Source organism: Netta rufina (genome assembly GCF_964035555.1).
Source record: "Netta rufina genome assembly, chromosome: 1".
NCBI lineage: Eukaryota > Metazoa > Chordata > Aves > Anseriformes > Anatidae > Netta > Netta rufina.
This window is the reverse complement of record NC_140123.1, coordinates 86,133,087-86,196,122: the sequence shown is the minus strand read 5'-3', so window position 1 is coordinate 86,196,122 and position 63,036 is coordinate 86,133,087. Positions and strand designations below refer to the sequence as shown.

At 38.0% G+C, this 63,036-nt stretch overlaps 1 protein-coding gene across 1 annotated transcript; it reads right to left on the bottom strand.

Moving 5' to 3' along the window:
- Positions 1–22,054: 22,054 nt before the first annotated feature.
- GK (glycerol kinase) lies at positions 22,055–57,121 on the bottom strand. The gene is made up of 20 exons (XM_084294855.1): positions 56,932–57,121; positions 50,706–50,779; positions 49,974–50,080; positions 49,327–49,404; positions 48,242–48,321; positions 47,081–47,218; positions 46,257–46,366; positions 45,610–45,676; positions 42,197–42,232; positions 41,490–41,557; positions 39,827–39,869; positions 38,897–38,977; positions 37,116–37,194; positions 35,228–35,324; positions 34,638–34,722; positions 31,618–31,738; positions 30,170–30,313; positions 29,244–29,324; positions 25,644–25,714; positions 22,055–24,521 (listed from the first exon to the last, which is right to left on the bottom strand). The coding sequence occupies exons 1-19, from the start codon at positions 57,007–57,009 to the stop codon at positions 25,671–25,673; spliced, it is 1,611 nt and encodes a 536-aa protein (XP_084150981.1). The 5' UTR covers positions 57,010–57,121; the 3' UTR covers positions 22,055–24,521; positions 25,644–25,670.
- Positions 57,122–63,036: the final 5,915 nt, after the last annotated feature.

Genomic DNA, 63,036 nt, shown 5'->3' with positions numbered 1-63,036 from the left:
CTCTGTGTCAGGGAGTGTAGCGATAGGACAAGGGGTAATGGCTTTAAACTAAAAGATGGTAGGTTTGGGTTAGATATTAGGGTAGATTTAGATTAGTTACATGGAAGAAATTCTTTGCTGTGAGAGTGGTGAGGCGCTGGCACAGGTTGCCCCAAGAAGCTGTAGATGCCCCGTCCTGGAAGTGTTCAAGGCCAGGCTGGATGGGGCTTTGAGCAACATGCAACCTGGGCTGACTGTGGCAGGGAGGTTGGAATTAGGTGATCTTTAAGGTCCCTTCCAACCCAAGCCACTCTATGATTCTATGAACATTACACGATTTATTATTAAGGACATATTATTTTATAGATTTTTTTTTTTTTTTTTGATTGCTTGTTTCCTTCTTATTTTTTCATGTAGCCTGATAGGACTGCATGGCTGTTCTTGGTGTTTGTACCATAAACTATGCTCAGTGCTAACTTTAGCTTGATAGATAAAGAGTATTTCATGATTTCCTAACATTGTTATCTGTCAAGTGAAGAACTCAGAACATCTGCACCTGAAATGTTTTTCTGCACTGTCCTAGGTTTGTTGACTGGCCAACATATCCCTACAATGTAATAATCTTCAGAGGAGATGAGCAAGGACGATGTGTTCCTGAAGCCCAAGGAAGAATAGAGTGAACATATAGCTGTTGTAAAGGCAGAAGAACTTATCTCAAAACCAGGGGAACTGGAAGGGGGCTTTTTCAGTAAATAAATATCTGTGTGAGTTGAGTGGGTCATGGGTTGCATAAATGGTCTGACTTGAGTTCACCAGAAGAGCATGAATGTCTTCCTGAGCCAGCCAGGCCAGCATGGGGTAAGTGTCTAAGTGGCTCAGCCCAACACTGAGTGCAAACACTGAGCAATCAACAAAACTGACTGGGAAGAGAGCAATGCGCTTGTGCTGGCTTCAAGCCACATACTCTGTCCTGGTATTAGGGATGCCCAGCATCCTGACAGCAAGTATATAGAGACTCACATCTGTACTGTCATTCAGCCATATTGCTATTGCGATATTGTGCTTGTGTTGTGATCTCAGTACATTGCTGTATCTCTTTGCTACATCACGATCCCATGTAACATCAATTACCTTCAAGTAAGCGAATTAGGTGTTAAAATATTAAGCCCTCCTTGCATGGGCTATCTGAAAGAGCCTGGCCAGAGAGTACTAGGCTCTGGCAGCTTGCCAGTGCTCTCCCCACGGGGCTGTTAGCTGCATGGCTGCTCATTACCTCAGCACTAACAAATCCCCTCTCTGATCAAAGTTGACAGATTACTTACCAAACAAATATACAGGGAAGGAGAGATCAGCTGAAAGAACAAGTTGACTGTTGCTGCATATAACAACAGACTTTTTCATCTGCTTTTAATATTATTTTTCAATAAATTATGATTAAATAGCTTTATTTTTCTCTCTTTCATCACCTTGACCTTAGTTTTTTTTTTTTTTTTTTTTTTTTTTTTTTTTTTTTTTCCTACCTGATAGTTTGTGGGATTATGTTTCTCAGACAATGTGAACAATAAAAGAGATTTTGGACATATTCTCATAAAAAGTGGTGATGAAGATGCTGTGCATATTTTCCAGACTACACCGGATCCATATTCACAAGCATACTAGTTCATGTATAAGGGCTTATGTACAGGACCAGATCTTGGACAACTGTAAAAGAAAACAATAGTGTTTGGACAGCTGCAGGATGGCTAGTTTTCACTGCTAGGTGTATCTGAGCTTACTACCTCCATAACTGATTGGGAAGCCAGCAAAGATCAGCCTACTGCTGAAGAAACAAAGCACTAGGATATGGCAGCATCTTTACCAGTTCCTGTTGTTTCTGAAATGGTCACATCAGTGTACCTTGGTCACAGGAGTGTGTGATCAAGCAGTGACCCATTCACCAGGTCAGTGAGAGGCAGGATACCGTGCTGGGCTCTGCAGAAGGTGTTTTGTTCTTTCTCACAGAGTCAGCAACAGGAGAGCAACAGGTAACAAGGGAACATGCATATGAAGAGCCCTGGGTGGGCTTGTTTGGCTTATTTAAGTAGATTTAAAAAAAAACTTAGTGAAATTAAAGGTGCTATTTATCTCACCTAAACTTAGCCACACAGCTGATGTCTGTATCTGAGCTACTCATTTTGGGTCCTCTTTTAAAATGGAGAGCAGACACAGGAGCAGCATTCATCTGGCCTGTGTTGGTGGTGTCTTGTAAAATAACACATATTTCACCCTAAAAGTACATCTTTCCCTTTGCAAGTAGAAAAACAAGCCACCCACTTCCTATCAGTTGAATCCTACCTCAAGACTAAATTATATTCCTGTTATTGTAAGCTGCTTCTTCAAGGGTCGTAGGTGTGAAGTGCACTCACTTGCAGCATCTGCAAATGGGGAACAGAGTGAGGTAGAAGTAGTGGGGGCGTTTGGATAACTTCTGTCTGTTGGGTCTGTGTTTGCAGTTACCAAAGTCCAAAGTGCAACTGCTTGCTTATTATGCACATGGTAACAATAAATCATTTTTCCCTGAATGTGTCATGTCAAAGAAATAATAACAGCCTAGTAATACCAAACTCCTTTACTTGCAGCTGTCTTTGTGTATAAGCAGTCACCCCAGGCAGGATATTTTTTTCTGAGTTCAGTTCAGTCACAGATCTACTGTGAAAAATGGGGAAAATAAGATAAGAAACAGCTATATTTGTTTTGTTACCTCTTTGGGAAAACAACAACAAAAACAGCCTACAAGCTAGTTATCTTCCTGCCTTTCATTTTCAAGTTCTGCTCATTTAAAAACAGTGTTGCAGAAAGACCATTTTTCATTGCCTCTTCTGTTTCTCCCCAGGCCTGTTGTACACTGGAGACACAAAAAAGAGCCTGTCAGAAATACACCCTGCTCTGCCTTGTTTTGGAGCCACTCGCACCCTGTGGGGAGCTGGCACAACTCTCTTTGATTCATGTAAAAAAATGTGTAAGGTGGTCAAATGTACAGCACTAATTGTTATCACTGCTGAAAGGTGCAGTAACAGCACTGAATGTACATCTTTCAGTTTTACCTCTCAACTTTGAGTGGGCTAGCATGCTGATGAAAGCCCAGGTAGTCCTTTAACATGTACCTCTTAGTGGTCAAGTTAAGTTTATTTCCACATTGCAATAGTACAGAATTTCTTACAGGTTCATCACAAATTCCTTTCCAAAGATTTCCACCATGTCCTACAAAGCAGCTGTATTATCATGTGTTGAAATGCTAGCCCTTGCCTTCCAGGAGGAACAGGAGAAAGAGGGGGAGAAGGAGCCAAGAGAACAACTTCTATATCCATATGGGTATAGAAGAAATATCCATATGGATATGGAAGAAATTATAAGCTAATACACACTCATCTTTATCATCATGACAGATTTTTGAAAGCAACAACAGTACAAATTGATCTGAAATGATGCAGGTGTGAGGCACTGTGTTATCACATGTAATGTTTTGCTATTGTTTCTTGCCTTCCAACATACGGATTTTTGAAATTGTGTTATTAAAGTGCAGTTAAATCAATGAATTTAACAAAGAGAAGCTACCTATAAAGGAAGTATTCATGATACAATCCACAGGCTATATAATCATGTTTTGTTTTCATCTAATATGAACATCTAGATAGTCTTACCTGGTGCTTACCTGCTCATTAAGCAGGCTGTTTATCATGGCAGAGGGGTGTGCGTGTATGTGTACACAAATATAACATCTATGCTACTGCCCTAAATTAGAACATCTAAGAAAATGAACAGCAATCTTATTTCATCTATTTATGAAACTATGAGGTCTAGATCATGACTTCATAACTACAATGGACCTCAAATGTTATCGCCTATGTTATCCTTCCACACATTTTAAAAGCAATATCTGCAATAAGATCTCTATTGAAAAGTGTACCAAACCTGGATGTAGCATTGAGTCCTGTGCATGATGTGCCATCAGAGCAGGCAGCTCCAGAGTACAGGGTCGTTCTTAGGCCATTGCTAGTGTAAGGAGGCAAGGAGGCAGAAGTTACTGTCATCATCCTCATTTCAGCCTTGATTCTGTTGCCCAGCTGAGCGTGCATCTACATGGGCATGTCCACTGCACGAGAATGTACAGTCACAGCTTGGGTGGATGTCCACCATCAGGGTTAGGTCAGCTAGATGGCTGAACCTACAGCTAGCCGAGGTTTAAACCACATGTGAGCAATTACATAGGTAGCCACAGCAATAAGGAATTAACCTAAGGTTGTCTGATACATTTGAGTAGCAGGAGATAAGCTTTGGAGGGCATCTGGTGTTGGAAAAAATCTCTTGCTATTTTTTTAAGTCATCTGATGATATCTGAATATGCCATAGTATTGTAATTGCACAAAACAATAAAGATCAATGTAATGGATTTAAAACTTTTATCAAGAGCTATTTATTGCTGATGACACACTTTACAGGAAAACTTATGAGCACCCATTAACTATGGTGTTCAGTGTAGGTTCAATATGTATTCTTGAAACATGTAAATTACAGTGGTTGAAAATATTTCATTGCAGAGGAAAATGGTATTCAATAGAAACACATAGTTTTATGTTGAGAAGTTAATTTTATTTTATAGTAATGTATGGAATAAATCAATTATAACATTAGTGCAATTTCTTATTTCCAACACTAAGATGCTTTCAAATGTTGGAAATTCTTTGAGGGCTGACTTTGAGCTGCTCAGGACACTAGTTGGTGGAGTCCCTTGGGAGGCGGTTCTGAAGGGCAGAGGGGTCCAGGAAGGCTGGGCACTCTTCAAGAGGGAAATCTTAATGGCGCAGGAACGGTCTGTCCCCACGTGCCCAAAGACGAGCTGGCGGGGAAGAAGACCAGCCTGGCTCAACAGAGAATTGTGGCTTGATCTTAGGAGAAAAAAGAGGGTTTATAATCTTTGGAAAAGTGGGCAGGCCACTAGGGAGGACTTTAAGGATGTAGCGAGGCTGTGCAGGGACAAAATTAGGAAGGCCAAAGCTCATCTGGAGCTCAATCTGGCTACTGCCGTCAAAGATTACAAAAAACGTTTCTATGAATACATCAACACAAAAAGGAGGACTAAGGAGAATCTCCATCCTTTACTGGATGCGGGGGGAAACTTAGTTACAAGAGATGAGGAAAAGGCGGAGGTGCTCAATGCCTTCTTTGCCTCAGTCTTTAGCGGCAATACCGGTTGTTCTCTGGATACTCAGTACCCTGAGCTGGTGGAAGGGGATGGGGAGCAGGATGTGGCCCTCACTATCCATGAAGAACTGGTTGGTGACCTGCTACGGCACTTAGATGTGCACAAGTCGATGGGGCCGGATGGGATCCACCCAAGGGTACTGAGAGAACTGGCGGAGGAGCTGGCCAAGCCACTATCCATCATTTATCAGCAGTCCTGGCTATCAGGGGAGGTCCCAGTTGACTGGCAGCTAGCAAATGTGACGCCCATCTGCAAGAAGGGCCGGAGGGCAGAGCTGGGAAACTACAGGCCTGTCAGTTTGACCTCAGTGCCAGGGAAGCTCATGGAGCAGATCCTCCTGAGAGTCATCACGCAGCACTTGCAGGGCAAGCAGGCGATCAGGCCCAGTCAGCATGGGTTTATGAAAGGCAGATCCTGCTTGACGAACCTAATCTCCTTCTATGACAAAGTCACACGCTGGGTGGACGAAGGAAAGGCTGTGGATGTGGTCTACCTTGACTTCAGCAAGGCTTTTGACACTGTCTCCCACAGCATTCTCCTCAAGAAACTGGCTGCTCTTGGCTTGGACTGGCGCACGCTTCGTTGGGTTAGAAACTGGCTGGATAGCTGGGCCCAAAGAGTCGTGGTAAATGGAGCCAAGTCCAGCTGGAGGCCAGTCACTAGTGGCGTCCCCCAGGGCTCGGTGCTGGGGCCAGTCCTCTTTAACATCTTCATCGATGATCTGGACGAGGGCATCGAGTGCACCCTCAGTAAGTTTGCAGATGACACCAAGTTAGGTGTGTGTGTCGATCTGCTTGAGGGTAGGAAAGCTCTGCAGGAGGATCTGGATGGGCTGCACCAATGGGCTGAGGTCAACTGCATGAAGTTCAACAAGGCCAAGTGCCGGGTCCTGCACCTGGGGCGCAATAACCCCAAGCAGAGCTACAGGTTGGGAGAGGAATGGTTGGAGAGCTGCCAGGCAGAGAAGGACCTGGGAGTGATGGTGGATAGTCAGCTGAATATGAGCCAGCAGTGTGCTCAGGTGGCCAAGAAGGCCAACAGCATCCTGGCTTGTATCAGAAACAGTGTGGCCAGCAGGGCTAGGGAGGTGATCGTCTCCCTGTACTCAGCTCTGGTGAGGCCGCACCTCGAGTACTGTGTTCAGTTTTGGGCCCCTCGCTACAAGAAGGACATGGAGGTGCTTGAGCGGGTGCAGAGAAGGGCGATGAAGCTGGTGAGGGGCCTGGAGAACAAGTCCTACGAGGAGCGGCTGAGGGAGCTGGGCTTGTTCAGCCTGGAGAAGAGGAGGCTCAGGGGCGACCTTATCGCTCTCTATAGGTACCTCAAGGGAGGCTGTAGCGAGGTGGGGGTTGGTCTGTTCTCCCACGTGCCTGGTGACAGGATGAGGGGGAATAGGCTTAAGTTGCGCCAGGGGAGGTTTAGGTTGGATGTTAGGAAGAACTTCTTTACTGAAAGGGTTGTGAGGCATTGGAACAGGCTGCCCAGGGAAGTGGTGGAGTCACCATCCCTGGAAGTCTTCAAAAGACTTCAAAAGATGTAGAGCTTAGGGATATGGTTTAGTGGGGACTGCTAGCGTTAGGTCAGAGGTTGGACTCGATGATCTTGAGGTCTCTTTCAACCTAGAAATTCTGTGATTCTGTGATTCTGTGAAATTCGGCGAAGATTATTAAAGGAAAGTCATCCTTGCTCATCTCCTCTGAAGATTATTACAATTGCCTTTCAGTAAGTAAGAAACATTTTCTTGTCTGCATCTTCCACAGATTTCAATGCATCCTTTAAAATCTATTTGTTTTGACAATTGAGACTGTAAACTTTGAGAAAGGTACTGTATACGCAGGTCCTAGCACAACAGAGTATGAATAGCAAAATCCTATGCTGAAACTTGGAGATTACTTTATCTAGTATAAACATAATAACAAAGTATTTAAAAAAAGGCTGAATATCATCAAAGTAAATAGGAAATACTTAGCAGTCTATTTATTTTCCTTTTCTTCCTATCAGAAACAATATCATTTTAAAGAATCCTATCTGAAAATCTATTATTTCTAGAAAAGATAAACAGAAATAATCATGTCCTTCAAAAATTGTAGGAAATCAACCCATACAAATTATTTTTTTTCCATTTTCTCTGGGGAAAAAAAAATATAAGATGTAGTAAGCAGTTTTCTGATTAAAGGAAAAGAAAAAGCATATATATCTATACACACACACACACATATATATTACTCTAAAAAGAAAGTAGAAAAAACTCCACAGCAGATTCTATATAAAACAAAGACAATAGACACCAGAAGAACAAAAAAGAGGCTCTGGTTGTCTTCCAAGTTCATTGTAGCCCTGTTTCTTCTACTGCTGTTTATAGAATTACTAAAGCAGATACTCAGCATGAAGCCCTTTTTATAATTTTCTATGTAGAGAGAAGGTTGAAATGTAATTAATTTATTTTTCCTCACATGAAGCCTCTACACTACATTCCATTTCTGTTAACTCAGAAACTGAAATAAAATAAAACTGAAATAAAAACAAAAGAAGAAAATGTAGATACTATACTACTTTCAAAATTCTGACCATTGTTTACCTTGTAAAAGAAGAAACATGGACTAAAACAGTGGTGGCAGGATTTTTTTGTTGTTGTTTAATGGCTCCTCAAAATAACAGACAATTAATTTAGCCAATTTAGGCTTACTTTAGTGCCAGGATCCAGCTGGAGCTACTTAATGGCACCTTCCCAGGTACACCCAGGCACTGTCAGGGGTCTGGCGCACTGCAATCCTGCACAGCCTTTCATAGCATGTTCCAATTAGTCTCATTCACACAGCCAGAATTTCTAGCAAATATAGCATGAAATGTGAGTGAAGGCTTACACTTCAAATTCCCTGAACAATTATTTTTTCCCCCAGTACAGACATTTAATCCATACTGAGAAAAAAAAAAGTGTTATCTGGAGCAATTTATCACAATGCTGGGAGGCTATTAAAGGAAAAACTGTCAGGAAATGAAGCTAGAAAGCAGAATTGTATAGAAGGATTAATTTGAGGATTTTCTTGCTCTTTATATCCTTTTGTATATTTAATACTGAGAGAAGATACCTTCTTCCCCATGGAGACAATGTAAAAGAAAAAGTAAAAAAGTACATTAAAGAAAAAGTGTAGTCCTGAAACAGAAAGGGAAATGAAAAATTGGCACCAAAATGAGTATGAGCTGCTAACAGAAAGAGAGAGAGAAAAAAGAATCTATGTCTTGTAAAAAAAAAAAATTGAACAACTGAAAAAGCACTTAAATGTAAGGTGTAATTAAGTGTAAATGGAAGGCTGGTTGGCAATCTAATATAGATAAAAATTCAAATAAATATTGCACAGTGGTGAAGTGTTTTTGGCCTAGCCAAGTTGATGGATGAAATAAAGACGGTATGTCCCAAATACAGTCTAAAAGAAGCTAGTAAAAGGAAAAGGAAAAGGAAAAGGAAAGGAAAGGAAAGGAAAGGAAAGGAAAGGAAAGGAAAGGAAAGGAAAGGAAAGGAAAGGAAAGGAAAGGAAAGGAAAGGAAAGGAAAGGAAAGGAAAGGAAAGGAAAGGAAAGGAAAGGAAAGGAAAGGAAAGGAAAGGGGAAGAAAAAGATAAGGAAGGAAGGAAGGAAGGAAGGAAGGAAGGAAGGAAGGAAGGAAGGAAGGAAGGAAGGAAGGAAGGAAGGAAGGAAGGAAGGAAGGAAGGAAGGAAGGAAAGAAAGAAAGAAAGAAAGAAAGAAAGAAAGAAAGAAAGAAAGAAAGAAAGAAAGAAAGAAAGAAAGAAAGAAAGAAAGAAAGAAAGAAAATTTCAAGCATATGCTCATTAATTTCGCCTCACTTGGGATGCTTTGGTGCCCATCTAAGTAAGCGTTCCTCTCGTCCAAGTCCCTGCCAACCAGCTCTTCCCCACCCCGCAGGGAACGGGCCATGCCAGGCTGATAGCCCAGATCATTAAGGTCCCAGATGCTCTCCAGAGGGGACTTCTCTGCTGCATGGGATGGGGCCTTGGGCAGTGCAGTGATGGCTCTGGAACTTCAGAGGACCCGAACCTTCAGAGGGCCAAAATGCTTCCCACAGCCTAACCTGGAGGACTCTCAGCACTTTTTAGTCAAGAGGACTCAACCCATGTAGGAGTGAGCTATGAAGTCCTGGAAGAAGGCACACAAATGCACAGGCTGTGACATTTCCTCAGGGAAAGGGGAAACTTGTAGCCTCAGGCCTGTATTTGATCAATGTGTTTTCTTTTTTGATGTCTCTGGTTAGGTTAGAATTTATTTGTGCCAGAGTCCTACATATAAATGCCACAGGTTAAACATAAAATTATGAAAAGTTTGGTCATAAATCTGCTAACAGTGAGATTTTGGTTAATTATAACTGAAAAGCTAAAATAACAGAACATAATAAACGACCATTTTATAGTAGAAAAAAATGCAAAACAACAACAACAAAACCTTAATTTTCAAAAAGAAAGGGTTATGTATGAATTCTCACAGGCAGTAGTAGAAACTTCAGATTTGTGGTTGGGCAGCTGAAACTGTCCTCACATACAACGTGGAAATAATGGTTTTCCAAAAATAAACAGTCACTGTGACCTTGAGTAACAAATATGTAGCTTTTGAGGATGGTAAAAGTCCTTAACTTTTCAGGGTTGTTCTATCTAATTCAGTAATGACCTGCAAGTGCCTTTCAAAGGAGACATAAAAATCAATACTGAGTTACAGGAATTTTCTGGTACCTTTCCCATTATTGATTAAACTCTTTTTAGAATGTAAGGCAATGAAACATTTATTACTTTTTCAAACTTTCTTTTTCCTGATTTTTTTTGTCTCCTTTCTTGCAGTCCGGTCTTTGCAGTTACTAATTTTACCTTGCTTGAAGGCACTCCATATTTCAAAGATATGAGGTACATAGCAAGATTTTCCCTACTTAAATTTGTTCTAAATATTGTACTGAGTCTTCTAAAAGGTCAGTCATTTAAAAAAATACCACATAGGCTCTGCATTCTCAGTCATCAGGGAACCCAGACCTTCTACCTCTATGGGGAAGAGGGATTAAGTAGGCAAATTGCTCAAAGTTGGAAACACACACCTACATCTTTCCTCTTGAAACTGATAACATTAAAATACAGTTAAACAAATTAAACTTTTTGTTTTTTCCACCCCCACTGGAGACATTTCTCTGGATCGGAACTATTGCATCCAGCACTTTTCTCTGCACACTATTTTTTCTGCACTCACCGATCCTGAAAAGATGAAGAAGAAATGCACAGCCAGCGGAAACTAAAATTTCTTCTCATCTTTCAAACTAGAAGTAAAAGATGGGAAAAAGCACAAGAGGAAATACAACAAAACTAATGACCTGAGAGGATGCTACCCCACAGACCAAGTCATCTTTCAATATAGAAATATTTATTGAGCTTAAATCATGTTTAAATTATAGTAAAGTAGTGATAAACTTTATTTATTTATTTATTTAGTTATTCAGTTATTTTTAAATGAAGCTTTTAAGAAGCTTTTAAAAACCAGCAACATGCACTGTTTTGTTCAATTGCAAAACTGAGGTGCCATGTATTCACAGCTATTAAGGACTTATTACAATATCTATCCTAATTTTTATACTTCATCTTTTAAGTACTTCTGCAAAATACAATTGAAATAGACAATAAAGCCCTCAGAGCACAGGCTATGTTTTGGACTGCACTTGTGGTATCTTATAAGGCAGTATCAAAACCTGTACCAATTTCAAACGAGTTTCTATGTTCAGCCCATACCCCAGCACACCAAGCAATATGTCCTACACAAGTTCATGTTGACCTGCCAGAGCAGATACCAGCAAACTGATGAATTTGGTTTAAGCTCTGTCTTCCTTCCATACAAAAGGTGCAGTCATGTTTCAGTGCTGGATGGAAGGAACTTGTAAAATGTTGGGAAAGTGTTTATGTGTCTGTTAGAATTAGAAGGTAATAGCTTTCCTTTTTCAAAAATCCAACTACAGCAGGCATTACACAGTTTGCATAGTCAAATCCTTCCTAATCATGTTAACTAAATATATCAGCAAACTTTGAAATAACTGTTGCTCTAAAATGGGTGGGTACTAAAAGTAGGTAAATTTTTCAGTGTGCAAGTTAGTAAAAGGTGTTGCCCAATATGTACAGAATTTGTAACAATTGCTCCTGAGGAGAAACAGGCTGTCATGCATGGACCACTGCTGGGAGAGGTCTATGCCAGGCATAAAGGGTGGCTGGAGCAGGGGATGGCTGCTGCTTTTTCCTTTCACAGTCATGGAGTTGTCATAGTCCTCTCACAGCAATCCTCAGCTCTACCCTGCAAACACAAGTAAAGCAAATGAGGAAATGGGATGCACATAGGATGCACATGCACTGGTGTCTCCAAAACTCACTCTCCTTATCTTACTGAAGTCCCTAGGATGACTGAGAAAATGCTGTAGAGAAGTATATCTGTCTCTCCAGCTTCCCCTGAGCCATGAGAGACCCAATGAACTTTTGTTGTCATTTTTATTTTTTTGGTTTTATCTTTTATCTTTTATTTTATTTTTTTTTCCTTCTATTTGCACACAATTGTCTGTTGTTAAACTAATGTTAGACAATAAAGATATGCTTGGGCACTGGCAAACTACTACTCCTACTGAAGTAAGCAAGAGGAAACCATTCACCTTTTCTCTTTTTCCCAGTTCATAGCTTGGTAATGGCAAGATGAAACCATTCCTTTAGATGCAGTTGCCATCCAGTCAACATTTGGACAAGCACCCAGGTCCCTAAATCTTCTCCACTTATTCCTGCTCACTCTGAAGAAGTTTAAATACTTGAGAATGTTATTAATGTGCAAACAAGACCTGATCCAGACCTCAATGATATTTAGAGATCCTGTCAACAGCCCACTGCATAATATTTATACTGGAGGAGCTACATAAACAGCACTTGGCTGATTTTAAATGACTAATCATGGCTTGGAATAGCAATATTCTCATCAAAAATTGCTTCTTACCAGCAATTAAGTACTGTGTTTTTAACTGCCTTTGGGGTACTTTACATAAGCACTGCTCATTAGCTCCATCAGGAACAGCAGAAACAGAACGAAGGTTATTTTAAAACTAAAATGAGCATGCAAGAAAACAAACACTTGGGCTCAACACCTCATCTGAGGCTGATGGGTCATCACAGTTAATATGCAGTATATCACCGATGCAATATGAATAATCCATGTCCCACCGTGCAGTCTGGAGACAATAATTATGAAGATTTTACATACTTATCCACCTACTCACATTTTGATTTTAGAGTAGTCTGTAATGTCTTGCATTCTAATTAAAAAACCTTTATTCACTATTCCTCCTCGCCCCATGTCAGAAAAAAAAAATATTAAAAATTAAAAACCACAATTAAGGTAATTATTCATCACTTTACAGTTTAAATCCTAAAATGCAGAAAATATGATTTCATTAAAAATGGGTAGTCAGTAAAATAAACCCTGGCTATCTGATATATTATTACTGTATGAAGCACTATTGTGTAAGTTCCTCTTTTAACTCTTCACAAAGGGAAGTAACAGAAAAGTAATTCACCTCAAGTGTAATAATCCTGATGTACTCGTAGTACTCTACAGAGAGACCAAGGAAAGGTACATGGAAATGAAGAGAAGACAAGCTCTAGTAGGCCCAACAAACCTCCCAAGAGCTGTCTTCCAAATTTCAGTCGGAGGAGAGAAATACACCACCAAGCCCAACAACTCAAACGCTGTTTGCTTTGAGAAATATATTTTCTTCTTCTTCTCGATCTTGAGAGAGAGAGAAAAAATTGAACTAGATGGCCTTTAAGGTCCCTTCCAACCCAAACCGTTCTGATTACATGAACCTCTGTCACGCCATGCGAAAGGAGGCATGTGGTGACTGAACCTCTGTGGAGCAGTCACTGAGATGTAGCCTGAGCCAGAATCTGAGAGGGCTTGCTAAAAAGCAAGCCTCCTGAGAAATTTTGGTGTGCTGGGCCACCACCACCTCTCCAGCCTGCCCCAACATTCAGGCTGTTTTGCAACTTGTGCAGCTTTGTGGCACGTCAGTGGGGAGGAGGGAGGCTCCAGAGCTGAATGCACCAAGGTCTGCAACCTGGGCTGCAGAGACAGGTTTTGGGTATGGAAGAAGGGAATGCAATAGCAAATGTAACCTCTTCTGAGGCAGGAGCTGCAGCTTCACTTGTGGGGGAGCTGTGGGGCTTCATGGGGTATTTCTAGCTCTCGTTTTTGCTCAGGTGGCTCATGAAGAGGAAGGGGATGTGCTCTGAAGGAAAAGTTGCTGATGTTACCACCACTGTCTTGCTTGACAAAATATAGACGGAAAAATCTGAAAATAAAGTTTCTTTTTGCAAGAAAGCTGTAATTTGGAGTCTGTTCATGTAGAACAAGAAAATGAAACTATGGCTCTGACCCAGATGCAGAAGGGACTGGGGAGGGAAGGGAATATGTTCCTGGAAAGTGGAGCAATGAAAGCACCACCATTCCTTTCCAGCTGCTAATGATATCCAGCTGTTCTTCCCCACTGAGCATATCACTTTCCTCCCTCTTAAAGTTACGGTAATGCATTTTATTAATCAGGAAGAGTTTGAAGTGACTAATATCCACTCATGCAAAGACATTTCAGCATGGTATTTTTATTCTTTTCATTCCTACTCCATCAGAAAAGCAGCAGAGTTAGCCGTGTTGATAGACCTACATAATTAATGCAATTTAAATTAATGCAATTTAAGCCCTGGTATTTTCCATTAAAATCCTTTTTTTTTTTTTTTTTTTTTTCCAAGGTTTAATTATAAAACCTGGTTGATTAATTTTATGTATTGAAATAAATTTTAATTAAAACCTTTGTAGTTCCTTAAATCAACTTACCTTACACAAATTACTTGATAAATTTGACAAATACATACAACCACATTACTCTGGGTTTTTAAATTGTTTTTATTTTTGTCAGGAACCCTAACGAGGGCACATGTCACCTGGGCAAAGGCAACATGACCTGAATGGCTGAGTATGAGTTGTTGTTGGCTGCCACATTGATTAAACACTCATCCTTTGAGCAAACTGCTCATATCTGTCCTGGTTCTGGTGCTTGGGATGGATGCCTTGAATGAAAGCATCACAGCCTCATGGTGTGACCTTGGGTGAATTCCTTAAGCTTATTCTAAGAATGGTGCAGAGAGGAGAGGAGAGGAGAGGAGAGGAGAGGAGAGAAGAGGAGAGGAGGGGAGGGGAGGGGAGGGGAGGGGAGGGGAGGGGAGGGGAGGGGATAGAGGATTGGTGTCCCTGGATGTTGGTTGCCCACCGACAGTGGGATTAGGAACTCTTTTGGTATTGAGCAGATGGGTAACCACCCAGGGACATGGCATTTTCTCAGTGGCACCCTGATACCAAAAGAGACAGTCCAAATTCAGCTGGAGTTAAGAATCTACCTGTGTACTTGGTGCACAAGGGTAAGAGAGAAGGACTTTGTCTGATGCCCATGCACAGCTTGTTTTGTGAATATGCAAAGGGTTTCTGCTTGTCATACCATCACCTGGGTACCTCTAATTATAAATGAACTGAACTTCCCTGAGAAATGAATGCAGACAACATGCCTTGTTTTTAATTATAAACAGGTGGTACTTTTCAGCAAAGGCTGAATTAAGAAAGCTAAGGCTGTGATTAAGAAAGCTAAGCCAATTCTCTGCTCCTTTGTTCAGAAAATACAATTTAAACTTCTAATCAATCAAAAGCTTCAGATTTGAAGCAGAGCTTATCATAACCATATGGAAGCTTTTTGTATTACCATTGTTTATAAACTAACCAATCATTTCCAATTCTCTCCCAAGTCACTTGTGGCATTAACTTAATGCCAATGTAGGCAATGCTAGCAAATGATGAAAATGTCAAAGAAGGAGATCAAATGTATGTTTGTTGAAAATGAACATAAAAAATATTGCATCTGTGTAAATTGCTTCCGAGTGCAAAACATGCCTTACTTAGTAAGAGTCCCATGCATGGCCAGCAATATCAAGATACTCAGCTGATCGAATAGCTTTAATTTTACAATTAGGACTACATTTCCTTAACATCTGCTCTGGTAGAAAAATGACAGTGGTGACAAATCTATTTTTTGTATTTTGGAGAACTTCAATCATATGTGATAGGAGCAAAGGTCAATCTAAGGAACAACGGGGACTGAAGGAACAAATTGATGCACATATCCAAAAAAAGTGATACTATCATTTGATTATTATTATTTTTTAACCTTTGACATTAGCTTCTTTCTCATATTCTTTAAAAGTTTGTCTTCACTGAAGAAATATTACTTTGAATAGACTATATTTATTATATTGTGTTTAAATTAGAAGCACTCTGTGACTTGGCCTGAGCACTGAGTTATTAAAATTGTTTTGATAACTGTCTGGTTTAGTCCAAGCCCAAGATGCCAAGGCTATGACTGCAAATGCAGGATTTCTTGCTGTGCAGAAGTGAGATAACAAGCAATTTTGCTGTGGTAATACAGAGATTTTAGATCAGTCCCCACCTAAAATACTCGTGTTGCCAGTAAAAGCACAACATTGCTACTATGTCTGATGTGTGTGGGTGTTAAGACATCAACCAAGCAAAGCATCCTTATACCCGTGGGTAGCACAGCTGTGCTGGCAAAGGGCTACAGTGTGGGCCTGGCTGCAGCACTGAAGTCGGAACTGAGAGGCAATATTTATACACTGTATACAAAAAAATTGTATACAAACACAAATATAAAGAATATCAGATATGTATATATCTTTTTCTCCTTACTGTTCTTTTCCTGGCCAGAGAACAAAAGAAATATTCTAACTATTGTCATGATGTAAGCCAGCTCCATTAAAAAAAAACACGAAGGATGCTATCCTGAATCCCAACAGGTACTCAGTGTGTGGACTTCAGTGCAACTCTTATTTATATCATTCCTCTACATATTGTGTCTGTCAGACTGTAGCTACGGACTGTGGCTGCCTGTCAAGATGCAAAAGTTAACACTAGCTCTGTAAAGGCAGATAAGGAGTATGTGCTCTGAAGAAAGCATCTTTAACATACGATGTTGCCTGGCATCTAGGTGCATGATTATGTGTGCTCTAAGACTGCTCGTGTTCCTGTTCTGAAATGGGAGTGCCTGTATTGACACTGAGTCCGGACTCAAAGAGATAAAGAAGATGACCAAACCCAAAACAATAAACCAATGTCTGTTAGCAGCCTTCTGGACAGATAATAAAAGGCCTGCATTTTTGCCAGAGCTAGAGAATAGAGAAGGCTGGACAAACAGTTTCAGAGATGTGGGCTACATTAGGCATATTAAACAGAATCTGCAGGATCTGGAAACAGGTGAAAATCAAGGGACATCAGGGAAATCTGAAAAGTGAAATAAGGACTTTTATTTATTTATTTATTTAATAGTACTTTTTTTTTTTTTGTTTTGTTTTTTTTTAGGTGTTTCAGTGTTTAAAAAAATTCATAAGGTTCATAATAAAATGACAAACCAGAGGACATGGGAGGGAGAGGGAGAAGTATCTTGGAGAGAATCATGGAATGGTTTGGCTTGGAAAGGACCTTAAAGACCATCAAATTCCACCCGCCTGCCATGGGCAGGGGCGCCTCCCACCAGACCAGGTTGCCCAAAGTCCCATCCAGCCTAGCCTTGAACACCTCCAGGGATGGGGCATCCACAGCTTCTCTGGGCGACCTCTGCCAGTGCCTCACCACCCTCTGAGTGAAGAATTTCTTCCTTATACCTAATCTAAACATAACCTCTTTTAGTTTAAAATCATTACCCCTTGTCCTATCACAGCGCTCCCTGACAAAGAGTCCCTCCCCAGCTTTCCCGTAGGCCCCCTTTAGGTACTGAAAGGCCACAATGAGGTCTGCCCGAGCCTTCTCTAGTCTGAACAGCCCCAACTCCATCAGCCTGTCTTCATAGGAGAGGTGCTACTCTTTGTGGCCCTCCTCTGGACTCATTCTAATAGGGTAATATGTCCATGTCCTTCTTGTGCTTGTGGCTCCAGAGCTGAATGCAGCACTCCAGGTGGGGTCTCACAAGAGCAGAGTAGAGGGGGAAAATCAGCTCCCTCAAACTGCCAGTCACAGCAGACTTCTGTGCAGAAGTTATAGCTCAGTGTAATTGTGTATTTGCTTTAGAAAATTTAGAAAAGTGCTGCACAAAGAGACAAGAACTAAGGCCAAGCAACATGATAATGAGAATCTGTGCTTTTGTGTACTACAAAACCTTTAACTTCAAAATAAAAGTTATTGAAAAGACATGGATCCTAGTTGAATCAGTTTTCTTCACTAGGGAACATCAGCTCATTTCAAAATCTAGTTAACATTCAAGATTAAATTCTATAGAGCAAAAGAAATTTCCTAATTATAGTTTAAAAGCTATGCTGTGCATTTACATTATTAGATCCATGTGTAACCTTAGTACCAGATCTTCATAATTTTTGGGTTAAAAATGCATAACTTTACTAGTCTTAGGGTAATTTCTACAAAAAAAAAAAAAAGTATTTCCACATTTTATTTTATATATATATTTACTTTATTATGAAAGAGCACACTGTCTTTCCTCATATGTTTTTAGTAATACACACTTGCTGCAATTTAGTTTGGCAGTATGATATGCAGCTCATAAATAAGCTGCTCTTGTGCTGATGTTACCTTTCTTTTTATTGTAAGGTAATACAGCTGTGACTCATGTCTTTGCATAAATATTTAAATTATGATTTCAACATTTTCATTGTGAGGATACTGTGCCAAATACTGCTGATAGCTTCAGTGGGTGCTACTTTGAAAGGCAAGTGGGAGTAAGTGATTTTATTTTATTTTTTTTAATGAAGCTATTACAGAGTCTTCCAACATTTTCAGATATTCAAGGATATTCTGTAAAACAACATCACTGTACTGTTAGGACCTTCAACCACCCTATTGCTTGTTATATAAATCCATTGTTTTGTTACACTGGGTTCTGAACTGCTGAAATTCTGGTAGGTTCCCTCTACCTTTCGTAAGAGCTTGTCACACACACTGAATAATAAACCCATACCTGCCTATTCCAATATACAACATCCCTCATTCGCTCATCAGTTGGGACTCAAGTGTTTCACATACTCATGAATAAAAACAGATAATCTATTTCAAGATTAGAAAATGAGATCTTTCAGTGCTATTGTAATACATTTAATTCAATGAATTAATTTATTTAATATAAAGATTTCCTTTAATTAACATTACCAAACACTTAGTAGTTCGACAAATCTCGCCCTGCGTACTTTTGTTTGTTGATTAGTGTCAGCAGCCAAACAAAAAGCATGGCAACAATCCAAAATGATAGCATGATCTGAGATCTGTTGCTGGGTATGATAGCTCCTGAAAACTCTGAGTCTGAAGTTGCTCAAAGAGCTGTTCAATGAGCTGAAATCCAAACCAAATCTGTGAGTACTTTAAGGCTTGTCTATCAGAGAGTCCCAGAACAGAGGCATGTGAAGTGGACTGCACCTTCTTGAACACAGAAATAAGAATATAAACCTATTTCCTGCAGGGAGTGTCTTACAAAGGCTTGGTAATATGTGTCCTGAAGCTTGACAGAGACACGATTATTATTTACAGAACAATATTAGAGTTACCATCTTGTATTTCTTTTGACAATGAAGGAAGTGTTCTTCCTTATTCTAGGTAGGTCACTACTCTTGTCTTTTCCCCTTCTTTATTAAAACAAAGGCAATTAATATTTGTGTTAAGCATCCTCTCAACACTGTAAATTGAATCCTGTTGTCATATTTTCAATAATCTTTTCATGTGCAAGAAAACATATGCAAGAAAGATGGATAGGACTGATGTAGTCAGAAAAATTAGTAAAGACACAGAGTAGCTAAAGTGAAATCCTCAAGGACCCTGAAGCTGTTTATGAAGTGGAGGAAATGTGGGTGCTGTCGAGCAGTCTGACTAACCTATTTCCTAAACAAATAGAAGACAACTCCTTTAGTGCTGGGAGGGAAAAGCACTAGACAGCGACAACTGATCAACAAAGCTGTTCTCCCTGAAAGCTCTTTTCTAGCTGCCCAAGAACCAAGAAGCATTATGAGGCTATCAGACTCACCATGCTGCTGGCTGTACAGTTCTCAGAGCACTCCATCCCCACAGAACTGAAAAGTAATGATGCAGAAAATCCTTCTAACCAAAGTGATTGGGCTTTCATGGATGGCCAGAGAAGGAACCCCCAGCTCAGCAGCCCATGGATTTAAAATAAAAACAAACAAAAAAAATCCACATACAAAAAGAAATGTCATCTGAACTGATGTCTTTCCATCTTTCCATTAGAAAAATACAAGGAACCCGTATATTTAGTTTTATGCAACTTCCTTTATCTGTGGTATCTTTGGAAGCAGGTTATGCCATGCTTGCCTTTTGGACTGCTTTGAAGCACCTTGTGGTACAATTGCCTGTGCAAAACTGGGTATTAGGCTAAAATAATCAGGAATCAAAGTAATTGTGCTTAAACTCACACTCGCAACTGCTTAAAAGCTTAGCTCTCAAAATGAAAACATGTAAAAAAATAAGCCCACACAATAGGGCAGACTCCTCCAAAACAGAGATGTACATAAGATAACAAATAGGGCTGTTTGAGCAATGTTGAAATACAGCACAGGGTGAATACTGATTCATACAAAGTGATCCACTTTTGTCTAAATAAACTAGCATTTCCTTTTCCCTGACCTTTAATGCCCTCAGCATGCACCAGGGACAAACTGCAACCAACCCAAGCACAGACCCACAGAGCAGCTGAGGCTGGAAGGCAGCTCTGGAGCTTGCCCAGTCCAACACGTTGCTCAGAGCAGGGTCAGCAACAGCAGGTTGCTCAGGGCTGTGTCAGTCAGGTTTTGAAGATCTCCAAGGATGGAGACTCCACCACCTCTCTGGGCAACCTGCTCCAGCGTGTGACCACCAGCAGTCAGAAAGTGTTTTATGCTTGGATGGAATTTCCTGCATTTCGGTTTGTTTTCACTGTCACTGATTATGTCACTTGGCGCCCCCGAGAAGGGTCTGGCTCCACTGTCTTTACTCCTTGCATTAAGAATTTATATCTGAGCTCTCTCCAAGCTGACCAGCCCCAGATCTCTCAGCTTCTGCCTGTATGACAGACAGATGCTTCAATCCCTCTATCACCCCTGTGGCCTCTTGCAGGACTTACTCCAGTGTCTCCACATGTCTCTCACACCAGGGATCCCAGTGCTTGACTCAGCACTCCCGATCTGTCTCCCTCTGCCTCTGGTGATGCTCTGCCTGCTGCAGCCCATAGTGCTGTTGGCCTTCTTTGTTGAAATTCCACGTCCAACCTGGTGTCCGATGCCCACCTCCCCACAGTGTCCAGCAGGGCCCTTTCTGCAAAGCTGCATCCCAGGCGAATGGCCCCCAGCCCGTACTGTTGCCTGTCATTATTTCTTCCAAGATGCAGGACTTGGCATCCCCTTGTTGGACCTTAAGATGATCTGACAGCCTGTTAACTTCTGTCAAGGAAAACCCATCCCAGCAGCATTCCCATGTCATTTCTGAGCTTTGAAGGGTGACTTTCCATGTTCCTGCCCTTATTTCCAGGTATTACTGATGTGTATTACTTCCAGAAATAGAAGTAATGGCAACAAACACCAACAACCAAAAAATGGGTTTCTGTCATAATGGGTTTCTGTCACACCTCTTAATGGGAAAGCATTCCAATAGCTATAGACGCAGGCTTCTTTAGATGGTAAGATTATGGCTTGGATGCTGATGTGTATGTTAAGAATATACTATATTTTAGATAGTTCCAGTAACAGACTAAACATTGCATAAGCTTTTGTTGAAAAAAAAAATCTACATGTAAAGTATTGGTACTAATTACTCCAAGAAAGTTCTCATCTCTTAATGTTCATGAAATTTCAGTATGCTCCTGTGGAGTGCAGCTAAGGGCAAGGCCCTAATTTTGCCACGTGAAAGGAAGTCTGGAACCTTACAAGCAGATGTCGTCCAATAAACAAGTAATAACATGTTACCCAAAGCTTCTGTGCTGATAGAAAACAATCAGAAATCATTTAAATATATGACTCACACACCTGATTTTGACACCTGGAATGAAAGACTTTCTAACGACTGTGGATGAAGGCCGTATCCTTGGTGTAATTATGCTGCAGCAGATTTGTAGAGTATAATTGGGAGCTACACAGTGACAACAAAAACTAGTCTGGCAGGCACACTCCATAAATGCACCCTGCACATACATGCGTTACCCCCATGCTTCTTTCTTCAAAGAAGAGAAATACCATGTGCTTCTAGAATGAAAACACTGCTGGGTGCGCTATGTCATGTACAGCCCCTACCCCAACTCATAATGACCTTTTAATCTCTGTCAATTACCAAGGAATGGTGTAAGACTAAACATCAGCTGGCCCAGTGGCACCACCACTGTTGTTTGAAACCTGTCTCACACCTGAGTTAGGACTGTATTACTTTTCACTATCTTACTTTCATACTATCTTACTTTATCTTACTTTCATACTATTTCTTACTATCCCTCTACATTCATGAAAATGGAAGACATTTCTAATAAAACCTCAAAACTGAATAGATCACTGAACACCAGAATGCACTGCTGGATGTATTTGATCTGTACCTCTCAGCAACTTAGAGCATGTGTCAGTAATGGGGCTCTATATTAAAGATAGGGCTCTATTGTTTAATATACCTCAATGTATACTACTGTCTTGTGTAATAAACGTTAATGAAAATGTGTCTGAAAGATAACATGGAAGAATAAACCGACAGTTTAGATCAATTTATTTATGGCATTTTAATACCAAGTTAATGCATGTCTCAAGTAAGAATTTATAAATCTGGTAATTTATAGAAAAAATAAATCACAGCTTCACAAAAAGCTAACTTTCAACAGTTTGCCCCCCCAACCCCAATTTACAATATATTTCAACTGTTGGTAGAAAGTTAACAGTGATGTGAAATTCTTAAAAAATATTTGCAACAGCAATTGAAAATAAAATTATGATATTTACTCAGTGAAAAAGTAATAGGAATTGTGTTTCCCAGTAAAAGATATATCAGAAAAGCAGCAAAAAATCCTCCTCCTACTTATTATGTGCTACCTTTCCCCCTGCCACATACATCACTGGCAAAGGCAACACTTAACAGTAACCACTCCCAGGTTCAGTACTTCAGTGTTTTTGGCAAGAAGTCAAGCTCAGAAGTCCAGTGCTTGAAGTGTATGCTGCCCTTGCCCCGTGTGCTCCAAAGGCCGCTGTTCCTTGGTGTAAGATGGAATCAGTGACAGCTCAGAGTAAAGGTAGGGAGTATAAAGATTTTCCTATGGGTTCATGTTCATTTTTCACTCTTTCTTCACCTCTCCAATACAAACTGGAAAACTCAGAAATTTTAATTATTACACCTCACATTTGAGTTCTTATACAAGATGAGGGATTTGAATGTTGGTGTTCTATTTTCACTTGTGCACAAAAATCCCTTCTGTTAAATGTACACATGCAACCACAGGAGGAAAAATGTTCCTTCTCTAACTTAATTAAAAGTCACATTTTCAAAGGTCATTGCACTTGATAATAAAAAGGCAATTAATATGCATTTGATATTAAATATATCATACAGACCTGAACTTCTGTGCAAACCACTGCTTCAGACAAACACACATTTAACATTTTTTTTAAAACTAAGCCTCTAGTTAAACAAAGAAAAACTTTTAAAGAATATTTTTCAGACATTTTTTTAAGAACACACAAAAACCACTCCCTTTAACTCCTAGTGCATTTAAACACCTCTTTGTATTTTGTTTTGAATTTCTTCATGTTGTTCCCACATTTAACCTTGCTATCATTCTATACTGATCCAGTGACATGATACAAGAATACGTTTTCTCTGACCTACCCAATAAGGCTGGCATTTGTCATGCTGTTGGTACAAACACGAAAGCTGAAGGTAAGATTATTGCCTCACTCCTTTACCTGTGGAAGAGCTAATGTTTCAAAGTGGACGCAACTCCGTTTTCATTCTTGTTGCCTGTGAACTCCAAATGGCCAGTTTCAGGTGTCAAGTGCTTACAATTCCAAGCCAGGGTTTTGGGTTGTCCCAGCATATTTTGTGACAACTTGCTGTTAAAACTATGGACACAGAAACTGAAAGGGAGATTTTGGTCCCTGAGGTATACTAACTGACAGCAAGAACTAAAGCACTGATATTTAATTTGGAGTGGACCCTCTTTAAGGAAAACTGTTAGCTTCAACTTTCAGATTTTAACAAACAATCACTAAAAATACCCCTAAGCAGGACGACAGAATATATGCAGTATTGGTCAAGAAAAAGTATACCGTACAGAGTAATTTTAAAGAGTTTTCAGTTACTGAGGACAAAGAAGCTGTCCTGTGAATAGCATGCTGTATTAAATTTGTCTTTCAAAACAAACACAAAAGGGCAAGAACATGAAACATGGCCTAAACCAAAACAGCCATTTACTCCTACCTCTTTAATGTACAGTTACAGGACTGAGTGTCTTAAATACTTAAAATAGGCAAACTGACTACATATGCCAGAAGCCAAAACAAACTTTTTAAGTCTTTGATTGATCATTTCAATAGTGCTCTGTTTACCATGTCAGCAACGTTTTCATTGCCAAACCAGTGGCAATGTTTCCTACTAATAACGTATTTTGAGCTAGAGATTAAAAGGTTAGTACCACTGAAGGTGTTTCAGACCAGAGGTGACTAAAATAAAACATCTTTGGCAACCACATATGCATGATTGGTAATTCACAGCAGCTGGAAGAATTGTAAGACATTTACAAAGTCCCATAGTGCATCATTAACTTTTTGCAGTTTGTTGTATAAAGTACCAACCCCTGAAAAGTTTAACTAAACATCTGAAGTCACCTCAGAAGTTGCAGGGTTTTTTATGCCAACTTTCTCAAACAAAGCCATGGCTTGTGAAATTTTAAAGGATGATGGGATATAGTCCACGCAAAGGCCTCCAGTGCTGTTGGAGTTGATGGGGAAGGGAGGAGAATAGTGAAGGTCTGAATACTTAAATTTCAATGTACCACAGGGAGGTAGCTCAGGGACTGACAGCAGATGTATTCATGAATGAATTTAGTCACACAGGTAGTATCATCACACTGGTGGTGGAATCTTTTCAAACAATAAAATAAAATGAAACAAACAAACAAAAGTCAGCCATGTCCAGAGAGTCCATTATGTAGTCTCATTTATCGTTACCTTAAAACGAGAAAGAATGTGCATTAGTAACATAGTAAATTAGAATTTACTTTAAACCATTTTAACACAGTATAACACAGCTAAGTGATAGGAAGAATTCAGAATAACCATCTTTTGTTTTCAGTTAATGTAATTATAAATTAGATGTATCTTGTGACACAAATGCAAATAAAAGCTAGCACTTATGTGTGTGGGATGTGTATACAGCAGAAGAGAAGAAACCACACTAAATAAGATGGGTAAACTTTTAACAAGGAGAAGAACTGAAGTAAGGTACATTGAGCTTTTTTTTTTTTTTTTCCACGAATATGAGCTCAGCTTTCAGAAATTTTGGAAATATTGCAACTGATTTGTACAACTGCATTGTGATTCTTATATGTAAATTAGTATGCAATTCAGCAGTAACTGTTACAACACAAGGAATTTAAAAGAAAAACAGATTTTTTAAAAACAACAACAACAAAAGGGTACTTAAGCAGGAAGCTTGGTACTATTATCAGCACCAATACCTTACTTTGTGAGAATAAGGTCAAAGAACTTTATATCCCAGATGCAGAATAATATCCCATTTATAGCCAGACCTCTGGTTTTATACCTCATTAGAGAGGTGTCAACTTAAGCATGCAAAGGTGTTTCTTAAATTCGAGTCTAATAAAATATGTCACTTTAATTTAACCCTCACCTCCCCCAAAAAAGTGTTGAAATCTCTCAGGTATGTTGAAATCTCTCAGGTATCCAGATACAAAAGTAGTGTGAAAGACTTATTGGAATCTTAACATAAGGACCCCAGTTGCTACATACGATTTGCTTTAATAGTGAAATAAAACAAAATATTAACTCTTTCTCCACTGGGGAAGAAGAAAGAAAATCATAAAAGAAAGGGCAAGTAAATGACCTGATTTTGATGAAATTGTGAACTACATTATTGTTCTTCAAATTCTGTCATCAGGTGCTGCGTGAAAATGCAGTTAGTTTAGCAGATCCCTAAATGGGTTTTTGCTATGTTAGTATTCTCTGTTCTGCCACAGCAGATTTTTGCTTCACATTTCAGCAGCTGCAAAAGCATGGCCCAGACCTACAGAGACATGTTCAACAACAGCGCTGCTGCCATGCAAGACTTACTGCTGTTTCAGCACATGAAGGATGAATTCAATCCTCTGTAGATTCAATCCTCAAACTTACTATACTGATGACTGCATTGGAGTTCCATTGTTTTGTTAAGAGATAAAATGGAACAAATTAATTAATGGAGTTACAGTACCAAAGTTTGAAGGAAAGCCTGGTCAGCTACCTCTGGCTTTTAAAAACAAAAGGACATTTACCAGAAAAAATGTCTAAGTGGGTGGGTGATGGTGGTGATGACGCAGTCCTGCTTCAATCAGCAACACAGATTCAGTATATTGTATCATGTTCTACCCTAACACACAGATGAGCAAAACTACAACCAGTACATATCATCACTAATTCTACTCTTGTTTAGACACCATCATTAAAAAAAGCAAAACAAAACAAAGCAAAACCCAGGAAAGTTACAAATTTCTTGCAACTTTCTTCCCCAAGCTTACCACGTAAAGAATATAACAAAAATCCTCAATTGTTACTGGTTGAAAACAAGGGCTAAAATGGGTTCTAAAGGCAAGAGTGAGCTAAGATGATTTCCACTTGTGGGGCAGAAAGACACTGGCAAGCTTAGGGAAGGGAGAACAAGATCTGTTTTTACGAATTCCCATAGTGTAAGTTTAGATACATATGCAGGTTACTGATTAGTTGTTTTTACAAAGCATTAAGCCTGGAATTTAAGTAGCTTATCTGCCCTCTTGATATTGATCTTCCTATTATTTTAGGCATCCCCCATGTGCTTGAGAACCTGACCTGGAATTAATATTAAAGTTGTTTAGTTCAGCTTGTTAAAAATTTACCCACTTATTCACAGCTGGTTTTATGTTATATTTAATAACCAAGATTGTTCTCATTTACAGATGTATTTCAGAGTTAGTACATCAATGTCAAACCATTTGTTCAGTGTGATTTTTAATCAGCATTTGTTTAGTTTGATTTTAGTTCTTCTATAAGCTCAGACAGTCTCTTCCATGCAAGGAAAATTACCACTGAACAGTTAATTCACACTGTATGAGTAGAAACAAACATTATCCGAGGAGCATGCTCGAGTTCTCAGCTATCTGTTTAATTAATACCCCACCCCTCAAAAAAAAAAAACAAAACAACTAACTAAACAGTAACTCCAAAAAAAACCTTACTAAGAAGAAAATATGGCTATGCTGTAAAATATTTTCCTTGGAAATAAATTTTGAAACACAATGGCAAAGAACAAATGACATCTCCACAGAAACTTCTTACCATACAAGTAATCTTACTACAATGTCTTACTGCTGGCATAAGTAACTAACACCATCATCCATCTATATTAATAACTTTCTTTTAAAATTAAACATATATGAATAGGTTGAAGATGCATCTTCATTGCATATGCACACAGTCCCTTTCCCCAGTTTTTGTGGGTAGGTTCATTGGTGTCTCTTCTTTTTATACAAAATGAATTAAGAGAAAAATACTAAAAGAACATTCCGTAGATTAAGCAGATGAAGATTCCTAACCATACAGTAGCTCCAAGGGTGCCAGAGAAAAGGTGGAGGAGATACACAAAGCCTTTCAGGGAAGAGAAGTCTTCCCTTTATTTAGACCAGATCCTCTAAATAATTTAAAATGTTATGAGAAGAAACAAAAGACAAAGGATGGAACCATATTCTAATTGCAATGTGCACTGTAACGCAGGCAATGCAAAACTCTGCTAGGCTGCTCCAAACTACCCAAACTTTTATAAACTGTGTACAGTCAGCTTAGCTAGATAAAGAGAGAGGATAGCCCAAGGTTTCATATGCATCTAACAATCATGAATTTCATGGTGCATAAAAATGAATTCAAGACAGCATTCTTTGTTCCCTTAGGTACTATGTGACTAAACACCCTTAAACACTTGTGTGCATGAACAACAAAAAGCATCAGTCATTTTTTTGCTCAAAATAAATGGTGGAATACAAAAAAAAACAACAACACAACACTTAAACTAGTGTAGACAGCTTTTAAAGTGATCTAGTTCAAATAATAACTAACCTGAGACGTACTTTGCTCCGATTAACATTACCATGCTACTCATAATAAAAAAACCCAAGGGCAGACTACAGAAGATACTAGTGTCACCTGATGTCATCGAGGGGAAGATGTTTCCAGTCAAGCAAATCAAAAGAGAAATATATATATAAATTGCAATACATATGTTAAAAATCATATGAACAGCAAAAAGTAACAATTGCAAGAAAAAATAAAACAATTTGCAGAAAAAAATAGAAAAAGTTCATGCAACCTCCCCCAAAATAATTCAAAACAAGCTCTCAATAAGAGTTCACATTCAAATTCTACTGTTAGAACTACCTAGGTGGATACCGTTTCTATTATTCTCCAATCTTAAATGCTCCTAGCAGGCATAGGACAGTATCAAAGCTAGAACTAAGAAAATTAGCATTCTTCCCCTAGTGTTAAAGTGGATAATCAGTGAGGTCAAGTTTTTGTAAACATAATTTTTCACATTAGCTGAAGAACAAGACCTAGTTTTATTTTCTCCAAGGCAGATATTCTAAGCTTCAAAAGGAAATAAAGAATAAAAAATAATACACATATCAAGCACTTGGGATTTAGGGACACATAACAGCATTTAGATATAAGGCAACTAAATCATAATACTGAAGTAAATCTTGTTATTCGTGATAAATTACCTATTTCCCTTCCAAGCATCCTTGAGAGAATTGTTTGCATAACCACGCTGTTAAATAAAGTACTTACATCTACATACAGGATGGTAAAAGAAAAAATTTAGTTTTTATCTCTCATCAGTAAAGTAAGAAACTTTATGCAGCTTGAGGGCTGCAGCTGTGGGTTCTGGGGGTAGATTCTGAAGATTCTTAATCTTTTCAGTAGTTTTTTCAAGAAAAGTGAAACAAAGAAGAAGTTGTGTCCTGTAGGCTGATTCAGGCCTAGAAACTTATCCTGAAATAGTGCTGAAATATAAACTCAAATTATAGAACATAGAAGACTGCAGACTATTCAAGCCTGATAAAAGGAAAAGTCCTCTACTTCAAAAGAAATATCTTTTTTAGTCCCTCAAAGTGTATGTATGTTCTATGTGTGTGTACAATAGGTGTATGCAGTGCTTCCCTTTATAACTTCTAGCTCTTAGTCCTTCCGAGTCAAGCAGGTTTTGATGTGGTTAGCAATCCCTCCTTCCTATACAGCAAACAATAAAGCCAAGATACAGCAAGAAAAATCACTGGATGAAACTTTCCTCTTTTTCAACATGAGTATAAGAAAGTTTATAAAATTCCTGCACCATCTTAGAATTAAGCTGTATCTCTTTAATAGGAAAGATTTTTTTTTCTTTGTTAACTATCAACATTCTGTGGAACCTGCAGTTAGTCTTGATTTAATGTCTTATGCTTTCAGAGACCTACAAGATATTGCTTGTGTCTTCCTTTCAAGAGGAAGACCAGCCTATATCCTGCTTTGCTTCCACAGTGTTTTTAAGTAATCATTTTCAAATCATTGGAATCGTCAACAGATAGAATGAACAGAAAATGTCACCAAACTCAAGATTAATTAACTAGTCTAGTTAGCTAATTAATATTTGACCTGTGTTAATGTCTGGTTTACCGTTTGAAGGAGCTTCAGATGTCTCCCAGCCCATAGATTTCATCACAGCTTTCTTCCACCTGGCATAGCGATATTCACTTTCTGAAATAGAGAAATCAGCGAAAAGTCTGTCAGTGCCTATGAATGCAAGTATTTAAAAATGTTTTGAATTAGTTAAAAGAAAAACCCTCAAAACAACTAAAATAACAAAACTATGCACAGTAACAAGAAATAAACTTTAAAAAGATTCTGTGTGTTCTCCAATCAGAACATATACAAATAGGACAAAATGAAGCAATTGTTATTCATGCATAAGCCCTTCAGTGTTGAAAATAAGTCTTGAAGAAGGGATCATAGCAGTAATTATAATCAAAATGGTAAGACGAAGTTCTTTATAAAAACAAGAAGAAATAATTGAAAAGACAAAAATGTCTTGCACATGGATTAATTATGTCAAGTACACGCTTTTTGTTTCTAGAAGCATTTAAGAATGACGAAAAAGTTAACTAAAAGAATGATCAGTGTAGACTTTTTAAGGCCAAATTAGGAGTCTACCAAAAATACTCTGCCTGTCCTTCCTATGTCTGTGAAAACGCAAAAATGCACAAGAACTTTAGAAGACATCTTTCTCAGTAAAAACAAAAACAAAAACACAAGAACAACATAAAAACCCCATCACATTAAGTAAACAGTTGACACATTACCTTACGGAGCTATGTTGTTTTAAACTTTTTCCAATCCTACTAGTCAATAAATGAACAAAACAGCAAGTGAAATACACTTTTTCCTAAACCTAACACTACAAAGCTGATTTTTATCATTTTGAGGATATTTACATACAGCTGTTTTTATACTGGTATGTCAGACTGCAACAAAGAATAAAATTGATCTTCCGAACATAAAATAAAACAGTTCACGGGTTCCTGGAGAACCTTAATGGGGTTTACCCTCCGGGTTGATCTGTGGTTCAAATCGTTCACATGTCACTGCTGTCAAATCTCCAGGATTCAGACTCCAAATTCCAACTCCTTCTGCAGCTCCTGCTGCCATAGCAGCTCCTAGAGCGGTTGTTTCAGGCATTGATGGCTTTACTGAAGTAAATCAGAGAGAAGGCCATGATGCTTTTTACTGAAAGTCAACTTGATGATATCAGAACTCCAGACATATATGTCTAAAATAACACATTTTCCTAGAACTGTTACATGAGCTTCCCTGAAGTTTACCACCTACAAATCTCATTTTATTTCCATTCACATGATTATGAAGTTAACTTCAACTATGAGTCTTCCAAGTCTTCAGAATACTTCAGATCACTTATTCCCTCACTATTGAATAGTGGGTGGCAACCCTGTCCATGGCAGGAGGGTTGAAACTACATGTAGATGATCTTCAAGGTCCCTTCCAACCCAAGCCATTCTATGGTTCTATGAATCACGAAATTGCCCATTTTCACATTATGCATAAGGCTACTGACCACCACCAGTTTCCTCGGAGTACTTCTGTTAATAAGGTGACATTTTGTTGTCCTCTCCCTCCCCAAAGCAGTGATTACTGTTTAAGTAACCCATGTTGTTCTCCTGCTCCAGACATTTTGTTATTAAAAGCATCTATATTTAGAAAAGGCATCTTAAAAGAGGTTACACACCTGTACTTACTAGCTGGTTTGCCTTCCACAGGTGCTATAAAAGACCAAACCACCCCCAAGATGTAAATCTGTGCTATTAACTCTACAACTGCCTGCTTCTGTACTTCAAGAGGAGAATCCCTTAAAAGCAGGTTTTATTGATCACATCCTTTCAAGTGCTAGCTATGACAAAGCACTGACAGTATAAGCCTTGTGCATTATGTTTTATTAAAGGCAAACTATAGTAACTCTGGAGTTTAAAACTTTCCACTGGCTTGCTATCGCTGAAGTGGCTCAAGTTTATGTAGAAGAGCAGTGAAGGTGCAAAGTTCTGATTTATCTCTGAGCAAGATTTTCAGGGCTGACATGTTGCAGGACAATGTAAATTTCATTGATTTTAAAACTGTTAGACAGTTAGATATTGATCTGACAACTTTAAAGTTTAATACCATCACAGTGCTATAATATTTCAACACGAGAAATGAGTCAGAGATGCTCTAGGAAAATAAACCTTAAAACTTGATGCTAGACCTAAGCATTTTTTTTCTGGAAACAAAACCAAACCAAAATACACTCTCCTCCCCCCCCCCCCCCCCCAAAAAAAAAAAAAAAAAAAGCAAACAAACAAACAAAACACAACATTCTCAGCACTAAGAAAAGCCTAGCAGTAACAACAATAACAGCCATCCAAACAGCCCTCATTAGCCATTACAAATGAACAGCATATTCAGCTTTAAAAAGAAAAAAGAAGTCATAGTTTTTTTATCTTACCTACTGGAATACAGAGAATGTCTGATTGGAGTTGCATGAGAACTTTGTTATTGGTCATTCCTCCATCTACTTGCAACTGACTTAGTGGTATCCCACAGTCCTTGTTCATTGCATCTAAAATCTGAAGAGCAGTATATGTTACAAATTAACTGCAGAAAAATCTCCAAATGCAAAATATTGATAAGTCAGTGTTTGCTGAAGAGTGTTAAGCAGGTAGGTCTCCTTCCCTGTACATCAAGAGGCCAAAACAGAGGTAGTGACAACACAGTTTTGCTTAATATACAGCAAGTGCATTCAATTTATCACAGAAATTCTAGTGTAGGAGAATTTTCTCTATACCTATCCGTTGCATATATGGTCTAAGAACTTTGAGGAAAAAAAAACAACTGATGACCACTACAAACTTCATTAAAGCTAACAAAGGAAGCACACAGCATTATCCTACAATCGTCTATTACATGGAGAATATTGTTTTTTCTAAGGTTTTGTAAAAACAGTCAATTAAACGTCTCATTTACATTTTTAATGTCAGTATATAATGCTTGATGATAGGAATTAACTAGTGCAGAATGATTTTTCTCTGTCATTTTTCAACTTATTTGAATAACTGTAAGTGTGCTTTTCTCAGCTTTAAATGACAGCAAAATACACAAACCACAAAAAAGAAACTACAGTGCATTGTATGCTATTCTGCATTTCACAAAGTACGCAGTTATACAATCCTTACTTGGAATTCAACATGTTTCTATAAATGAACAAACAGGTAGGTTGGTAAAGTACAGAAAACTATATAGAGATGGGTTATCCAGCAGATTTTATGTATTCTCAGACAGTAAGTCAACAAGGAACTAAAAGCATTGCCACAAGATGAAAATTAGAAAGTAAAAGGCCAACTTTCATTGTGGCAGAATCTGTACATGGGTCTGCACTGAAATAAAAAAAAAATACATTAGAAATAAGCAGGAATACAGGATATATAGCAGAGCATGAAAGTTTACTGACAGTACTAAGCTAGTACTAATCTCCCTACAGCTTATTTTCTTCATCTTTTATATTAATCTATACTGAATTTCACCTGCCTTTTTTTTTTTTTTTTTTTTTTTAACTATTCAGAACTTCAGCAGTGCCTCTTCATCTTAGCTTTACATATACTGCTGAAACTCTGATTTTGTTTATTATTTTGCAAGAGCATGTTGAATCATATTATGCACTTAGACTAAAAGTTTAAGTGTATACTACACACTTTGACTAAAAAGCAAAAAGAAAGCTAGAAACGAGGAGGTGGTGAAGAAACAAAACAAATTACGATCATGCTGTTTCTATCTCTATTGTAGCGTAGTTAGATTATGGGCAAGGTGTCCAGGTAAGTTTTGTCTAATGACAGCAGTGTGCAGCTCTTCAAACTCAAAAATTACTTATTTTTCTACAATATTTTCTGAGAGAAAAAAAATATAACAAGGGTCATCTGTCTGCACAAGGAAGGAACTTTTGAGAGAAAAAATGATCAGAAACAGAAGAACTGGATGGCACAAAAAATATTAAACAAACAAACAAACAAACAATGAATAGGAATTTTGAGTCTTTTCCCAAAGGATACATAAGATTTACGTTTCAAACAGAATTAAACCAAACTAACTTTGCTTTTGAGAAGACAAAAATAACAATGTATCTTTGAAAACTGTACATTTTATGCACTTCTGTAGGACTTAATCTACTAATTTAAGTATGTCAGAATACCTAATGAGACACTCCTACCACTGTGATTTAAGTACATTGAGTAAAGAATAAGGAAATAAGGAAGAGTTAGATAAATTCAAACAGTTTCATCTTCAGTTTTGAAAGCTTTATTCCTCATCCTGCTCCTCCCAGACACATGCCATTTCTTGTTACGTTTGCTACAATCCTCTGCAAGGCAGCTGAGGTCATTAATCCAGCAGAAAAATAGCCCAGCAAAACAGGGATAATTTTTTGCTAGAAAGATCATTGAGCTGTCATGTGAGATGGAATAGATCGGAGGACAGACAAAGAAAGAGAGGAGCAAGAAAACAAACCAGGCTATCACTTCAGTTCACTATAACTTTACCCTGACTTCTAGTATCAGAATTAAGAGCTTGCTATTTCCAAGCTCCTTCCATGACTTTCAGAGGACTCAGAGGCTTCAAAAGGAGATGCCTTGGTGAAGTTTCTAGCTGTCTTTTTTCCACAGGAGTACTTCTTGCTTTACTCATTGTTGCTACAGAAACAGCAAGCTACTTTCCTCATCTCACACAGTTTCAGGTGGGTATTAGTTAAAACACAGAAGTTTAAATAACATTAATTTAAAACATGCAAACATATTAAAGTTTCACTGTTACCCTTTGCGGGCTATGAATTTCATTTTGTCCTGTGTTTGTACAGAACACAAGGAGCACGAAACGTAGCAGATAGTAATATAAAGATTTTAATGCTCAAAACATACTGATATCAAGCCTTATGATTTGGTTGAAGGATTAATTTATTGTGTGAGAATGTAGGTTTGCTTTTGCAGAATGCTGACAAGTGCAAAAAGAGACGTGGGCAAAAAGTGAATGCAGATTTCACTGGATGTTTGCTGCTCTCTTGATTTAAGTATTTTTTGTTCTTATGGAAAACAACATCAGCCATATCTGTCACAGCAGATGATATAAAATATAGTCTCTTATGTTGTAGAACCAATACAGCATTTTTGTTATGGTATTGGCCTTGTCATTTTACTGTTTGCATGTTCTGCCTTTTATAACAGTCATAAAATATGTTCACCTTATTTTAAGTGCTGATAAAAAGTATGATTGCTGCTCCAAAATAATGTACCACTCAACCTGATCATTCTAGCTGAGTTCACAGGAACAATCCTTCAATACTAGCATCACGTAAAGAAGATAATAGCATAGAAGTGTGGTATGAAGCATCTTCATTACATCTTTTTAATCCTCTCTTTTCCTGAAGAGTTACACTGTTCTTATACTAATTTACAACGAATTTATGAACTAATTTGCTTTTACCTCTCGTGTTTGAAAGCAGACAGCTTCTAGTGCAGCAAAGGCGATGTGGTTTTTATTTGTAAACTGAGTAAGGCCACAGATAATACTGTTCAATAGAGGAAAAAAAACAAAAACAAAACAAACAGAAAAAAAAGCAAGAGTTAGAACATACATCTTTACCAGAAAATCTTTCAGACCTAGGCCTTTTAATTGAAGTCTCATTCAGTTCCATTGTATAAGGATTGCTTCTTAACATTAAAAAGCTGGTTTCTTTTTAATCTGAATTCCCTCATTTTTGTAATAACCTGTTATCATGACAAACCTTTCAGTGTCCCAAAGTTTCCTGACCCAAATGTTTTCCATGCCCCTCCCCCTCTTTTTTTTTTTTTTTTTGGGTGGTGGTGGTGATTAGGATGAGTAGCTGAGTCAGCTAATCCTCCTTCTCCCTGTAGCAGTTGCTGTTTTGAACAAATTAAATACAAAAGAGAAACAGTGGTTGCTTGGAGAATGTTGTATCCAGATACACCAAAGGAAGAAAAAAAAAAGTCTGATACCTGTAAGGATTTGTGAAATAATTTAATCTTCCTGCAAACGTTCATTCAGAACCTTACCCTCTTGCACTGGGTTCCCAGTATGGTGCATACAGTCCTGAAAATGCTGGCACAAAGTAGCAGCCATAAGAAGTCCCCACTTCTGCAGCCAGTTTTTCTAATGCACACACAAACAGTCTATATTTAGCTTTTTACAACTGCACCAACACTTAAAAAATGACACTTAAAGATGTTATTAAATAGGAAAAATATTCAGAATATGTTAGGTAGCTACAAAAGCAATCAAGCCATGTACCATTAGAATATGCAACTAACTGCAACTCTGCTTCTCTTTGACTAGCTGTCCATATCCAACAATATAAATGGAAGATGGGGCATAGGCGGCTGTGGTAAATGTAAAATCAAACCCCAGAATCATTTACTTGATATTCTGATCTAGATTCTGTGAGGTTTTCAAAGGGTATCCTGTGGGTAAAGAATGTACCTTCAAAGCTTTCCAAAAGGTCACAATTTACTTGCATTTAAGCCGAAGCAAGAAAGTGAAACTGGATCACGACCAAAGGGAGTTAAGAACTAAATTCCCATTAATTTCAAATGGATTTAGAGTTCTAAAATCTCATTTTAAGAATATAATCACATCCAACTACAAGGAAATGTGGAGTTGCTTAATATCTGAGTAGTAACTTCAGATATCTGAACTCCTCAATATTAAAATGTGGAATTTTAAAAGCTGTATTAAAACAGCCAAAACTACAGACGTTATGTGCAGCTCCTTCCTGTAACAAGAAAGGAAAGTAGATTTTTTTTTTCAGCTTTTGTAAATTTCTTGTTTGCATTGATCAAAGCAGAGCAATAGAGAAGAAAGTTAGGGAAACTGATTCAAAAAATCTTTTTAAAATGGTACTTTCACACAGATACCACATATAAAGGAATGAAGGGAGAAGGAAGGACATCTTCAGGGAAAAAGAAGCAATGACTGAGACCCACATGATTTCAGCAGCATTGACAAATTAAAGTTCTTGAAGTTCCTACATGTCAAAGATCTAATCAAACTTGTGAAGCCAAGAGTGACTATAGTGTTTCAGCAACTGGCTAATTCCAGTGACAGTAGCTTATGTTCTATATGGTCTGTCAGGCTTTCTCATAGATTATTGTTTTCTGAGTTTTCCTTAGTCTTTGAATTCTACTTTTTCCACTTTTCAGTAAGATATCAAATTATTAAAATAAATATAATGAATTACTTTATAGTCCAAAATCTAGTTATATCAGTCACTTTCAAACTGTTACAGTTGCATGTTTCTGATGTTTTCTCCTTTTTCAAAATTTTGTATATTCCTCATTTTTATGTCACAAACAAGCTTGTTTTAAGTTCAGCTCATGCAGAAAACATTAGCGACCCAAATACTAAAGGATTACCGTGTTCTTAGCCAAAACAGACTGCCATCATTCACAATTCTTTAAGAGACAGCTTTGCAAACGGAGGTCTCTGCATTAGTAGATGTGAACCCTTCTACATAAATCATTGCATATTTAGAGCCTCAGGTTGTCATGTCTGTGACAGGAAAGAATATGTACAATCTAATATGCTTTTGGTTCTGTAATAGACTTAAACACTCTTGATTCTGGAAAATAATATCGTACAAAACCAGGAATCTGTATGGCAGTACAGAATCTTCCTGAGTGCGTGCTCAGTAACAGAAAGTTAGCAAAGGGTTTCAAACACCTTAGTGATAAGCTGTATGAAATATTGGTGAAAAATATCAGTAAGTAGTGATTTCATGGGTGCAAAACAAATTGTTTGAACAAAGTAAAATATATGCATCTTCAGCTTTTATTTACTTGAATATTTTGAGCTTTTATTCAACAATAAGGCAGTTGTCAGAATTCAAATATCAAGACAGTTGAAAAAAATACTTAAAATTAAAAGCTCCAAATTGCAAATACTCACCTATTTCCTGTGAAGTCTTAACGATACCTAGATTGTCCCTCAGCCAACGAACAACAGCACCAGCTATTGCAACAGATCCCTGAAGGAAATAAAAACACTTGCATGCAATTTTTCCATGGAAGGGAGTTACCTAATTTTGTGAGCAATCTTCTTGGTCTCACTAATTTAAGGACAAGTAGATCCAGTAGCCTCAGCCTTCTTTTTATAACAAATTAATTTTTTATGCTTTAATTTTAAAGATAAGACTATTTATAGCTAGAGCCTAAGTACACATGTCCAGAGAGACAGAAAATGTAGGCATTTTCATTTGTCAGTTCTCTCTACTGCTTCAGCAAATGGCCCTGAATGGTTCCATCACATCACAGATGAATGGCAAGGCTCCCAGCTTACACCACTGTCCAAATAGACTTCTCTACAAGACAGTTTCAAGTCTACTAGACTAAGCTTCAAGTAAACTGGAAGCAGCACTACATTTTCATTCAGAGCCATTGCTATAAGGGAACAGGGGTGTTTTCTAAACAGCTAGCTATTACAGTTATAAAATAGAGGGATGATTAAAACAAAAGGCTGAATGCACATTTCTTGCCTCTCTGCAAAGTGTCTTATCCACTAAATTGTAGATAATTCTAGCATGGATGCAGTAGAAGAAAGAGCACTTAATAGCTTCTGTTGAAACTATTTCTTCAGACAGTATCATTAAGGACTTGGAGATGAGGAGGAAGCAAAAGTGTGCATACAGATTTCTGAGCAAGTGGAAATAAAAAAAATAAATCACTCTCAACACAGTTCCAGTCCTTTCTTCAAGTACCTGGACTAAAACCAAAACAAACCTCTTCACCTTCATAAAATGAAACCCCCAAAGTTGCCAGAACATGGCAAATAAAAAGCTCAACTTTCCTAAGGGAAGGAAAAGGAAATGAGCACAAACTCCCACATCCTAGTAATTGTAAGCCACAAATTATTTTCCCAGAGAAGAAAATCCTGTGTGTTGTCTTGGTCTATTTGATATGAAAAACATAGGCTCTCTTCATAAGCTCCATTGCAGCTGACAATTCAGTACACATCTTGAAAATAACTATTAGATCAGGCCCACTGAACAACATAGATGGAAGAACATTCATTCTACTGATCCCAAAGAAGCTTTGGTGCCAAATATGTGCCAAGCGGATCTGTGCTTCAGAAGCAGAGCTTTAGAACAATGAGTTAGAGTGAAAAATTCAGTTTTCTACAGAATTTGGATATCCTCAGAGCTGTGTGGAGAACTGAGGAACTAAAGGAACTGGAAGTAGGAACTTGATTTTGAGGTAGGCAAAAAGGGCTGTTTGATGAATCTTGTCCCAGAAATTTGGCTTAGATTTTTAAGTTAGAAGTAACAAACATTTGAATGAAATAAGACAAAAGACATCTAGTCATGTTTTTTGTTAATAGAGGATAGTTGAAACACTAGTACCAGAACTTCCTCCTTTTTAAACCCAATCTTAGTATGAATTTTTATTTGTTTATTTAGTAAAGATTTGGAAGACTGTGTAACTGAAAAAGTGTTTCAGCCATTATGCCAAGAAATGCAATGCAGAAATATTTTTATTAGATTAAGTGATCTAGATTGGAGGTAGATTGGACCAAAACAACGCATAAGCCTTGAGGCACAAAAGATATAACAAATTGCTATTTAAATTTCTGTGCAAATTAATAATTTCACTGAAGATAATAGAAAGATACTAGAAAACAGAAGTAAAGAAAAACATGTATAACTACAGAAAGGAATAAATTACTGTACTTACTTCTAGTGCGTAACAAACAGGTTTGTCTCTGCCCAGTTTGTAAGCTATTGTGGTTAGAAGACCATGCTCAGAAAACACAGACTAAATAGGGAAAGAAGAAAAGGTGAAGCATGAACACAGGCCTAAAATATTTAAACCAGTATATGCAAATGATAATGAAGAAGAGACAAAACTTTCACTTAAAAAAAAAAAAAGACATACAGAATGTTTAAGCATAGTAGATATCAATGACTCTACAAAAGTTACATAAGTTTAGTCAGGCATTGGAATGGGTTGCCTGGGGAGGTACCGTCCCTGAGATTGTTTAAGGAAAGGTTGGATGTGGTGCTTAGGGACATGGTTTAGTGGGTGACATTGGTGGTAGGGGGATGGTTGGACCAGATGATCTCTTCTGAGGTCTCTTCCAACCTTAGTGATTCTATGATCCTATAAACACCAAAGATAAAACCCTTGGACTGCTGGTTTTAGTTTTCATTTCCACAAGCTGCCTCAGATCTTTCCAGACTCTCTATAGCAAAGAAATGGGGGTCTTCAGGAGATATAGGAAAAGAAGCCTAAGCTCTGCATTATTTTCTTAACTACTAATACAAAGAAAAACGTGAAAAGAAGAATAGCCAAGACGAGAAACAGAGCATGTGGTTAAGTAACACAAGACTCATCACTTTGTGGATGAGGTTAAGAAACATACACAAGGGGAAAGAAAGGATCTTGCTACAAAAAGTTCATTTTGCAGCTAGGAAATGGAGTCTTACTGAAACACGTTGAACAGATTTTTACTTTCTGTTCTTTCATATTTCAATATTCATTTTTCCTTACCTCTAGCAGTGTAATTGTTGCTTATAAGTTTATGAAATGTTAATTTATAGTTGTACTCAAGTATTTAAATGAAGATCAATAAAAACAAGTGAAAAATTGAAAAATGCAACTGACCTTCTGACCTGTATTGCACAGCAAGAAACATCCTGTTCCATACCTAGCATGAAAGGAACAAAAAGTTAAAACAAGGATGTTTAAAGGATAAACAATTACTGCAATTCCTGAATCCACAACTCCCTTGTGGAGAATCAAGATACCACTTTTTTTACCCCTTGAAGTTTATGGCAGCATTAACTGATGATAAAATCATCACTCACTCCCCGCCCCCCCCAAAAAAAAAAAAATTAAAAAAAAATAATTAAATGCAGCCTGAAGCTGAAAAATCTAGACCTACACCTCTTTCCCTGGGTATTTCTTGTATAGTACTTATCAAGGAGCAGATAGGGACGAAAACTAAACATGAATTCATAATGGGTGGCAATGTTTACTTATTTCAATTTAAGACGATTATGAAAGCCACTTTATAAAATAAATATTTCAAAACATCAAATTCAAACCTTTAAAGGTGAAAATTCAAGACACTGCATTCCTGCCACAAATAAGAGGGTTTTCTTTAAACATATTCACTTCAAATATTTCTGAAAGTGGCATGTTTCTCATTTGAAGACCACACTACATGTATGTGTGCATACACACATACAAAGATGCAGTTTAATAAAAGGAATACAATAGACTCATAATCCATGCTAATTTATTCCAACTAATTATTAATTCTCAATATTTTTTACACCTTGCAAATCAACAACCTAAACACAGTACTGAGAAAGTTCTCAGTTATATTTGGAGAGAAAAAAGGTAACAATACTACAAATAGGTTAAACATTCTCATCTGATAATTAACTTTTACCATTTTCTTTATAAGTTTGTTTGTTTGTTTTTTTTCCCAAAGTCTCATGTTATAAAAATATTTTTTATAAAAATACTTTGTGACAATATTGCTTAGAACCATGTTTGTTTTAATAAAATACAAGGCTACGAACAATTAGATTCGTGTACAAATATAAAAGATAACATGAAGTTTAATTAGCAAGAAATATGGACTAATGTGCAATTAAATCTGTGAAAGTCCAGAACTCTGTATATTCGTACATGCTGTGTTAGGCACGCAATTGTAAATGAAACAGTAAGTCATTTAAGCAAAGAGCTTTTCCTCAAATGAATGTTTGATTACACCATTTGCCTGATTTAACTGATCAGCTGTTTTAAACAAGGGAAACTAAGAGGCTGAGAGCTAGGAAAACAACATTTTATAATCTCCATATTGATCTAGACACAGAATGAAAACTAAGCACAGCAACATAGAGATTGCCTTTTCCTATCTAGCAATATTGTCTGTTTTTTGTCATTGAAGTCTACACAATCTAACCTGCATTGCCCATATTTGTTTAACTTTACCTTACTCAGTTTATATTACACTAGCAACTGCTATAGTCTGTGTTTTGGAGAATTTTAAAATGTAAAATCTTCTTTCACACAGAGGTATTTACTCACAATGACTTTGTTCCAAAGTATACCTCACAAACCATTTAACAATTTCCCCTATTTCATTCAGAAGTCAGTACACTGTTTATTTTGTAGGTCAACACAGTCAAAAGGTAGAGCTATTTATGTTGTAACTACAAAAGTATGTGGCAGTTAGGTTGAAAGAGAACATAACACTAAATTTAAAATGGAACAGTGACCTACTGTTTATCTTACAACTTTCATTATAACTTACGTGTTTTTTGCCTGCCCATCTTGAAAACACATTTGCCCAACAAGAGCAGCAGACTGGTCGCCCAAGCACTGAAAAAAAAAATAATTTAGGAAATGTCTGCACATGAATCACATTCATGAACAAGTAACATGAATAGATATATTTAACTATGACTCTAACCTATTAGGAACACACAGGTAATTGAAAGTGAGAAAAAATCCATAGAGATAACCTGTGCTTATTATTACTCTTCCTTTCGTAAGAACTGCAAATTAAATGTGTCATGGAACTTATGGTGAACAACTTAAATCAAAATTAAAATTTACTGTCTTAATGTAGAAAAAGCTGGGAAGCCCCACATTTCTGGATTATGTATACACTGAACTACTACTATAAAGCAGAGCTCGGTTCCATTTTGTTATGCTATTCATTTATTTAGACTCTAAGTTTCCAGCATAACTAGACATGCATTAAAGTTGACAGCTGTATTTGCACAGCCAGGCCTTATCTTCTTAATTTACTGGGTTCTTCATTATTAGAATCAACCTCAAAATTTACTTAATGTAAAGGAAATTTACTTCATATGAAGGAAAAAAAACTATAAAACTGGAAACCATCATCATAATTTGTAGCATGATTCACCCTTCTTAAAGCTTTTTCCAGTGAAGAAATGCTCCTGCAGTATCTACCAGATTCCCATGCCAGCATTTTAGTTCAAGTTGACTCACCCCAGAAATTGGTACACCTGTCAAAGCTCCAGATTTCTGAATCACAAAAAGAGAAATAAAAGCTTCATATTAGCTTTTTGTGAATACAAATTTCACGCAATCAAAAATAAGCTAAACTTTTATTTTAATAGGGAGATGCAAATCTTGGATGTAGACAAAACACGTGAAAGAAAGGCTAAATCATACAAGAATGGACAGCCACTTAAAAACACTGTCACTAATACTGTAGAAGTTGCTTTATAGTATCCATGTAATAGAAACTGTTGCAGTTTTCAAGACAAAGATTGCAATACAAGACCAACAAACACACAAAAGACCACAAAACCATACAGGTTTTTCACTGAAGGTACAGATCCTCTATGTAAGCCGAATTAAACTTAGTTACTTTAAAGTCTGCATCCCCTTGATCCCTAAAGTCTAGTCTACAGTACTTCAGATTCACCTTCCAATTAACAAAAAAAGTGACTAAGAAAAAGCATAAAAAGAACAGAAAAATATATCCCCATTATCCTGTTATAGCCAAACATGGAAGATAACTCAACCCAAGAATAAAAGCAAGGAAAATGTGTAGGTAAGCTGAAAAAAAAAAGGGGCGGGGGAGGAGAGAGAAGAAAAAAGCAAGTTGTGATATCACTGCTGTTTATATGGTATCACATATCTATCTATCTATCTATCACTTATGCAGTTAGCATTTTTCCACAATCAGTGCTGAGGTGGCAGAATCATGGTACCTGTCTGGCAAAAGGCAGGACCCGATTATCACAGACAATAGTTTAAGCAGTAAAGAGATTTTTTTTTTAGTATTTTAATGCTTCTTTCAATTCTGATAAAAATCTCTAGTGAGAAATGGAAGATAGCCACAAGATATTTATGAAGGACAAAGTGTCCTGGAGAAAAACACTTTCTGGTAGGAGCAACTGTCTGTCTAGCAATTTGTTCCATAGAGCAAATGAGGAAAAAAAAAACAACAGATACTTCACATAAAGACAAATTTCTGGGAGAATAAAACTCAAGTGGGAGAATTAGTAAGAGAAAAAAAAAAAAAAGTAAATCCTGTTAAATTATGTTTATGAAAAGCACAGATTCCAATCCTGAACATAGCATATGTTGACTAAATTTTAGTAACATTAAGATTGTAGTAACGTTAAGATTGTAGAAGCTGGAACTCTCTTCTTTTTATATCACTTTAAAGAGAAATGCGTTGAAGTTGGTTTAAAGTCGGGGGGGGAAAAAAGGAAGATTTAGTGACTAGAGAAAAACAGAAGGATCACATAAACAGTATGGTTGACTTGATTGCACATTGGACTTGAGCTTAATGCAGCTCATGCCTAAAATAGAGCAGTAAAGGGTCACAGACTACACGGTTGAGTTGAATTGTACATTGGACTTCAGCTTCATGAAGCTCGTGCCTAAAATTGAGTAGGAAATTTACAGGTATATTTGATAGTATACCTGTATACTACCTCAACAGTTGTAAAGATAATTTTTTTTGAAATTATAGTACACAGAAAACCAGGTGCAGTATAACATGCAGCCTGTGTCAAGTTTAAAATGAAAAGGTGCAAAACAGTAAAGTGACTAGAAAAAAAGTGACTGTGATGACACGCTAGGCAAAGACAGATGCCTCATTTTAAGATACAGCATTTCAAGGGTCATACAGAATTTCTTCCAAACACTACCACATATTTTTTCAGTTGCATTCTTGCAGTAGGTGTCATAATAAATCTATATCTTGACAACTTTTACCTCTTTCTTTAAAATCGTTTCTTTGTGGAATTGTGAAAATGAATTTTCAGTGAAGCCATGCAAGTGCATTTCCAATCTGATTTTTTTAAATTTATTTTTTAATTCTCATTTCAATTGACTGGAATTAAGGTAATTCATTTTATAGATGTACTAAAAAACCTGGTATGAATCTAATGTTTCAGTATAATACAATGAATATTTGTAGACAGAATGGCTCAGTTTCCTCATTTATAAAATGAGACAGCCAGCATTTACTAGACAGTAGCTGTATTTTTGTGTTTGCTGTGAAAAGAAATATTCACCAGCCTACAAATTAAAGCAAATGCTTACATAAAGATTACACTTCAGAAGCAACTTTGACATGAGCACCTAGTGTAATATCTCAAATTTAGAAATATTTGCCAAATTTATTGGTCTAGAAAGCATGCTTTTACTAATCCTAAAAATCAATGGAAATGCACAGCACCTGAACAGAGTGGATAACATACAGGTGGTCAGCCTAATAGAAGCCTCTACTCACCAGGCTAGGACAGATTTTCTAGTCAGCAAAAGGAAGAATGAGAAAAAAATGGGAGGAAAGGGGAAGAGAAACAGAAGTTCAAATTTAAAGTGACCAGTGACCAGCTATTCTGTTTCAGTTGCCAGGCTGTATCTCCTTTTTCATTACCACATTGCCTAGTATTTCATTTGCCTCACTTATTCAGCTTAATACAGCTCATTCTCATCTGACCATTCACATTAGTAACAGTTAGTAATGATTTCTAGTGGCATCATTTTTGACAGATTAGCAAAAGTACTTACATTTCAGGCAAATTAGAATTTCGTTTTAAATAAAGTTTTAATTTGCGTTAATTACAAAATGCTTGTATGTTCTTAGTAAGCAATAGGGTAAAATACCATGACAAAATGTGAAATCACAACATCTAGCTTATCCTAGTCTCAAGATTTAAGAATAAATTAGATGTCACTTTATCAGAAGAATTGGTACTACACAAAGTAAACTTAAAACCTCAGGCCAATGATAACAAACCATGTTTTACTCCTAAGTCACATTCACAGCTCCACTGGGAATGGTGCAATTAGTGTAAGAGTTCATAATATCATTATTATTATTTTTTAACTGAAGTTCGATGTAAATATATGCTGCAAAAGGAGTTTACTAAAAACAAAGGACAAAAAAGCAATCTAAGGTGTCACTTGTGATCTGCTAGTTCATCGAAACTGACCAAATTCTGCCTTCAATTATATGGGAACAAGACATTACACACTTTGTCCAGTCTTCTTAGATCATTAAGTAACTTTCACGTCTTTTTTTTTCAGTTGTACAAGAAGTACAACTATGGTGCCTTAATAACAGCAAGCTCATTACTTTAGATCTACTGATTACACTTTGCAATCTGATGGGTAATTTCTACATCAGTAAGTACTTATCAGCAACTTGTCTTATATTTATCAAAAACCTCTCTGATCTTGCTTTGCTTTTTTGACTGATATTTAACTTCATATAATAACACACAGGAGATAATGACTCACAAATTAAAACATACTGGTCTAGAAAAAGCCAAATAATACCAGTCTAAGAAAAGCCATTAGTTTTAATGAAAATTCTGTCAATCAATATTGATATAATTATATTTTTACAAGATCAACGTCACAAGAAAACATACCATCAGGCCATAAATCTCAGATGAGCTTCGTACTTTTGGAAGTATTTCCATAGGAATATCAAAGAACCTGAACACAATATAAAAGAAGTTATATATATGGTCAGTGATAAATCAGGAAGGATTCTGCATTTATTTTTTTAAATAAATATAAGCTATAAAGAGAAAAAAAGGTAACTTTGATTTCTAGGTTTTAATCCATCACTGTATGTTTCCCCATTTCTTACATAATGTGACACTGAATCAGGGAGTAAAATGAGAAATATTTGAGTATTTTGAAGACGTATCCAAGTCTTTCACATGGGAAGTCTTTGCTCTTCCAACACTATCTTTATAATATTGGTATTAATTGTAACAGACTAAAAATTAAATTAAGAAATAAACAAAATATTAAATGGCATTGTTTTCATGAAATAGTCAGTCCTCTACTGACAGAAAAAATCAAGGCTCTGCTTTTGCAATTAATCCAGATAGTGGATTTTGGGCTTAGAGAAAAATTAATTGTAATTATTAATGTTAACAGTAAATACAACAGTAATAACTGACTGTAGTCTGAACAAGAAATTCTTCTATTAAATGAAACAGTCTTTCTTTACATATCACTTACAGAATCTACTTAAAGAACAATATGACTGAAAATCTGAGCTTACTGGCAGAGCTCAGGATCCCAATCCAAGGAATGAATGTTGAACAACATCGTTCTACTGGCATTGGTTACATCTGTACAGTGAACACCTCCATTCTTCCCACCTGTCAAACACTGAATAATAAAAAAAAAACACACTTGTAATAGTCATGAAAAGATACAAGTTTACTTCAACAAATTACAAAAAAAAAAAAAAAAAGTAAATTCATGAAGCTTTCAGCTTGGGAATGTGAAAACTGATATTTCTGCAACAACTAAAGGGGAAGGCTTAATATAGTGGAATTAAGGCATGGAAAAGATGCTAAGTCCAGCAGTACAATTGTAAGGGTACTGCAGTATCTCTTGGATTCTTATGTTGCAAAGATGGCTAATGCATCTTTCTGAAATCCAAGTTTTTCAAAAGGCATAAGCAACGTTTTACAGAAAGTGGAAAATTACAAATAAGCATCTACAAAACGTAGTGCTATAGAGACAGTACAAGCTTTAATTGAGTTTCTTTAACAGCTTGTAACAACATCACTGGGTGATCATTCAGCATAATTTGATACAACACTCCTGCTAGGATCCCATCTCTCTGCCTAAAGTTGTGCTAAAAACAGGCTATAGGGTGAACTGGTAGGAGACAAAAAATTCCTTTTTCTAGATGAAGAAAAGTATAAAATTGGTCAGCAGATTATGATTAAATATTTTTACAAGCAACCTGTAAATACTCAAAATTTGGTTTTGTCCGTGTCTCCAGGAAAAAAATGCTTTTGTTATGAATTTGTGTGGTATGGGAAATGGAAATTCATTTTACAGAAGAGTAATAATAAACTCGTGAGTACATACCCATATAAGCCATGAATCAATAGTCCCAAACATTGCTCTTCCATTATCAACTGCTTGTCTAATCTCTTCTACATTATCCAAAAGCCACCGAAGTTTCACTGCACTAAAGTAAGTGCTAAGTGGAAGACCAGTCCTAAACTGTAAAATCAAAAACAGAAAAAAAAAAAAACAAAAAACAAACAAACAAAAAAAACACAATCAAAAAAACAGCTTTTAGACATCATACAAAGATCTTTTCAACACATGCTACAGTTAAATATAAAAATAGTCATATCAAATGAAAAATCCAAGACTCAAAATCAGATGAATTAAACAAACTTGTTCTTTTAGTAAGTATTAAGCACAAAATGAATCTGAAAATATCAAAAACAAATGGCTAGCGCACTAATGGACACAGATCAAAGCTGATCTAAATAGAGTACAAAGACCAAACAGTTGTTTGCAAAAGTCTGGTCTCATCCATGGTCTCATCCATGACTAGACAGCAAGTAAAGTTGATAAAAATGAGCAGCATGACACAAGAAAGATGGATTTTGTATTCTATTTGAACTTAAAAATCAAGTAAGTTTGCATGCTCTCTTACATCCACTTTATGGCTGAAGGAAAATGCATAAAATATAAAATATTTATATAACCGATCAAGGAAAACATGAATCAAATAATTTTGATACCATTCTTTAGGCATTTATTTTCCAAATTCTTACCTATACTCTTATTAAGAAAAAAAAAAGGACGAATTTGCTTTTCATAAAATATCTCTGCAATTCTCAGACTGGTTGTAACTAAGTTAAATATTATGGCATATGATGAAAAATGATAATATTTCACATCAGTAAATGATTTTTGAATATTTTTCTATTGGATCTTATTTTTTTGGTGTGATATTTAGTGAATGGATAGGGAGTACTCAATTAAGTCTTACAAAGGGTTACCCAATTCTCTAGTAAGAATATGTAATGAGTATTAAAAATCTATTTTGAGTCTCAGATCAGTATATAGTATTATGCATTTTTAAAAATCATTTTACAGCTAAGAAGGAACTAGAAGCTACAACTGACTTACTTTGTAATGGGGAATTTTTGGTCAAAAAATCCATAAAACGTTATACACTGTAGCAGTAAGTATCCAGCTGCTATTTAAATAGTCTGTAATATCTCTCACCTTAAAAAAGGATTTGTTGTTTCCTGGAATTCTTTTAAGAAGCCTTTCAACTGTTGACTGGGTTCTCAGGTCAAGCCACACTACAAACATGAATAAAATGAATTAATTAAATGATCTAACACACCAGTAGTGATATATGTAAGCTGCTTTTACAAAATTAGAGCTCTTGGCAGTAAATTCCTGTCTTTATTTATTGCCTTTTTTTTTTTTTTTTTTTTAACACAGCTGAAAGAATACTGTATTGCTATTCCATTTTTAACGCATGTTTGTGGGAAAAAAAAAAAAAAGCTTGGATGCACTCATTTGATTTAGAACTAATGATTTGAAAACTCAAACAGGATTTTCCACATAATGGAATATATACTTTTCTCTACGAGAGTATTAGCAAATGACTAATGCTGCTTACCTTATAGCAGATGAGTGTCATTAAATTGGAAGGTCAAAACAAACAGCAGGTTGATTATTTACTATAACTATGAAAACTCTGAACTGAAGCGCTATGCCAGAGCTATCATAGTACAGCTGAAGATAAAGCTGTAAACAACAGAGGAAAATACCCAAGAGTCCTGATCTTGCAATGATACCATGCTAAACTAAATTGCCATAGGCTAAGACAAACAATCTAGACAATTACCATTTCTCAGCTGTCAATCTCAAAAGCCAAGGTAAATTAAAAATATAAATACAAATCAGTATTGACTAAATCTACATAACGTGTTTCCTTTAAAGTTAAATCAAAGTTAAATCAAACTCTGAAAATTTAGTAATCTTCTTCATTTTAATGGAAGTGGTTGTGCATAAGTCTGGACTTCATGACATGCTAAGGATGTACAAAACCCCTTAGGAACACTGCTTTTTGTTAAAAGACTATTAAGTGATTTATTAAGTTATTAGGTATTAATTAACAGAATAGTCTTTTTTTAATTGCACTTGCATATACAAACACACAGCAGATGACACAGATCTCAAACACTCAAAGAAGTCAGTAGGCTATATCACAATGAGATCTGAAAAGAACTAGGAAAGCATTTTTCTACAACACATTCATTCTACAAAGTTACATATTTAGGAAGTATAGCAGTTACCAATTGCGTTATAAAGAGGTTCTCCAGTGATCTTGTCCCAAACCACTGTTGTTTCCCTCTGATTGCTGACTCCAATGGCTTCAGGACAAAATAGAAAGAAGTATCCTTTTCAGAAGGTTTGTTTTCCTCTTTTTGGGGGTGAGGGAGGGAAAGGAGAGGTGGAGATGAGGGACGAACAGGTAAGGAGAAGAGGAAAGTAAATGGGAAATAAAATGCTTCCAACTTTTTCATGTTACAGTCTAGAAAGATTACTTCTATTAACTGTCGATTCGTCTTTCACTGCTTAACTTACATGCTCTAAATCTTTTCTTTTTATTTAGCTCAAACTGAGACAGCACCAACACTGACAGGTAAACTATTTTTCTCCCAGTAACTCCTAAACATTTTATATTTCAGAATTTCTTCATTCATTGCCTGTCACTGTGATTTTGTAAGATTGTTTAAGTCTACTCTGTAGATTTTGCATTGCTGATATACACAAACAGCCTCTTTTCTCATTACTTCTCCCAGACAAATGACTCTCAGTAAGAGTTAACATTTTCTTTGAGGCTAGTGCATACTTTCTCCTTATTGACTTAAAAAATAATCTGACTTGCTCAACTACGAGCATATTAAAGCCATGAGTTACACTTAAGAACTGGGAATACCTTTTATGTTAGTGATGTCTATGTTCAGTTGTTGCAGTTTCTCACAGGTTCTTTCCACACATTCATAGACAGACTTTAAGATTTCCTTTGGATCTTGTTCCACCCATCTTTAATAAACAGTCAATAAAAATGCATGTTAAAAAAATACAGTTAGGAGAAAAAAATCAAGTCTATTCATTTTGACACAATCATAAGTACAGAGAATGTTTTACATACCTATAAAAAGTTTAATGATTTTCAAAGCATTTTTAAAGAGTAAGTTGTATTTTCATAGCAAAACTATCTGCAGAAAACAAGAATTTTGTTTTGTTTTATTCCATACAGAGGGCTTTGCAGCAACCAGTAGGTCAGTTAACAAAATGATAGGTCAAACAAACAAAAAACACCTCAGAGAACAAACTGTGCCATCTCTACGGACTAAGCTGAAGAATATGATTAAATTGCAAAAATAACCAGCTTTACCACTTTAAACAAGACCACAAGAAAACGTGTTAATGATTGGTCAGAGTGAAAAACTAAGTATTTTTAGTTTACGTAACACAAAGCACATACTAGATGCCTAAAATAGTTATATTATGCCATTTTTCCTACCACAGAATCATTTATAGCAGATAGTATGTTCTAAATAGTCATTTTAGATCATCGACTTCAGTTTTGGTCATTCATACACAACAATACATATGCTCTACTGAAATGTCCATAAATGAATAAAAAGCCACAGAAAATTCATACCCTTCTTTAGGGAATTTCTGCTGTATCTCAACCTGATGGTGACTCAAGAGCTCCGCTGTTTTTGCATTAAACACCTGCAAATAAATTACACAGTTTAATTTTCTATGAACACAGAAGTTTAAACAATGATAAATAACATTTGTTCTTTGGAATAAATACAGTGAAGTTATAATTGATAGCCACTTTCTCATGTATCAACAACTACAAAAAATATCCATAAGCAGCGATCAGGTATTAGCATTTATGCAATATTTTGGTAAGCTTTGCTGTCAATGATAACTGCTGAAACCCTGATGTTCAGAAATGTTTTAGTTACATATTCGAATTGTAGAATAGAGCAGGCTGGAAGGGACCTTTACACACGTCTGGTGCAACCTCCTGCTCAAAGAAGGGTCACCAAGCTGCCCATGGATTTTTTCCAAGCAGGTCTTGAAAACCTTCAGGGATGGAAAAAGCACAACCTCTCTGGAACACGTTAAAAGTTATTTTTTCTATTCTATTCCCCAGAAGAGAATTCTTAAAGAGGTCTATGTTCTTCCTTTTCTGTTGTCACCTGAGAGATTACACAGAAAAGCACCACTGTATTTTTTTCATTGTATTTACTTAGCTCTGTTTCACCTACCAGCTCAGCCTTGACATGAAGCTATCTTAGAAGAGGGTAAGCTCTGTCAGTAACTGCATGCTTGCAAGGAATTGATATAATTGGATAAGAGTCTTAAAATGCTAAGCAATACGGTTAATAGGAGAGATTGAGTCTTGCGTGTATGTAGCAAGATATTTTTACTTGAAATTCCCTTTATGCCAAAAGCGTAGTAACATTTACTAAGGTGTAATAATAAAGATAGAAGACATTTTATTGAACACAGGTTTAATATGTATGTATGTGACTTATTAGCAATGTTAAATATTCAGTAATCATTCACCATTAATCATTTAGTATTCCTTGAAATAGGAGGTAGCACATAAGGATCCCTACTCTTAGAAGGAAATAAATACAGATTCCACCACACGAGGTCACTCATTAAACCTAGAGTGTGTGACCTGCAGATAATAAAGGGTGAAGCTCTAGCAGAGCGAGGATTTTGCCTCCTTCTAAGTAAGCTGTTCTAGCAGGAATAATTTCTCAACAGAACCAGTAAGACTACAAACGCATGGATTTTTTTCATGTCCACAGAGAAGAACTAGGTAAACACAAACTCCCAGTCCAACACAAACAAACCCGCAAGCTTCTGACATCCTCAACAAAAGCAGCAAACGCTCCTTGTACCTCTGGGCAAGGGATTAAAAAGAGTTGCTGAAAACAATACCATGTTATATAGTAATAATAGAATTTTGATACACAGAAGGAAGCTAAACATGAAGGAGACATTACATTTAAACCCATTAGAAAATGGTAAACAATGTAGGAAATAAGCAGAACACATTGTAGCTCTTGCTCACCCCCACCAGGCTGTGGCCAAAAAGAAAAAACTACCCTTGTTTCTCTCTGACAGTGGTGCAAGAGAAATAGGTGACAATGACTAACACAGATAAGGTCAACACATTCCTGTTGAAACAGGTTTGAAGTGTATTTCCGTAACTGCTTTCCCTCCTTTCTAATTCATTAATAGCTGATTCCAGTTTATAATAATGATCTCTCACTTCTCACAGGGGAAAAAAAGTCAAAGTCAGTTTTGTCCTAATTGTATCAGCAGTAGATACAGAATTGTCTGGGCCATTTGGGCATGTAGAGCTATCTTGGGGCAGAGATGATCTGATGGAAGGCAGTGAAAACATCTAGAAATGTACCAAACGCTCTGGTGAGGGATTAAGGCAAAAAGAGTAACACCCTCCTTCCTCTCCCAGCAAATGTATCATACAAAGAAGTAGAGCTAGAGCTTTGACTCAAAACAATGAAGCAGAGAAGGCTATGTAGCTATGTTGTATGAAAGCAAGCAAACAGAAAAGCTGATCATTTAATTCAAGCTGTTTCATCCATGACATCACACTAAGGAGTGCTAACAGTTGCATGGCATTACATTCACCCTTTATCACCTTAGTGGAAAAGAATTCAGATCAACCAGCCCTACCAACTTTCAAAGAATGAAAAAGAACCGTGAGACAAACAAACACAAGGCTTATGTAAGTGATGAAGAAGCTTCATGGCTGAAAACACAATAAACAGTGACAGATTTTACAAGTAACTTACCATTAGTCATAACTCTACCTGCAGAAAAGCTACTTCAGTTAGCCTATGCTGTGTTTTGATGAGTTTATGTTAAGCTGAAACAGCTATGGCTTTGTAGGCCAACACTCTCAAAGACGGAGTTTTGAAATTGCATTGAAATCAACCCAACTGGGGAAAGGATGACAGAAACAATAATTCCACCCTTAGCATTTAACCAGAATTAGCAAGCAGGCAGGCAGATTTCATGAATGAGCATTTTAACTCATCTCAGAGAAATTATCTTGCTTGGAAGGCTCCTGTCAAACAGCTCCTCCCCTCCTCCAGAAGCACTTATGATTATGGGAATAAAAAGCAAAACCGTAACCCTTTTAAGTGATAAAAGCTAAGAGTTCACGGAAAAAAAATAAAGCATTTGCAACATTTTTAACTTCCTTGTTAGCTACATGGCCAATTTTTTTGTTTTTCCCAAAAAAGTTGGGCTACTTAGTGGAGGAGTAGAAGGGATTCCCTTCTGTAGGGTAAGCTCAATGGATGCTATGTGTTTCCTTAAGTAAAAGCTGGTTTTGTTTACTTAAAAGAATGGTTATGGCGTGACATAATTTTATTTGAAGTGTTTCTTCTGGATATCAAGGCAGAAAAAAAATGTGCACAGGGTGGAAAAAAATAAATCTGTGACTGACTGATAAACCTAGGACTTGGAGTACAGTATGTGTAATTCACTGTATTGACACTTCATCGAATATTTCAATTCTTGCTGTTCTTGGGTAAAATGCCAGAAAGGCTTTACCCAGCAAATACCTTTCAAGAGATCAGGCAGAGCCATTAACTCCTGACCCCAAGGCTTTTAGTGAAAGTAGCAGGTGTTACAATGGATTTTAATGATATCATTCTTGAGTAAAATGGAGTGTGATAGATGCAAGTATTTGATGAACTTATTTGGCAAAACATCTAGATCAGAATTTGTACTCAGGTACAGTTGTTTAGCCTACCCATTTTTCCTCCAGCTTGGTATCTAAAGAAAATGAGCTGCAAGCAATGGGGATGGCACTCAAAGCCCTGAGCTCTCTCCAGTAACTCTGAACCGGTCATCCAAGCTCATCCCAACTTAACAGGAAAACTGAGATCTCACACAAGGAATGACAGTTTCTTTTGCAGAAGAAAAGATCCAAATAAAGGTCCTCTGAGGGCAAGGCGACAGCATAAGCTAAAACTGTTTGTGTGCATTGTGTGTGATAAGGATAAACAAGGAGTGACAGTAACAGAGATGCAGTTTCCTCAGTTCTGATGCTTATTTATCATCAGACAGCCTCATTCATGGACGCAGGAGAATCTCACAAATCCTGGCTTGCGTCCATACATAGAATCGCAGAATAAGTAATGCTGGAAGGAATCCCTGGAGTCCTCTGGCCTGACCCACTGCTCAAATAATGTTAAATTTAAAATTACACCTGCTTATTCAGGGCCTTTTCCAGCCAGGTGTTAAGTACCTGCAAGGATAGAGATCTGTCTTTTTGGGCCCTGATACAGTGTTTGAGCCTAGTGAACCTTTTGTTCCTTGATTTATTTGAGGTTTATGTTGCTGTAACTTGTCTTCGTCGCCTGTTTTCTTTTTCTGTGCTCCTCTGAGAAAAGCCTTGTTCTGTTTTCTCTACATGCAGTGTTTAGATAGCTAAAGACACCCCTTCTATGCCTCCTTACACTTCCCCCAGACAGACAGCCCAGGGTCTCCCAGCTTTGCCTTGCATGTCACGTGCTGCAGCGCACAAACCACATTAGAGACCCTCTGCCAGCCTAAGCTCAATTTTTTGGACTCTGTTCCTTTGGGCGGGGGGGGGGGGGGTGGGGCACAAAACCAGACACAGTGTTCTCAGTGCTGCCTTGTAAGTGGCACATAGACAGGAATAATTAGTTCCTTTGATCTGCTGGCTGTACTCTTCTTAACATGGTTAATCTTCACCGCTGCAAGGACACACAGCTCTCCTATGCTCAACTTGCTGTCCAGCAGGACTCTGGATCCTTTTCCACCAAGCTGCTTCCAAGCCTTCTGTCCCAAGCGCTAGAGTTTGTTGAACTTCATAATGCTTCTGACAGGCCAGTTCTCCACCAGGACTTCCAATCAACTGCTCACCTGCAAACTTGAGAGCACATCCTAACCCACCACCCAGGATGCTGATGAGAATACCACAGGGTATCAGCCCTCACTACCAACCCCTGTGGAACATCACCACCATTTAGACTGAACTATTGATGCTACCCTAGCCAAGTTTTTCACCCAGACATCTTTAGGCAGATCAAAATCTTGTCCTCTGTTTCAAAAATAAATAAATAAAAAAAAAAGGTAATGGCTGCACAGCATAGACAGGTGAAAAGTAACCAACAGTTTGATTTTGACCAGTGACTTGCCTGGGAACACTAAAGGGGGAAAAAAAAAAAAAAAAAAAAAAAAGGTAAAGAGATCAATGAGAAAGCAAATGAGCAATGAGAAAGCAAAACAACTAGCATCTGTTAACAGGTAGCAGAAGAGCCAGGGAAACAACGCAGACAAAGGGAACACCACCATTTGTCATACAGCATTTCAAAGAAAAATCTCTTCTAACTGTGGCAATCTCTTTCCTGTATAGGATTATCCAGATACATGTATTGCTATCTGAGTGACTGATGTGGCTTGTAGCAGATCCCTGCATGCTTTGCCCTCTGCCTCCTTACCCCATGTTCTGATTTTAATTCAGTGACGAAATGCATTTTTTGCTCAAATTCATCCAATTTTATTATCATAACAGTTTGATTGCACCGTCAAGGTAAAAGAATTTAGAAAAACTGAGACTGAAGATATGAAGAACTGAAAAGAACGATAGACACTATATACTTTCTTAAAAATAATTAAGTAAAAAGGTATGGCCTCTTCTTTATTTGAGCATCTGAATTCCTGAACAGAAACATACCTCATTTCAGACAAAAAAAACCCACAAACAATTAAATAACAACTGACAGTATAAAAACTGCTGATGAATGCAATTAGTGCAAGGAAATTCTTTTTAGAAGAACTTGTACTCATAAAAAGATCTTGAGTATGAAGTTCAAAGTGTCACTTTCAGTTCTACTAGTACTTTCCCTGTAGGCTAAGAAAAAGAGTTAACTCAGCTGCACGTGTAAAGCAGACAGAATTTATTTTCAGGCATTACAGGGAACTTTTCCAATTATTTTTTTGAAAAGGGCTCCTGACTGGCATTCCAGATAGCCCGCTGGTGTCATTTGTCAGTTTGGAGTTTCTCTGCTTTGTCATTTGACAATCCCATGAAGGTCGTGATATTGAGAAATAACGGTAACACAGGTCAAGATACTCGGTCTCCTGCTTTGTGAAAGAAAATTCCACATGGGGGAAGCATATCTCATTCATCTTCCCAGTTTAACATCGTGCATATTTGGCAACATTTCCTATCTGGTTGTTACCTCTACGTAGGTTCCAGAACAGAAGCTATCACCAGGGTCTATGTCAAATGGCTACAGCTTACTGACTAGGAGACAGGACAGCATGCATAGAGATTTGCAAGCAGGAAGCTGTTCTAGTAAGTTAGGGAGATAGTAATGACATTAGTTACTGTCTATTGCATAATATGGAAATGACTAGAGCCTTAACCTAGGGAGCTGTCATTAACCGCCCCATCCTTAAACAAACCCGTCCTCCCCCGCTGCTCAGCCAGGCCCACCTTCCACAGGGTGGGCGAACCCAGCCACCTGAACGCCGGGACGCGCTGACACCGAGCCCGGAACTGCAGCAGCCGCCCCAAGAGGCCCCCACAGCGGGCTGGAGCCCGGCCGGTGGGGTTTTTACACACGGTATCTCCCCGCGGCCGCCCGGAGGGAGCTCCATCCTCCTGCATGCAGCAGGCCGGGGGGCCCTCAGCACTCCCCCCCCTCCTCATCCTCCTGCGGGGGCGGCAGCCAGGGCAGGGCGGCGCTGCCCTTCCCCAAGGGCGCAGGGAGGCTGTGGGGAGGGGACACCCGGCGCAGCGTCCCCGCCCCGGCCCCCTCCCCGCGCGATCCCCGCGGCGTGCTCACCAGGAAGCGGCTGGAGCTGGTGCCCTGATCGATGGAGCCCACCAGCGGCCCCAGCGCCACGCGGTCCGACGCGGCCATCAGGACCACCACCACCAACCTCCCCCCCCTCTCCGGCTAACGGCCGCCGCCGCCCGTCCCCGCCTTGCAACGGCCGCGGAGCGGGGAGAGCCGCTCAACGGCCGCGCTCGCGCTGCCCAACCGCCCGCCCTGCGGCGCGTGGCCACCGAGTGAAGCCGGCGGGCGGGGCGGGGCGGGGCGGGGTCGCCAAATGGGCGGGGCCAACGGGGGGCGCTGCCGCCCGCGTCGCGAGCCCGCAGCCAATCGGCGCCCGGGGCGCGGCGGGGGCGGGGGGGAGAAGGGCGGGGCCGGGAGGCGCAGGAAGCGGGACGGGGGTGGCGGAGGAGTGGGCGGGGGGCGCGTGACGGGCGGCGCGCGGGGGGCTGTTGGTGGCCGTTGGTGGCGCGAGGGCGGGAAGGCTGAGGCGGCCCCTGGGGGGAGCCCGGGGCGGCTTCGTGTCCCTCTCCAAGCCCGTTTCTGTCCCGTACCGGGCAGCTCCGAGGGCTTCTGAGGCAGCCACCCTCGCCTGGGGCAGCCACCTGTGAAACGTTGGCCGCAACAACGGGGTCGGTGTCGCTTCGCAGAGCTGGTCTCTGCATCCAGCAGAAGTACTGACTTCAATAAAAAACTAAACCCACCCAAACCCCATGATCTTGGTCCTCTGGCCTTCCTACGTGTCGGCAACTAGTGCTTCAAGAAAAACTGCTGGTGTTGCAAGACCCGCGATGGAGTTGCAAAAGCTAATAAAGCTGACTAAAGCATGTGAGAAGTTAACTAGTGAAACGTTGCGGTAAATCGTCCTCTGCCGGCTCCAATTAAATGGATTTGTCTTTGTTTCCCGTTGGTGGTAGTTGTCCAAAGTTGAGGTATTTTGTCAGAATATGGTCAGATGCAATCAGATTGCTGCTGCGTGGTAATATGTGGTGTGACATCTGATCCAGTGCTTCCATTTTTTTGTGTCTGTTGGCATCAGGGCACCTTGGCATGGATGCTAAGGCTCTTTACTAATGTATAATAGATAGCAAATGACTTAGTTACAGCCTGTAATTACAAAGTCCAAAATGAGACAGATAACAGTTTAGTAAGAAGTTGCGTGCTTGTAAGAGTTAGAGTAAGAAAGCACTTGGAACTGCTTACTAAATGTTACCAAAGATTCTCTATTACCCTAAAATGTTTTAACCACGACTGGCATTTCTTCTTAAAATGTCAGCTACGGTTCAGAGAATACTTAGCTCTGAGACTTTGCTTCTGCAGCCCAAACGGAATGACCCGAGGCAGGTGGTGCAAGGAGGTGACAACAATCCTCTCTGGCTGTGCAGGAGAACCCTCCAAATTCTCCACCTGTCAACTCTCACAACCTACACTGCGGGCAACCTCTACACTACAGCCACGGGCAGCAACCACAGCTGACTCTAAAAGTTTATGCAGGGCTACACCATCTCCATACAGGCTAACAGCTCAGGGAATTAATCTCAGAGCATCTTATTGAAGTCTAAATTCATCAGTATAATTAGTATGATTTTTTTATTTTCTTTTCTTTCTTTTAAAACCTGCCGTATGATGTTTTGAACCTAAATTTTAGCTCGAGGTATGACATAACTGTTTTCAGCAAAGGTTGAGGTCTCTCAGGATCCAGAAAAGGAGGAAGTAATATCATGACTGATATTTATGCAAAACATGAAACACTACTGCACCTATACAAAATTTTAAAAGATCACTGAGTTACAGAATTTTCCTAGGATGTGCAAATCTACCATTTTCTTGGGTATTCTTTAGCAGTGTCTCTGTATTTTCACACACCTGGGAAAGGAGAGATGGAAATGATAACCTGTGCCATTTCTTTACCCTGCAGCAGACTCTTGAGCAAGACAGACAGAAGCAGAAAATTTTGGCAGACTCTAGAAAATAGTGTCATGGAGAACAACTTAGTCTTCCTAGCTCATTCAACAGAATAGAGTAATATGAATATTCAATAGAACAGCGTACTCTTTATCCTTCAATGTTTTTATTTTGATGTTTGAACACTTTTTTTTTTTTTTTTTTTTCTTTCCCTGTGGTATTTATTGCTTTATAGTTGAAAGTTGCTCTTTGCAGACCTGTCAGTACAGATAGTGGGCACTGTTCCAAGGAAGCTGTTTGCAGGGGAAGGAAGGGTGGAGCTGCGGCCATACCTCTGTGGTGAGATGGTGCGAGGCTACACGCGGCTCAGATATTGTTAAAGGAATTAGTTTGGTGATGGAAGCAGTGTGCCCAAAGGAGCATGAATATCGGTGTTTCTCCACTTCTGAGTATGTATAACCCCACTGGTGGTTTTGGATATTTTAAGGGAACGAACACGTTTGATGCACATTCATTAAGCACATAAATATTTACAATACATTTTTCCAAGACAAGTAATTTGTTTCCTAAATAACTGTTTTCAATAGCTAATAACACCTTCCCCTCCTCCCACCCTTTTTTTTTTTTTTTTTTTCTTTTTTTTTTTTTCTTCTTTTTTTTTTTAGTATCAGCAGAATGATGGAGGCATGTTGGTAATTACATTCTGCTCTTTCTGGCTGATTCTTCTTTATTGACCTCAAGTTGAGGACAAAATGTGACCGTGTCAGGCTACTCCAAGCATGTGATACCGTGTGAATTAGAGAGTGGATGCCAGACATCCACATGTCTTTCCATTTCGCCTGTTAGTGACACAGCTCGTCAGGCTGAATCCTGCTGTACCTTACTGATGTCTGATCTTTGTGTTCCTGTAGGAAGAGCTGAAGGGAAATATTTGGAATTGGCCTACAACAGGTGTACACACAAAGTGTGAAGCGTGCCAGGATCATGAGTTATGCTGTTGCATGTACCCTTTTGCCTACTGGGAGCATGAATGATACATGTGAGATTGCAGATGCTTGCACGCTTGAATACATTCAGTATCTCATGCCAGCCCAGGGAGCAAACACAAATAGATCATGACCTTGGTTGCCGGTGCCCTCACATTTATGGTACGTGGTCTGCAGCACTTGCATGCAGGGAGCCTTTCCACGGATATAGAGGAAGCAGATTAGAACAAGCAACTCTGTTCTCTATCCTAGGCTTATTTTGGAAGGTGTCCACAGTGCTCTGTCACCATTTGGCAAGAACAGTTTTATTGTGAAGCCATGACTGTGGTGATGCAAGATGTCTTGCAGGATGCATTTTACTTCTGACCTGATATTAAACAATAGTTTTCCCTGAATCAGATTTTATATTTAGAATCACTCTCTCACTCTTCAGACCCTGAGCAATCATTGTTGCAGTTACCATCTCTCATGTGGACAAAAGCAACAGTCGGATGAAGTAAATTCACACTTTAAAGACAATGAATGCCACTTTGAAAAGTAGTTCTTAAACCAATAAATCTGTACATGCATAGTATTACTCAAATCAAAATAGAAAAATCAGAAAGAAAAAAAAAACCACCATGATTATTTTTATAGATAAAAGTAAACATTCTTGGGAATTAAAATGAATAATTCAGAGAAATATAAATATTCATTACTGGTATAGTAGGTACTCCATGCCTCAAAATCCTTAACTCTGAGGTGCTTGTTCTTCTAACTTCCATACAGAAATTATGGCAGCTTACTGCAAAATTAATTCCCAAGGGAGAATGGACACTGCATCGAGGAAAAGCATTAAATTTGAGATAGCTTTCTACTTGTTTGCTGTATTTTGATGGCTTTCTTTTTTTTATCCTTCCTTCCTTCCTTCCTTCCTTCCTTCCTTCCTTCCTTCCTTCCTTCCTTCCTTCCTTCCTTCGTTTCTTTCTTTCTTTCTTTCTTTCTTTCTTTCTTTCTTTCTTTCTTTCTTTCTTTCTTTCTTTCTTTCTTTCTTTCTTTCTTTCTTTCTTTCTTTCTTTCTTTCTTTCTTTCTTTCTTTCTTTCTTTCTTTCTTTCTTTCTTTCTTTCTTTCTTTCTTTCTTTCTTTCTTTCTTTCTTTCTTTCATCCTATTTTTCCCTATCAAATGAATTAATCTAGTTTGTGCTCCATAAATGGATGATATGAAGACCACTTCACATAGACTCATCCTGTTCTTTAATTTGACTTTCAAATTAGCAAAGGCAAGGCAACTGCTATTCTTACAGTACATCTTCTGACATGCATCTTTTTTGCACTTGATATTAGCAATTTAAGCTTATTTTTAGAAATATCTATGCACAATGATAAGATTTAGAAAAAAATATATGTTAATATTTCTCTAAATATTAACGTTTGTCACTTTTCTGTATAAACACAGTCTCGGAATGGAAATGTTAGCAGTACACACTCTAGACTCTGGATTCCATCTGTGGATATCAAAAATTCCAGGACAGCTGTAGTGAAACTATTAAGAATCATCGGTGGAAATTGTATGAGAACCTGGAAGCTAACACTACACTGGATTTCAAGAATTTCTGTTAATTCTGCACTAACCTGAGCTCTTGCATCATGCAGAAGAACTGAAAATAGAAAAAGAGTGTTTGAAGTGAGAAGCATCATATAGTCCAGAATGATAGTGTTGATTGAAACATATCATCAAATATATCCTTTTTTTGTAGAAATATATTTAATTATATTAAGGAAAATTCGTTTTAGTGTATTTAAGGAAGTACACCCCATGCTTTTGGTTGCAATTTCAGTTTTGTTATTTCATGCTGAATTGCCAAGCAACATTCAGAGAAAGGGCATTAAGAATTTAATACTGATTATTCTATGGTGGTCATGGCATTTACCCAAGTTAGTTAGAAGGCCCCGGGATCCATGTATTTCTTTGTCTGTGAACTTCAAAAGCTGTTGGCGTATTGGCTCTACAAACCCTCTTGCAGCAGTGTCATGCTCCTAGCATTTTTTTTACAGATATGGAGAAAGGTTCAGAGCAGCTGCATTACTAGCCAGTGGTCACGCAGCAAATGCTTAGCAGAGCAGAGGTAAAGGACAGCTCTCTCTCAGGTCAAAAGGCACTGCATTCCTTATCTGCTACATTTCTCAGGAATCAGTAACTGCATTCCTGTTGACCTCAGAGAGCAGGGCTGAATTACCTAATAATAACCAGCAGAGGCACGATTCCACAGGGTAAGCTGAGCCAGAAGCACATAGGTACTAAAAGAATGCATGTTTACTACTGCCATCCAGTTCCTGCCTGTGCACAGTTTCTGCTGCTTGTGAAATGGGTCTGGTTTTTGTTGGATGCCTTCTTGAGTTGTCTGAGCTCATTAACATGGCAGAGAACAAACCTAGACAAAATAAAAGTGGATTGTTTTCTGCCAGGAAGCTGAATTGGCTCGCTTTCTGTGATGAGTGCCAGAGCTGGTGCAAGAGCAGAAATTTCCACAGCTAGGAGCATGGGAAAGGTTAAGAATAAGTAGGAGATGATGTGGAGGAGTCGAAGGACAGGATGAAATACCAGCAATAGCAAGCTTTTACACTGCCACTGCTCATGGACCTCCAACCTCCATATCATCACATTGAATGTCAGCTATCTCCCAGGACATTCTGGAGATATGAACAGCTATACTATTGTCAAGAAACTGTATCATCTGTTTCTGAGAACAACTTTGATATATCACTATCTTCAATTTTACATATATCTACATGAGATATCACAAAACTAATGTACCTCTGTCATGAAACTGATGGGAGAGCTCGGCTATGTAGCGGTGTTCTGAAGATTCCTCATGCCCTGGTTATATCCGAAGGCAAAATGAGGCCAGCTACCAGTAGCTGGAGTTTTAGGGGACTAGTAGATAATGTATGAAGAGGGGCTAAGAAACCTGTGTTTGCTCAGCTGTAAAATAAATTTGAGGAAACATTTATACTGCTGCCTGTACTGCCGGGTGGGAGGGTATAGAAGAGGTGGATCCCATCTGTTCTCAGAGGTGCATGATGGTAGGACAAGGGGGAACACACACCAATAGGAACACGTGAAATTATGATCAGATGTAAGGAGGGGCTATAAATAATAATAATAAAAAAAAATTTAAGCTATTTATTTTTTTTTCCCTCACAGTGAGAAGTGTCAAATACTGGAGAAGGGAAGTTGTAAAA

Coding starts and splice junctions, on each gene's coding strand:
- GK (XM_084294855.1), bottom strand. CDS start 57,009: ATGGCCGCGTCGGACCGCGTGGCGCTGGGGCCGCTGGTGGGCTCCATC. Junction 38,978..39,826: donor TGTGCAATACAGGTCAGAAG/GTCAGTTGCATT, acceptor TTCCCTATTTAG/TCTGTGTTTTCTGAGCATGG. Junction 35,325..37,115: donor TAAGACTTCACAGGAAATAG/GTGAGTATTTGC, acceptor TGTGTGCATTAG/AAAAACTGGCTGCAGAAGTG.